This window comes from Pogona vitticeps, chromosome 6 (genome assembly GCF_051106095.1).
Source record: "Pogona vitticeps strain Pit_001003342236 chromosome 6, PviZW2.1, whole genome shotgun sequence".
Taxonomy (NCBI): Eukaryota; Metazoa; Chordata; class Lepidosauria; order Squamata; family Agamidae; genus Pogona; species Pogona vitticeps.
Window position 1 is genome coordinate 106,165,396 of NC_135788.1, and position 70,523 is coordinate 106,235,918.

The 70,523-nt window shown below is 43.9% G+C and overlaps 3 protein-coding genes and 1 long non-coding RNA gene across 7 annotated transcripts in view; 2 read left to right on the plus strand and 2 right to left on the minus strand.

Moving 5' to 3' along the window:
* Nucleotides 1-385: 385 nt before the first annotated feature.
* LOC140708488 (uncharacterized) lies at nucleotides 386-19,378 on the minus strand. The gene is made up of 3 exons (XR_013537623.1): nucleotides 12,046-19,378; nucleotides 8,319-8,485; nucleotides 386-7,284 (listed from the first exon to the last, which is right to left on the minus strand). It is a non-coding gene; the product is annotated as an uncharacterized LOC140708488 (long non-coding RNA).
* Nucleotides 19,379-19,482: 104 nt separating this feature from the next.
* Nucleotides 19,483-32,840, plus strand: LOC110088371 (uncharacterized). 2 transcript variants are annotated; one of them, XM_073004516.2, is made up of 4 exons: nucleotides 19,483-19,821; nucleotides 24,057-25,138; nucleotides 27,535-27,736; nucleotides 28,550-32,840. In XM_073004516.2, exons 2-4 carry the CDS (start codon nucleotides 24,284-24,286, stop codon nucleotides 29,179-29,181), a joined length of 1,689 nt encoding a protein of 562 aa, XP_072860617.1. In that variant the 5' UTR covers nucleotides 19,483-19,821; nucleotides 24,057-24,283; the 3' UTR covers nucleotides 29,182-32,840. The 2 variants fall into 2 exon arrangements, with proteins under 2 accessions (XP_072860617.1, XP_072860618.1); XM_073004517.2 differs by lacking the exon at nucleotides 19,483-19,821 and adding an exon at nucleotides 20,069-23,883.
* A 3,845-nt stretch (nucleotides 32,841-36,685) lies between these two features.
* On the minus strand, nucleotides 36,686-44,691 carry LOC110088376 (uncharacterized). 2 transcript variants are annotated; one of them, XM_073004518.2, is made up of 3 exons: nucleotides 42,560-44,691; nucleotides 41,669-41,807; nucleotides 36,686-37,673 (listed from the first exon to the last, which is right to left on the minus strand). In XM_073004518.2, the coding sequence occupies exons 1-3, from the start codon at nucleotides 43,358-43,360 to the stop codon at nucleotides 37,198-37,200; spliced, it is 1,416 nt and encodes a 471-aa protein (XP_072860619.2). In that variant the 5' UTR covers nucleotides 43,361-44,691; the 3' UTR covers nucleotides 36,686-37,197. The 2 variants fall into 2 exon arrangements, with proteins under 2 accessions (XP_072860619.2, XP_020666266.3); XM_020810607.3 differs by having other exon boundaries at nucleotides 41,669-41,786; nucleotides 42,560-44,690.
* Nucleotides 44,692-49,461: 4,770 nt separating this feature from the next.
* Nucleotides 49,462-70,523, plus strand: part of LOC110088374 (uncharacterized) — a 21,664-nt gene continuing 602 nt past the window's right edge. Inside the window, exons 1-5 of one of the 2 annotated variants that reach the window (XM_020810604.3) lie at nucleotides 49,462-49,583; nucleotides 54,060-55,373; nucleotides 64,073-64,199; nucleotides 65,633-65,686; nucleotides 67,712-70,523. The exon at nucleotides 67,712-70,523 is cut by the window's right edge and continues 602 nt beyond it. In XM_020810604.3, coding sequence (XP_020666263.3) covers nucleotides 54,231-55,373; nucleotides 64,073-64,199; nucleotides 65,633-65,686; nucleotides 67,712-69,036 — 2,649 coding nt within the window. In that variant the 5' untranslated portion in view covers nucleotides 49,462-49,583; nucleotides 54,060-54,230 and the 3' untranslated portion in view covers nucleotides 69,037-70,523. Of the gene's footprint in view, nucleotides 49,584-49,774; nucleotides 50,590-54,059; nucleotides 55,374-64,072; nucleotides 64,200-65,632; nucleotides 65,687-67,711 lie in introns of those variants that run through there. The other variant, XM_078376982.1, reaches the window with a different exon arrangement.

The window sequence follows — 70,523 nt, forward strand, 5'->3', positions numbered from 1 at the left end:
TGTGTGACAGGCCTTGGCTTCATCTGGTTCCCAGCTGCAAGAGCCAGCCTCAAAAACCTCCATTCTCCACCCACTCAATGCCACATCCCTTTCATTTTAATTTGGCCCTGATGGATTGCAGAACTGAGGGAGACACAGAGGGCACTCCCTGCCCTAAAAATGAGCTTGGAAAAGTTACTTTTTTTGGACTACAAATCCCCAGATTTCCAAGCCAGCATGCCCATTGGATGTGGTGCCTAGGGATTCTTGGATCTGGACATGAACACTCAGCTTTTCCAAATTCTCCTATTGTATCGTAACTAAAGATAGCCGTAGTAGGATAACCACCCTGGACACAATGAACTGCAGTCTGGGTGTCAGTGGTTGAATAATATAGCTGCACTTCTTTCTTCAGAAATATTTTTATTTTCAGTTGCAACACATAAACGGGTTCTCAAGGTGGATGCTGAAAAGGCAGACAGTAACTTAAGTTCCTGCAGCAGGAACAGCTTGTTAGGCAATCTGGCACAACTAAGAACTTTCGTTTTGAGCAGCTGCCTAACACTGTACAGCATATGCATCCGCCGAATGCTAGAGGTGACAAAGAGACAAGTGGGAGGCACACAGCCATGGCTTTATTGCCTTGTTTCTGAGCAGGAACAGAGTACAGTAACTGGTTAGTGGTGTGGTGTCTGGGTTTTTTTTTTTAGCAGCAGGATCCTTAAATATGCAACGCTGCTCTTTGCTGGCTTCCTGTGCGGGTTTTCCGTGGTCAGGGAACAAAATTGGATTTAACTGATGTGTGCGCTCATTCATACACATATATGCACGTGTGCTCATGAGCGCGGAGAAGAGTTCCTGAAGGGGCCTTGTAATGACCAGTGTGATGGGACTTGGGAGATCAACGTTTTAGTCCCCAAACAAGCCATGATGCTTATTGGGGGGTCTTTGGGCCAGTCATTTTTTTTTTCTCAGCCTGTCACATAACACCGTGTTGTAAGGACAAAATGAGAAGGAGCAGGGCCAGGTAATCTGCCCTGAACTCATTGGAAGAAAGGCAAAATATAAATTTAAATAATAATGTTAAATAACCCCTTTGGCAACTATCACAAGAGATTGCTTCCAGAACCTACAGTATGAAGAAGAGCTCTGTGCAGTCTAGAAACTGGCACCCTATATCTATTCAATGTTGTTTGGTTTAAACAAATGCTATCATCTTACTGGCTTCAGGAATTCTAACCAAGAACTGCTGGTCCTTCTGCCTCTGTGCCCACGGGAGCTCCCGATTCTCCTTCCTTCCCTTTGCTGCCCCCCCACCCCACCCACGCACATACTCAGCTCCCAGTAACACAATCCTCAGAGCAAATCCGGTAGGAATTGCTTTATCTCCTCCGCCTCCTCTCCGCTCAGATCTGCCTCCAGCTGCACCTGGCAGAGTTTGATCCTGCCCTGATCCCATCCCTGTTTGAAGCCGGGTGCCTGGAATTCCATGCATGACGCCTTTTGTTCCCCAACATCCCATAGTCTCCCAGGCCCAGCTATTTCTGTCCTGTCCTCCTGTCCCAAGCTAGAAAAAAAGGGGATGCCACAGAGGGTGTTCAAAGGGCTGCATGGATGCCTTTGGGCTGACTGAGAGACAGGGGTGACCCCAACGTGTGAGGCACAAATGAGGGGGATAGCGAAGGAGGACTTCACGAACCTCCCTCCACAGCCCCACCGTTCAAGGTCACCGCTTGTCGCTTGGAGGAGCTCAGCTGCAGAGCAGGGTGGGAAAGCTCCCTTTTGGGGAACTACAATTCCCAAAAATCCTCCACTCAGCATAGTGAACGGATTAAGGGAAAGGTAACTCCCAAAGGACGAGATGGTTGGATAGTATCATTGAAGCTACCAACGTGAATTTGACCCAACTCCGGGAGGCAATGGAAGACAGGAGGGCCTGGTCTGCTCTGGTCCATGGGGTCACGAAGAGTCGGACACGACTTAACGACTAAACAACAACAACAACTCCAAAAAGCAATGTTTCCAAACTCTGGGAGAGTTGCACCGCAGAACATGATCGCAAGCTTTTCTGGATTACAGTGTCCAGCAGCTCCCCATCAACATATCCCTGGAAAGCTGGTGGGAGTTGTAGTCCTCTCATAAGGAACTTCTCCCAAGTTCTGATGCAGATTGCTGGTCCCTCGCTTGCTGCGCTCTTAGTATAAAAAGGGCTGTTCTCTGGATGCCTCCTGCCTTCCTTGCTGCCCCGTTGCCAGGAGCGGGTGAGCTGTTGTGGCAACCCTGTTGGCCTTCCTCTTTTAGGGGACAAACAGAATCCGCACACGCATCCGCACGCAAGTACAGCTCCCGGGGAGGTGGGCGTGAGAACAGCCCGTCCTGAGTGTCAGGAATGCGTTACCCAACCCTCCAGATGGAGCAACAGAGCGCCCTCCCGCCAGATGTGCGCCGAACCTTCGCACGGGTCATCCGCGGGGAAGAGGGACCGCGTGCGCGTGCGCGACCACGAGAGAGCCCGGGGAGTGATGCGTGCGGGCTCTTGTTTGCCGGTTCCTTTGCGCACTTTGCGTACAACTTGCGTGAATGCAAGAGCCCTCACGTGCTTTGTCACTTAGCTTGTACAGAAACACTTTTATTTATTTATTTATTTAATGTATATGCCACCTTTATCCCCATAGTAGATTCAGGACTACGAATCCCTGAATCCTTCAGCTAGCTGGCGTCCACCAAAAAATAATAATAATAATAAAAAGTCATTTCTCTCTCCCAAACTGTCCTCTGCGAGCAAGCGAGTCCATGTGAGAAAGAAAAGGAGGGCGGCCCAAGGCATCTCGCTGCCTGAAGCAGAATAATACATTAATTAAATGGAGGTGGAATTCATTTGAGCCAGGTACGTAATTGAAATAAAAGAAATTAAAAATAGGTCAGCCAATCTGTCCTCCCTATGTTTGTCTGAAAGCCTTCAAAGAGAGCCGCCCTCCTCGCATCTTGCCGCAGGGAAGCCCTTAATTACACGTTGCGCTCCGATTGCCTTTGAACTTGGAAGAGAAGCCTCGCTTTCCCTCCGCTGTCCTGGATGGGCGAACAAGCCCAGGCTTAGGCACGGTTACTCAGAGAGAGAGTTTTATAGAGTTCAACGGGGCTACTCATCAATTAAGTGGGAAGGGATCGTGGCCTTTGTACACGCCTGTTGAGCCTGTCCCGATAAGAATCAATACATGCCACATGTATTCCCAGGACCTGAAGCCACAATTTGGGGTGGGGGTGGGGAATCCTTTTTCAAACCACAACTGCCAGAATCCTCCAGTTCAAGCTGACCAGGAGATGGTGAGAACTGTAGTCCTCAAAAGGTATTTCCAGTTTGTGCACAGCAGAAAGTTCCTGTTTGTGTGTGTGTGTTTACGACTCATGTGTGTAGGACCTGTACTTTCCCTTCACTGCTCTCACTGTGTGCATTATCGGGTGTACTGTATATGTTCTAGTGTGTAGTTCTTGTGTCTATGCATCAACACTGATGGCAGTATAATATGTATACTGTATTTATTAGGCAAACAATATTCAGTTTTTAAACAAGAAACATCAAGGTTCGACCTTCTGTGGAAACCACACTTCCTAATGTCTTAGACTTTCTTAATCCCAAATATGTAGGGAAACTAGCTACAGTTACTCCATGTTGACGGAGTTGGCCCTCTGCACATGCTCAGAAGCATCCTTCTTTCAACAACAGATCTCACATTTCCAATATACTAACACTGAAATGAAATTCTAGAGGTAAGCTGAGGCTTTAATTAAACCACCCAGGCCAAGCGTTTGTGTGTGAACATGTGAAATGTAATATGTGTGTGTAATATAATCTATCCGTATATGTGAAGTAGTAGAAGTGCTGAAGGCAATTCATGCAGCTGTTGAAGTTTGAAAGGCAGGGAGGGGGGCTGCGGAGAAAGTCTTGTTCAGGATAAGCAAATGGTGTGCGTGTTTGTGTTGCAGGAGGGGGGGGCGTTAGTGCTTTGGTGTTGTATTAACCTTTGATGCAACATGTGTCCATAAATCTTGGTATCAATAACCCCATCTTGTGTGTTGGAGGATATGTTCTCTGAAAGAAAGTGCTAAACTGGGAGGGGTGGGGTGGAGGGGCGTGCAGTGGTGGGGAGAGGGAGGGAGGGGGGAGAGAGAGAGTGCTTGCCTGTCTTTCAGTAGGTGTGCTTGATTCTGTGTGATGTGTAGGTGTGGCAATGCCTTGGAAGAAGAGCACAAGACAAAGGTGCTTTACAAGTCCTGTCACTACAGCTTGTTGTGACTCACTGTATAGAGACATGTGCAGGTACATTTTCTGGCGTGTGCCATTTGTGAATTCTTCACGTGCTCTTCTTTCAGGACTGAACTCTTGCATCAGAGTCCTTGCTACTAATCAGCTCAGCTTTCCAAAGTGTATCTCTACTATTTACAACGGGATGTTGCCCAGGAAGAGGGGCACAGCCCTAATATGAAGTGCTGAAATCTGTGGTCTGAGTGCAACAGCTGACTCAGGGCACAGATTTCAGTGTCATAAAAAAGTAGCAAATGGTTTGTTATTACTGGCAGGAATCTAAGTCAAGCAATACACTGGCAGAAGCCCCTTGGTGTAAATTTCAGTAGCGACTGGCTGCTGGTTAAGAGGTTGGCATAGGCATCTGTGCTAAGTCACACAGCTGGCGTGTGACACTAAATGCCTATGCTGACTTCTTAAACTAACAGCAAGTTGCCATTCAGATTTATGCCAATAGACTTGAAACGTCAGCAGGCATAAGTAATAGTATTCTGGCCACTGTATTTTTATGGCCATAAATGAGGGGAGATGCATACAGAATTTTCTGTCTTATATATTAAAGTAACTTAGCTGATTTTTGTGTCCTGGGTACCTTGACTTGGTGCCTTGAATTGGATGGGTAGGGATTGATACTATATGTTATTTTGTCTCAGACAGCAAAAAGCTGGGGTCTCTTTGTGGGTGGAGTCTGGGAAAAGGGGAACGAGTCTAGTGGAAATGTTGGTGGGCTGGATACCCACACAGTGTGCTGTATTATTTATTACTTAAATTTGTGTACCGTTCCCCATTACTGCCAAAGCACTACTCTGGGAAGTTTACAATAATACACAAAACAAAACAAAAACTATTTAAAACCAAATAACAACTAAGCAATAAAACCAGAGGGCATGAACGACAGAACAACAAAATGGAGGACAAAAGGCAATCAACTAGGGTCAGTGTGGAAAGGCCTCCCTGGAAAGCCATGTCTTAAATTGCCTCCTGACTGTCCACAGGAAGAGATCAGTGAAACTCCTCTGGTTCCACAAGGTTGGTGCCACTACAAACAAACAAACAAACAAACAAAAAACCTACTCCTACTAAATGGCTTATGGACCTCCCTCAGGGTGGCCACTAAAAGAAGCCTCACCTGTGATGATCTCGTGGGTCAGGCAGATGACACAGGGGAAAGACACTCCGATATGTAGCGTGTGCCCAAACTGTGGAGAATTTTATGTCAAACCCTTGAACCTGATCCGGGACGCAACGGGTAACCAGTGGAGGTGATCCAGAACCAGGGTGATATGGTCAAACTTGCTCGCACCAACCCCCAGTCTGGCCACCGCATTCTAGATCTACTATAGTCTCTGGTATCTGGCCCACTGGCTCAAAGTCCCCTAGCTTTGATGTATGAAGTGAGTTGTATGTGTATTACATGTCATGGAGTGCTATTGCCTTACAACAGTTCTAAGAAAAGTATCATCAGACTTATCTTTTAGAAATCCTAAGATCACAAACGTCTCTATTTAAGAGACAAGCAAATGTTCCTACAAGCTCATTCATGTTCCCCAAACTATGGAATTCACAATTTAAGCTCTCCACTATAACTTTCAGAATGGAGAAAGCAGTGCAGACATAGCATAGTTCTGTATACTGTACTGTGCTTTGCTTACATGCTAGGTTTCATGGATATGGTCTTTGCTCTGATCCTGAGCTTGCCCTTGGTCTCTAGGTGGAATTTCAATCTGGACAGCTTTTATACACAATTTCCTACATCACAGATCTAACAAATTCTCAACCGACAAGGTTCCCCAGGCACTGCAGGATATGCTGATAGGGTCAGTTACTCACATTCTATAAAACCCAAGTGTGACAAAAAAAAATAGCAGATGGGCATAGGCTCAATTCTCAGTTATCATCATCACCAGTTGCAGGGATCTTTTTCATCACCTCCACTTGAGTAGCGTTTATTTGTCAGCATACCCCCTTTCTTTTCCCTATATAATAGAATCATAGAATAGTGAAGTTGGAAGGGGCCAATAAGGCCTTCAAGTCCAACCCCCTGCTCAATGCAGGAATACAAAGGATATCTGCCAGGTGGTTGTCTACGTTTCTCTTGAATGCCTCCAGTACTGGAGCACTCACCACCTCTTGAGGTAGTAATTGGTTTCACTGTCTTACTATTCTAACAGTTAGGAACTTTTTCCTGATATTCAATCAAAATCTGGCTTCCTGGAACTTGAGCCCATTGTTGTGTGCCCTACACTCTGGGATGACTTAGAACAGATCCTGCCCTTCCTCTGTATCAGTGGTTCTTAACCTTTGTTACTCGGATGCTTTTGAACTGCAACTCCCAGAAACCCCAGTTAGGATAGCTGGTGGTGAAGGCTTCTGGGAGTTGCAGTCCAAAACCCGTGAGTAACCCAAGGTTAAGAACCAGTGCTCTGTATGACAGCATTTTAACATTTGAAAAATGTTATCATATCACCCCTCTGTCTTCTTTTCTCAAGGCTAAATATGGCCAATTCTTTCAGCTTTTCTTCATTACACTTGGTTTCCAGCCCCCTGATCTTCCTTGTCGCCCTCCTCTGAACTTGTTTCAATTTGTTGGCATCCTTCTTGAAGTGTGGTGTCCAGAACTGGGCACAACACTCAAGGTGAAGTGCTGAATAGAGAGGGACTAGCACCTCATGGGATTTGGAAACTATACTTCTATTAATACAGCCTGAAATAGCATTTGCCTTTTTTGTAGTCACATCACACTGCTGGCTCATATTTAGCTTGTGATTGCTGACAATTCCAAGATCCTTCTCGCTTGTAGTATTACTGAGCCAGGTATCCCTCATTTTGTAACTGTGTATTTGGTTTCTTTTTCTAAGGTGCAGTACTTTGCACTTATCGCTGTTGAATTGAATTCTCTTGTTTTCAGCCCAGTGCTCCAGCCTATGTATCAAAATAATTTTGAATTTTGTTTCTGTCTTCCAGGGTATTAGCTATTCCACCCTTCTCACAGCTTCTCACTCCTGCAAAGGAAAGTGTCAAATTTAAATAAGTTATGAGGACAATAATCTGCTCCTTCCACCCTGGACACTGGGTAGCCTAGTCTTTACAAGCAGGGTCCTCCAAGGGGAGGCAGAGTATCGTTGAGTTTGGAATGTGAAAAGACACCTTGTGCCCTTATCAAACAAGGTACAAACCTTCCATCTACATGTTGCCTATCTTTATAACTGAGACTGCTATTGTGTGTATGACTGTATATCTGTCTATGACTGGTTGTAAATCCAGCATCATCAGACAAAAGCCAAGACCCACACTTTAGTGGAGGTAGGGGGTCCCGAACCATTATGCCTGGTAGAATGGGTCAGTTATTTTTCCCATCATGGCCTGCTCACATGCCCACTCTAACTTTCATCTACCCTTCTTTTCTCAGTAATGGTGCATCTTGGGCCTAGACTGGAGAAGACAAGTGAAGGCACAGTGATGACAGCGGCAAGGAGGTAAAAAAATGGCTACACATCATTTCTCTATGCATGATGTGATCATTAAGGCTGCTGGACTGGGACAAAAGGCTTGAGTGACCTTAGGCCCATCATCATGTCTCACCCAACCTTAGCTGACCTTGCAGGGTTGCTGTGAGGATAGAAGTGGACAGAAGGGCCATACACAGCACCCTGACAACCTTGGAGTAAAGGCAAGAGCAAAATACCGTGAACAAACAATTACTCTACATCCCACTGTTTCCTTCTCTCGGTTGCACCGAGAGAAGGAAGATATATATATATCTTGTAGAGTTCCTATATCATGACCACGTGTGTGGATCCAAGATTGGAAAGTTACTTTTCTGAGCAACAGATTCTAGAATCCTCCAGCCAGCATGGACTGTAGCTATGCTGCTCAGGCAATTCTAAGAGTTGTAATCCATGAAAATAACATTTCTAAGCTCAGAGGACTCAGGACTCAGAGAGGAGACCAGTGGTACATCTTGGTGACATAATGTTCCTCTCAACAAGATCAGAACGATGGGCACAGGAGTTTCTTATAGTGTCTCAGTTGTTACCTCATCCTTGCCAGGCTCCTCCAGGAGTTGCGCAATCCTGTTTTGCCAGAGGAGGGAAAGGTTTGCGGAGGGGTTTCCGACCACAATTCCCAAAATCCCACAGCTGTAGAATTCTGGGAGTCATAGTTCAAAAACAATCTGTGGTGTCTAGGACATTGGTGGCAAATCTAGTAGGGTTAAACAGAAAGACTGAATATGAGTTACAGTGGAATCTCAGTAAACAGAAGTTTCAGTATTCACACACACAAAGAGATACACACAGACTTTTCTGGTTAAAAATAGATACCGCCTGACTTTTAAAAATAATAACAACAACAACAAAGCCACACAATGCAATAATCTTAGCATCCTAATGTCCAGCGATTGGGTGCTGGCCGATCCTTTTTGCACTCATGCGGGTCCATGTGAGGCATCAAATGCTGCATGTGCGTTGGTGTGTGTGTGTGTGCTTCTTCCAGAGGCCTGTAACCCTGTCTGCTGCTCCATCACACCCTGAACACGCGCTTGCGCTTTTCCAAAATTGCTGGTTGAAAACAGTCCTTTTCCGACCACAGAACAACTGTTTGACATTACTGGAGAGTGAGGGGATAAAATCCAGCGGCTGGGCCGCAGGGAAGAGATTGCAGCCACATGGGCAAGAAAGAGGCAACGAGGAGACAACCAGTCAGAACCGGGGTGGGAGGGCCCCTCGACCCGGCAACCACAGGGTGGATAAGGAAGAGGCCCCAGGCAGCAAATTAGCCTTGGCAGCATCCCATGTTTCGAAGGGTTGGTTGTGTTGCTGCATGGTTTTTTTTCCTCACTGCACAAGGCAGATGTCCCTTTTTTCCAACAACATTGCTCCCACGACACATAGACAAGAAGATCACCCTCCCTCCTGTTCTAGACTCTGTCATACTTCGGTTCCATACTTGTGGGGTCTAAAAGTAGTTAAACCTACCTTCTCCTCTGCAACAAGTAATGGATAAAAGCTGGAGGAGCGGTCAGGAACCTTCCAGCCTTAAACTCTCCAGCTTGTAAGCATAACAGAGTAATTTGAATTGTGCTGGTGTTAATTTGCATAACATTATCCAGCACACACACTTTGGGTCTCAGACAGGGAGAGGCAAACTGCAGCCCTCCATATGTTTGTTCAACTACAAGTCCCAGCATTCCTCATCACTGGCCATCCTTGTTAGGGCTCATGGGAGCTGTAGCTCAAGAATACCACCAAACTCTATTCTCAACCATATATATAAAATAGTGAGGTGTTGTTATAACAGCAAACCATATAACTGATGTAATTAAAATTAAATCTGAATTTAATCATTATCCTCTAATCACCCTCATTTAGCAGACTGGTGTTCACACAATCAGGCTTGCTTAAGTAGGAAGGTGAGGAATATTTCACCCTGCAAATATTTTGGACATCAGCCTTCGGAAGCTATAAGCAGAACAGCCAGTGGCAAAACCATGTTTATATTTTAGCTGAAAAAATCGAGAAGGCTAAGTCTTTCCCATGCTTGTGTTAAGATACAATACATGGACATGGTTTTCTCTACTTTTTCAAGATATGTTGACAAATGCAGAAGCAGGAATCCTGACACTTCTTAAGGTGTTCACGCATAGGCTCATGTACTTACACCCCTGAATTTGTCAACACTCAATGGAAAGCCAAATTTTGGGGCTGCCCCCATTGGAAACCATACATTTTGAGGTGGTCAAAAAGTCATCTCCAAGGCTGAAGTCCTGTGACAGTCCTTTTCACACACCTGAACCACCACTGACTGCTAAAATCTTCAAATAAGGAAGACACTTGCCTCAGATGGGAACCACCCTATGTCAAGTCTGGGAAATGTCTTTGATGATGATCTCATCCAACCTGCTGCTCAAAATGCAGGAATAGTTCAAGAATCTCAGGGGAATATTGAACTACAATGTGAGGACTAGTTCTTATACCTCAGGACAGAATACTGGAAACCTATCCTCTTTTCCAACAGTCTCCTTAGCTACTTTTTTAAAAAAGAAAATAACAGGCATTATTTAATTTTAAATATGGAAGGAGCCAGGGTTTGTAAGATCACAGGGTGCCAACAGGTGTTCCAGGAAATTTCTATGCTTCCCTGAGGTTCCAGGCAGAGAGATAAATATCAGAAAGGAAGGCACTGCAGAAGGATGTGTAGTGGCTTACATATCTGGGTGCTTGTCTTCCCACCCACTGAATTACTGGGCTCAGCGCAAAGCCGTTGGTGTGCATGTTACATGCCTATTTGTTTAGAAGGTTGTATTCAAGCATCTCACTCGCTCAAGCATGCATGCACACAGGCTCACACAATTCTTGTCATTCTTCTACAAGGATCCACCTGGTGTGAAATCACAAGTCCATTCCCCAACCATTCCAGCCTCAGTTTTGGCACCCAAACCTACAGTAATAGGAAACTGCTGACTTGGTGACTGTAGTCAAGGGCATATAATTATTAGTCCTAACTAGAAGAGATCCATAAAATCAGTGAGATTTACAAAAAATGTTGTCTTAATATGCAGTAGTTGATTCAGTGAATTGATTCTAGTTTGGAGTTTAGTTGGATATAAGCCAGGATAGGGGCGTGGTGGGTGTTTTTTTTAAATTTAAGACCACATGTCCTGCAGATAATTGATGTGTGTATATCTGTGTGAGAGAGTGAGAGCTTTGAAAAAGTTACTTTTGAGACTACATGCTTGAGGATTCTGGGAACTGAAGTCCCAGAACACACATTTCTAGGCTGTAATCCACACACACAGCAGGATCTTGTGAACGCAGCCCTAACATATAGTGGGTGGTGCGTGGGTGGGCTTATAAGGGAATATGATAGGAATACTACTTTGTCTTTACTCCCCCTCACAACTTAAGGCCCTCTGCGCACAAAAATCAATCTCCCACCACTCATCCTTTTCCTTGTATGTGTGAGGAAAGTGATTATAGGCCTTTCCAAATATCTGGCCCATGAAAAGCAGCAGGGAGTGGATCTCAATTGAATATAGAAGTAATCCTAACATCCTACAATAATCTTCTCCTCCTGGTTTAGGGGCCTTGGGTGGATGAGTGGCTGCCTCGCTGGACTTTCATCCATGGATTTTAAGTGCATATAGATGGCTTTTAAAAACTAGGAGGCATTTGTCAACTCATCTCAATCCTTTGCCTGAGAGAAATGAAACTTTTGTTGTTTCTTTCCCCACATAAATCAGTCATCATTACTTCTTCACTGCCATGAGAGAGAGAGAGAGAGAGAGAGAGTGAGAGAGAGAGAGTGTGTGCGTGTGTGTGTGTGTGTCTGCCTTAGCGCTGAGATCAGGTTGTAAAAATTTGGGATGCAGAATGGAGATTGCAAAGTGGGGCTGTCTCAGATAGTAGGGTGTGGGGTGTGCACGCACACACACTATTTGTCCCTGAGGAGGGGTGTAGGGGAACAATGCTGAGGTGGAGGCACCCCTCCCCCCTTTCCCCTCCTTCTGGCAGAGGAACCGGTCGGTCTGCCTCAACCTGTCAGTATTGGCAGGAGAAAGACAGCTGCTTAATGAGAAAGTGTGAAAGATGAAGGCCTGGGGGTTTTGTGGGGGGGGGGGAGAGAGAAGGCTAGGCAGAGGCAGGAGTGTGTGTGTGTGTGGGTCTTTAAGCTAGGATGCCTGGGTTCTGAGGGAGAGGTGTGGGGTTCAGGTTGGAGGGAGGAGACTGGAGAACAGGTATGGAACCTGCAAGAATCATGTTTACCTGGTGGAAAGTAGGCCATGCTCTACCTCACAAGGCTGTTCTGAGGACAGAGAAGAGGAGAAGCACGTTAAGCAAATTGGCATTGTCAGAATAGACATGGAACATAGAAACCAAGAAATAATATACACAAGGGAAGTTCCCTGAGGGTCCTGGGGCTCCTTATTCTGTTAGCTTTGCCTACCTCTTAGGGTTGCTAGGAAGAGAAGAGGCAATCTGTCTCTGCTAACTTGAGCGTACTGGAGGAAAGACAAGATATAAATGTAACTTAATGGGATAACTTAAATTAACAGTAACCAGCTGCCATCATCAGTTAGAATTTGTGAATCCTGCATGGTCCTTACTCACAACATCCCCAGCTCTGGTGATAAGTAGCAAAATGGTATTCTTTCTTGGGCAACATTTGGAAAGGACTACATAAGCTTTTGAGTTTTATAGAATTCTTTAGCCGACTAGAAATACAGTACATGTTCAAAGAAAAAAAAGATAATGGGGTAACATGGTGTATTACAAAAAGCTGCAAAAACTCCCTAAAGCTCCCATTTGATTAAAGAAATATAAGTTCACATCACATAGATCTTAAATCTTAATAATCTTATAATTTTAGAGCTGTAAGGGCCTCTGTGGATTGAGTCCAGCCCGTTAAGGAGGCAGAGGGAGAAATGAACTCCCAATCTAGCTACCCAGCCTTCATGTAACTTTTAATGAATTGGTAAATTAAGAATGCAATCCTATTCACGCACAATTCAGAGTTCATGAATTCAGAGCCAGTTACTACTGACTTTTAACATAAACATTAACATTTATTGTGATTTAAAATACATGAATTTTTAGTTATTGTACAGTGCCTTGTGTCCCTTGATGGAAAGGAAATTGGGATATTAAACAAACAAAGAAACAAATAAATAAATAAAGTCAGCCTGCTTTTTGTCCCCTAAGGCTAATTTATCTAACTCAGATATTTTATGCTCATTCAAATGCCCCCCTAAAATCTTCTATTCTGGGGGGGCATTTGGGACATTTTTATCTCCTTCCCGAGGCATAAGGCATATTAACATGTGTTTGAATTAATACATCCGTAAATCAGCATCATTAATTAATCAATAAACAATCAATTACATATCCTGTTAGCAAGGGATTACTAGCACAGAAATCTCCAAACAATATTAATGCTAGTGCTTTAATTCTTTTAAATGGTACCCAAACATTTACTTATGTTTCAAAATTATGCACTGATAATACTGAGCCATTCGTGAATTTAACCCTGAGGTCTAATGTGAAAAAAGAAGAAGAAAAAGCCTTTTCCTTCATCTGATGGATTTTTTAATTAAATTAATATATATTACCGTATTAATAGAGGGACGTGGTGGTGCTGCAGGTTAAACCGCAGAAGCCTCTGTGCTGCAAGGTCAGAAGACCAGCTGTCATAAGATCGAATTCACGTGATGGAGTGAGCTCCCGTCGCTTGTCCCAGCTCCTGCCAACCTAGCAGTTCAAAAGCGTGTAAAAATGCGAGTAGACAAATAGGTACCACCTCGGTGGGAAGGTAATGGCGTTCCGTGTCTAGTCGTGCTGGCCACGTGACTACGGAAACTGTCTTCGGACAAATGCTGGCTCTGTGGCTTGGAAACAGGGATAAGCACCGCGCCCTAGAGTCAGACACGACTGGACTAAATGTCAAGGGGAACCTTTTCCTTTCTGTATTAATATTTTATTAATGGTGATCTCATTTCCCCAATGCATGATTTGCCTCTCTATGTAAACTAAAAGGCCCCCAATACTGTATTTTAATCCACCATCCCTCAAGCCTGGAGGCTCTAAAATGTGCAGGAGTATATTCTAAGCAGACTTCTTTGTTCATAGCCCAAATGGGTGACCAGTGAGTGATATGGAAATATTAAATGAACAAATCAGTCTAGGCAATTTCCTACACAGAACATTCTCTCAATTTTACACTGGGCAAATGTATTGCATTTAACACTAGTCCCCTGACATTCAACCACACTGTCAATCAAATTTCAGTGTTTGATACTTAATGGGGCTTTTATCCTCATAGAAGCCTGACATGTTACTGGATATTGTTTGACAGCTGATGATCAAGCTGTTTGGTTATGATATCTGATCATTCACACACTGCAGTGTTTGATGTTTGACAAAAACAGTTGGAAGTCTAAAATATGTAAACTAATCCATGAGAAGGTGCTGAAATCCAAACCCACAACTGGGTAATACCTTGTATTAGAAAGTCATGAACAAATGGTCGAGTTTTCTAGATAAGGAAGAAGGAAAAAAACGATTTTGACAATCAGGCTGTGCCTTTGTGACATTTTAATTGTTGGACCTCTTGACAGACGATGCCTTATTCTGAGCCTCGAAAAGTGATGGGTGCACTTGTGAAATTGTATCTTATTGTTTTGTATTTCTTTTTTTATTGTGTTTTATAGTTTTTTGTGTGGTAGTAGGTTTATGTTGTATTAATAAAAAATTTAAAAAAGAAAAATTGCTTTTTGGACTATGAACTCCAGAATCTCCCAGGCAAGCCTGGCTGGGGGATTCTCAGACTTGTAGGAGTAACATTCTCAAGCTGTAACCTTATGAAATTTCATAGAAATTGATAGAAGCCAAATGTTCAAGAGACAGCCAATCCGGCATAAATACTCATTTTTAAAATCCTGAGTCCAAATTTCAAGTTCATAATCAGGGCCGGTCCTCCCATTAGAGAGAGGGAGCCAATTCCCTCCAGCATCAGATGCTAGAGAGCGACAGGAAAGCATTGGAGGAGAGAGCTGTGGGACCAAAATGGCAAAATCCACTGAATGTCCACATTTTGCACAAGTTCCTTTCCGCCTGGTCCGCCTTATAAACTGTAGAGATCTACACCTCTGGCTGGCAGTGTTGGATGGAACCTGAAAAGCTATGTTACCCAGCAAAGCAGCTGATTTAATTCAAGCTCTCACATGCATCCTAATCATTTGCTTTTTAAAATCAGGCCTAATTCCCATTGAATCCAGCAGAGTTTACTTCCGACAGGATGTCTTTATAAGGTGTAGCTTTGTCTTGGCTTCTGTTTGGCGCACAGAAGCAGAAGAAATGGCCTCATCCTGAGTCTGACCATCTGTCCATCTAACCCACTGCTCTGACCAGTAGCAACTCCCTGAGTTCTCATGCAGGATTCTCCCTTCTCCCTGCCTAGAGATCCTTGGTATGGCTCAGTGGGTCTCCCGATTTAAGTTACTACCCAGGCCTGATTGTGCTTAGCTTCCAGAACCAGATGAAATTGGACATATGCAAAGGTGATAGGATGGTGCTTCGAGACCAACTCGACCTGCAGCTTAACAGAAGGTCTTCACTAATATTTGGGGAGGCATTTCCAGCCATCATAGCATATCAGTCTATACTATTTTCTTAGATGGCCAAATGGTACTTGAAGAAAGAGAATAATAAAACATCTTGTGGCACCTCCATAGCTCAGTGGTTAGGTCTCTGGCTATGGAGCCAGAAGTTGGGAGTTCGATTCTCCACTGTGCCTCCTTGACAGAGGATGGATTCAATGATCCATAGGGTCCCTTCCAGCTCTGCAGTTTTAAGATGATAACGATGATTAAAAATTAACCCATTTGAAAGCCAATGCTTTGAAGTTCCATGCCACTCTTGCTGTTTTTCCTGCCGACACAGCTAGAACCAATCCGAAGGAAAGGATGGGCAATGCCTTTTATTAGAGCACTACAAAAGTATCACAAACTCAAGCCATACATTAGTGGCCTAATAAAGGTATCAGCCACCCTTGCCATCTGCTTGTGTAAAAAGAACAAACTGCCTTTTTTCCCCCCAAAGCGAAGATCAATGCATGGCATGCCAAAAGCCAACCCAGATTCAATCTCACGCATGCTGCTAGAGTGCATGCAGTTGTTATACCACGTGACAATAAGGATGGAAAATAGGATAGGCTCCTCAATAGGCTAGGCTCCCTTTGCCCTTCAAAAGGAAAATCAGTTTTGAGTTACCAGGAGAAAAAAGACAGTTCATTGTACTCCGGAGGCCCTGATCTGCTCATGCTCAGTGCACCATCTAGTGGCTTGTATATGCAATGGCATCCAGAAGAGCATCCCAAATAGAAATGAAAGCGCAATGGGTTTGGCATGTGACTGCTACAAATGGAATCTGTTTCAACCATCAAAGCTTCCCCACGCCTACTTTGAGGAGGAATACGATTAGATCTCCACAAAGAATGGAAATTTCTAACAGAGAGGCCGCTGAGTTCTCTCCTTCCAAACCCTCTGCTTTCCTTCAATTGGGACATTTAAACCTGTTTGAAATTGGATGGCATTTATAGTGCAGACGTGCCCATTATCTCCTGCAGCTCAGTGAACAGAGTGTTTCTGGTCTGTCCCGACAATCGATCCAAACTAGAACACAGACCATGACCAACTTCCCCAGGCTCAGTTATTTCCCATTTCCATCTCATTGGCACATGAAAAGACGTGTACAGAGAAATACTACAGATATGATCTCCTCTCTCTTACCCTTGGCTGTGTAGGGCAATAATGATATGAGTCCTGTAACTTTACAAGACAGACAGAGAAAGGGAAAGGGTCTACCCTATAAGGGGTGTTTGGCTGGGGTGCTATGGAGTGTCTCCCCCTGCTTTCTTCTTAATAGTAATGCTTTCCTTGACTGGAAGTGGTTCTTTAGAATTCAAAGTCCATGTAAAATTGACTAGATTAGCACAAAGGTGGTCCAATTAATTCAATTCCAAAAAACAATCCCCCCTTTTTTTTCTATGCAAAGGGGCAACACTGGTTTATTAGAGCTAGAGAGATGGCAAGCAGAAATTCAGCAACCCATGGATACTTTCCTTTTATTTCAACAAGGAACACAAACCAAACCAAAAAAGGAGGAAAATATTGTGGCACCTTGAAGACTAACGGCTATATTTTAATGTAAGCTTTTGTGTAACGTTGTCCACTTCACCAGACATATGAGTGAGAATACAGACACTACGTGGTAAAAATTCATGCAAGACTCTAAGATAAAATAAAGTAAGATAAAACATTTGGTTACATTTCACACCTAGTAATGATTTAAGACCCGTTTGCTATTGAATTCATTAGAAGTCTGGTTCTATAAACATCAAGAGTAGTTAAAGAAAACAGAGGAACATGTAGTAATGTAGAGAATGATAAACTTTACCTTTGAGCCTTGTTCTGAAAAGGTGGGTCTGGTTAGTTGGAAAAGAAAATAGCTATACTATTCGCACGCAGCTATTCCCACACAGCTGGGATTAAAAGGTCCACACTTCCCCTCCAAAAGAGAGAGGCTCCCTCTCCCAACAGTAGCTTTTTTGGAAAAGGAAATGACCATGATCCACTGGTCTGAAATCCCTACTGAAACTGTGCAAGAGCCTTCATTCTTAACCAAAGACCTCAAGTCACTCGTGAGATTACCCGTGATAAACCTCACACTCTCTTGGCTAAGAATACAATGGCCCCCGGGGCGGGGGGATAGGGAGGGACAGGATCTGGAAAAAATAAATGTGGGGCAGCTCTTCTCATTATTTAAAACAGGCCTTTATGTCTCCTCTTGTAAGAAAAGAAGACTACTAGATAGCTCAGAGGGTTGGACATCTGGCTGCAGAGCCAGAGGTTGGGAGTTTGATTCCCCACTGTGCCTCCTTGATAGGGGCTGGACTCAATGATCCATAGGGTCCCTTCCAGTCAGTTCTGCAGTTCTAAGATTAAGATATGAACAGGAAAGAAATGGGGTCCACTGTTTTTACCCATTAGCATTCATGAACTGTTTACAACATGTCCATCTGAACTAAGGTGCTACTGGGATCACAACTTTTCTTCTTTCAGAGGTTTGGAGAATCGAGAACAGGGCTTTTTCTGCAGTGGCTCCTTATCTGTGGAATAATAATTACGTGCCATCAAATCAATTCTGGGCAAAGAATACACAGAAGTGGTTTGCCATTCCTTCTTCTTCTGGGAGTACCTTGGGACTGTGAAGCTTGCCCAAGACCACACAGGCTGGCTCTTCTCCCAGGAGGCACAGTGAGGGAATCGAACTCCAAACCTCCACAGTCAGAGATACCTAAGTCTCCAAACTATCCATCCAGCTTTTCTCTGAAACGGCCTTCCTAAAATGACTCACCAAGCAGCTACAGTTATTTCCTTGAGCCGCTAGGTTTAAAAAAAATCTACCAAGGCTTTTGACAGATTATTACTTACTCTACACTTCCCATAAATTTTTACTTTTCTGGCCTTTTAATAACTGAAATGATTTGGCATCTCATAGCTTTCTACATGAAATAAAAAGCTTAGGCAAGCCACTTCAAAACTATGGGCAAAGAGTACTTGTTTGTACCACACACTACCAGCTAGCCTTCCCAAGTCTGATCCCCTCACAACATGATCAGAGGCACTGTGTCCGATTTAGAAATCAAAGGTTGCCTTGACACTGCTTATATAGACTTTATCAGCACTAATTTTAACCCAACTCCGGGAGGCAGTGGAAGACAGGAGGGCCTGGTGTGCTCTGGTCCATGGGGTCAAAAAGAGCCGTACATGACTTAATGACTAAACAACAAAATTGTTAGTTTGAACAAAAGATACAGTCCCCTGAGATATTAATTAGGTTTTATAGGATAGCAGTGTAAAGCTATCTATATTATTGCCCCGCAGTGATGTTCTGCCTCTCTGTGCATGACCTTTCCCACAGAGAAGCTGGACTCTTGTCTGTCCCAAAGGCATTGCCCTCAAGCTCGGAAGCAACCACAGTCCAGCTGCAACAAAAGAAGACGGTCTCTAGTTTGGTGCTACTGTTTTGCTGTCGTCCTTAAAAATAAAAGCAACAAAATCCACGCACATTTCCACTCTCCCTAAAGAAGGTGGTGCCGTCTTCCAGAAGAAAAAAGCACTCTGTACAAAGCAGTCCAGCGCTTGCCACAAAAGAGGGGAACCTGAAGTTTAGCGCTTTTCTGACCTTCCTTAGCAAAACAAAAACCAAACTTAAAAGAGATAGATTCAGGCTCTCCTTCCCAGTGGAAAGGCACTCTGCACCAACTCAGAGGCAAGCCGGTCCACCATGCTAAAAAATAAAATTAGAAAAACCAAGCCACCCCCAAAAAGGCAAGCTCCCATTTGATGACTTTTTGCGCCCTGCTTTGAAAAGAAAGCGAGAAAGGAAGGAAGCGAGGTCGGCCGAGAGGGCAAGGGAAGAGAGCGGGCCACCCGGCGCCTCCCGCCTCTCCAGGGCCCGGAGCCCGCCGGCTCCACCACCAAGCAAGCGTGGCAGCTCAGCCCAACTGGGCCCGGCCTCTCTCTCTCTCTCTTCCCCCCCCCCCGCTTTCTTCCTCCTCCTCCTCCTCCTCCTCCTCCTCCTCTGGGCGAGGGGGCTGTCCCAAGCCGGCTTCCCCTTCCTTTCGGCGGTGACTGACAGAGATCGCAGCCAGTGCCTGCCCTGCGGAGGGGGGACTAACCCCAGCCTCTCCGGCGCAGCCCGGGAACCAACCTGGTGGCCACCTCCAGGGCAGGGCGAGGCGAGGCCAGGCGAGGCGAGGCGGGCTGGCGCGGCGGCGCGGCAGGCACCAGGCGAGGAGGCGGCGGCGGAGGGCCGGGTCGAGCCGGGCCAGGCCGGGGCCAGGGCCCAGGGCAGGGCAGGGCAAGGCGCACGCACGCACGATGGGCGCCGCGGGACTCAAGGCGGAGTCTCCGCCGCCACCTCCTCCGCCGCCGCAGGAGCCCTAAAAGAGACCCTCCCGCTGGAGGCGCTCCGGCCCAGGTAGCGCAAACGGGCGGGCCCGGGACGCGCCAAGGCGGGCAAGAAGGGATGGCCGGCGGGGCGAGGGCGGGCGAGGGAGAGAGGGTGGGTGGCCCCGCTGCCGCAATCGGGGAGGGAACAAAGGGGGAGCGGGAGAGAAGAGGCAGAAGAAGAAGAGTTGGAGACCGGACTCCTGGGTTCTTTTCAGGAATTGGGGGGGGGGGGGGGCTGGTTCTTGCAAGAGACTGGAGAAGCGAGGGGGGGGGGAGATGAGCGTCCCGGATCCCTGGATCCATTTTTGATAAGCAGGTTGGAGCATCCAGAGCTTCTGACGGGTCCCGTTATTAGGTGGTTTTGCACTCGGACTCCTGGGTTCCTCCGAGGATGGATGGAGTCCGGGGCGGCTGTGTTAGGGAGGGGTAACTGGGGGTAGGTGGGTGGGTGGGCTGGAAGCAGAACTTCTGGCTTTTCGGAGAAAGGAGGGCTTAGAGACTGAAGCTAGCCCTTCCTAAAGGGGGTGGAGAAAAAGGATCGGCAAGATCTCTTTAGGATCAGGACTCCTGGGCTCCCCTGGAGAGGCAGGACTGCAGCTTAGCAGGAGCGCTCTCGGGTTCCCCAGAAAGGGGGAAAAAAAGTCCTTTATTATAGGGGAGACGGGACTTCGGGGTTCTTTGAAGGAGAACATGAATGAGAGTCTTCAGAAGCTCCGGATGGGAAGCCTCGGTTCTCAGGGGAGAAGCCCTTTCCTGGAATAAGAGCTGGCAAAGCCCCAAGTGCCTGATTTGTCTAGAAGAAAAGCGCTCTCTCTCCAGTTCCCTAAATGGGTCTCCTTTACGCTGGACATAGGTGCAGGGAAAATGGGGGCACAGCAGAGAACAGTGGGGCCAGTACTTTCTCTTGCAATGGAATCTGATTGGGAAGGCATGAGTGCATTCTGGAGGTTAGGACCCCTCGAGTGTTGGGGAGTCCCTGTTATTGCATCAGACTTTTTGTTTGTAGGTGGGAAGGTAGGACTAGAGCATCTCGGAGTGGAAGAAAACCCCTCCTTGCTGATGTTTCAGGCTTCAGGGGAATCAGTCCAAACTACTGGATTGGGCTGGGAGCTAAGTTTCCTCACCTCCGGGGTGGCTGGTCTACTGGTAGCACTCAAATCCAAGACCTGATGTACCTTGATAATTTCATGGGTTCTTTAAAAAAAATTGAACTCCATAAGGGCCCTTGTAGGTTCGTGGAATGTTAATCTCCTACATGGAAGAGCCTTTCCTATAGTAATCTATGATATAGGTTCCCCTAGCTAGTGTGCATAAGTGGTTTCTCGTTTGAGCAGGCAAGGGGGCACTAACCCCAAGATTTTGAGATGCCCTAGCGGTATAATCAGTGAGTCCTTCTCCAGTCGCATCTCCCTTCATGGGAACACCCAGGGCTGCTCCTACAACAGTTTGGGATGATCCCATGAAAACAACTGACAAGATTCAATTCAGGATTAACCACAGGAAGTGCTGTCTTTTATGTAATGTAAATTAATTAACCCAGATACTGTAATGTGGCAGGTATATCAGATGCTGAGAAGGAAGGACACATGAAAACTATTAACCTTTCTTTCCGCTTGTCAGCTGTAGATGCCAACACCGAGCTTGGAAAAGTTACTTTTTGGGATTGCAAAAAAAAAAAAGAACTGGATTGAGCCTGGGACCTTCGGCAAAGAAAATGCTCTAGCATTGAGCTGCCGTGCCAACCTTTTAAAAAATGAACTACAGTGAGCAGTTCTTAGCAGGCCAGGGTGTTTGTCTAGCCCAGCAGTATCTTCCTCTAACTAGCTATGAGTTTTCAGGTCTTGTTGCCATCACCTGCTAGTTGACCTTTTGATCAGAGATGCTGAAGGGGGAACAAAGGGTCTCCTTTATGCAAAGCATATCCCGTGTCACTGAGCGACAGTCCTTCCATCTGGCCAACCCTGGAAATAAGAGTGCAGGTCTGAGAGGGAGCTTTGGTTTGATCTGGCAAAGTAACCCACATTTTCTTACATACGTTTTCTTTGAAGCATCAGAAGTAAGATCTGTTGACTTCACTGGGTCTTATTCCCAGGCAGGTAGATACAGCATTGAAGTTTATAATAATTAAGATAAAGTTATTGCAGAGAAATGTGGGATCTGTGATAATTTCAGAACTTTCTAAAAAAGTAGCATTTTCCTCTGTTAGAGTATTCCATTTCCATCTTGAGCACATTACTGTTAACCTCAGAGCTTGGGTAGGTTCATTTTCCAAGATGACAGCTCCAGAATTCTCTGCAAAGGACAGGGTTTCTATAGAATTTTTCCCCCTTTGCCTTCATAAAACTAGAACCAAGGGCAATTCAGAGAAATTGATTAAACAAAATAAAGCTGTTCTTCACACAATGAGTCCTTAATCCCCAGTATTTACTCAAGTTAGATCTGCTCAGATACAAAAATAAACTGTCAGGCAAAAACAAGCAAAAATTGAAAAATAAAGAAGACAAAAAGGTTGTGGCATCTTAACTACATGTACTCCCACTCTCTTGTCTCATAAAAGCTCACATTAAAACATAGCAGTTAGTCATTAAGGTGCCACAATGTTTTTGTCTCTTTTATTTTTCAGTTTTTGTTTCTTTTTGCCTGATATGTTAGCACAGACTTACATGGTTACCTCCTCTACCAGGGAGTTTTAACCCTGGATTTAAAAAAAAAAGGTTTACATTGAGAAAGTTATGAGGTATTTTTTAACCTCACTGAAAATCTAACATACTGAAAGATGCTGGTGGGATTTTGGAGGTTCCATTTCATATGTACATGTCTTCTCAACCTTAGACACTCACTTTCTTCTCTTTCCCCCCCCTAAATGGTGAATGGTTGAGATGGTCATCTGTGTGCATGCGCGCACGCGCACACACACACGGATCAGCCTCTTGATGACCAGAGCACATCATTTCTGCAGCATCAGAGTTCCTTTTAAAAAAAGCTTTTTTAAAAAAAATCCCAATATATTATATACCAGGCTAGGACAACAACATAAAAGTGTCCCAAAAGCAACAAAAACAAAAAAACCCCATAACTTTTTGTCCCAGCTGTTTTCTAGTCACACTTGTATTAAAAACAAGAACAGTTGTCCTTGACCAGTGGCTGAACATTTAGTGATGTTGTTGAGTGCGCTGCAGGTTGTAGATCTAATTCTGTGTGATTTCCACAACACAGCATGACTTTCAGTCACAAAATGTCCCATCCTGGCTTAATCCACAGTATTCACTCATGTGAGATGTGGTCAGATACAAAAGTAGACTGTCAGGCAAAAACATAAAGAAAATTCAAAAACAAAGAAAACGAAAATATTGTGGCCCCCTTAAAGATTAACTGCTGTATTTTAAGGTGAGCTTTCGTGGACAAATCCCACTTACTCAAGAGTGGGACTACATGGTACTTACGTACTTCTTATATCCCACAAGCTGTGAGGGATGTGGTTTAGAGGACTTTCATGATTGAGGCTCTGGCCACTGTGCATGCAGGGAAAATGGCATTATACCTACTGATTTTTGTGGGAGTACAAAAAAAGCATTGCTGGGAGTGGGGGAAAAGGGCAGAGCTTGAGATGTGAAAGTGGGAGGGGGGGATCCAGTGAAATCTGTGTATGCTCCGTGGTCACTGAACACTAGCTGTCAGGGAGGAAAGCAGAAAATGTGGGACAAAGGGTAGGCATTTCATGCTGATTCAACCTGAGTTTTTTGTAGGGCTTCCATGTTCAGGGTCAGCACTATGATATGCTCTTGAGCAACCTCAGGAGAGAGGAACTGTCATCGTAGCTTCGATTGTGAATTTGGATAGACAACCCAAAAAAGAGCAGATTGTCTATTGTGGGGAAGCAGCACCCTTTTGCAAACCAGTGGTGCTCTCACCTGACTCAGCAGGGTCGTGTCCTCCTTTTTGTCAGTAGATATACTGAGGTTCTCCAACTTGTGTCCTCCCAGCCTGTTGGACTACAGCCTCCATCATCCTCAACCAAGTCATCGCAGTCAGCCCTGTGGGTGGGTGTTCTGTTTGGACTTTCCATCTGGGAAAGGCAGCTTCTTTTGGTGTAAGTAGACAAACCAGCAGCGGGTAGTAATTAATGAAGGAATGATCGTCAATCAATTACACATGCAGCAGGAGTGTGGGTTTATGAACCAGAGGTGATCCTTTGGTGTGGATCCATTTCATGGAAGCATAATTTTCAGCTGCCTTTTTTTTTCCATCCCTTTTCTGTATCAGGGGAAAATCTGCTGTGTCAGCAGTCATTCTGGTGGCAGCAAATTACATCTGTGGGCCATCCACCTTCTCCGTTTGGGCCGTTTCGCCCCCACCTGACGGACTGAGGCTGCACATTGCAGGGAAGACATCTTTTAATTGGGCCGAGTCTCACCGACTGGGTCCTTTCACATTTGACTAACAAGACAGTTGGGGAGCAAGAATTTCCTTCCTTTGAGAGGGAGGAAGAAATGGCTGCCACTCAGGAAGTGCCTCCACCAGCATTGGGCCTCCATTTCTTGTACCCTTTAGAAGACACAATGCCACCCAGGGTGAAAATGGAGGACCCTGGACCACCGTGCCCTGAAGCAGGATGGGAGTGGGACGCTGCAGGGAAAGCCCCGCTTGTGGTCCAGGCTGGTACCATTAGCGACCTGCTGAGGTGGGCCACCCCTCCCCAGGTGAGGAGTGACCCGATTCCACAGTTGTGGGAGGTTCAGTGCCAGGAGATGGTACAAAGCTTGCGGACACCTTCCGAAGTCATGCCAGCCCCTGTGCCTGTCCCACCTCCAGCTCCTGGCTGGGGGAACCTCCAACTCCCTGAGCTCGCACCTGTGGATGATATTGAGGCCTATTTGTCTTCCTTTGAGAGAGCAGCAGAAACCTGCCAGTGGCCGAGAGGAGAGTGGATGACTCGTCTCATGCCAGCCCTCAGTGGGAAAGCCCAGCCACCCCATAATGGCCTGGAGGCCAGGGGCAGCAGGAACGAGCACAGGAAGTCCAAATCCTCCGGCCTGCGAGGGGAGACCGGGGCCAGTATAGAGATGCAGCGCCAGCGTTTTCGGCAGTTCCGCTACCAGGACTCGGAAGGCCCCCGGGAGGCTTGCCGGCGGCTCCGGGAGCTGTGCCGACGCTGGCTGAAGCCGGAGAGCCGCACAAAGGAGCAGATCTTGGAGCTGTTGATTCTGGAACAGTTCCTGACCATCTTGCCTCAGGACATCCAGAGCTGGGTGTGGGAACGAAGCCCCGAAACATGTGCCCAAGCGGTGGCCTTGGTGGAAGGTTACCACATGGGACGGCGTGAGTCAGGCATGTGGGAGCAACAGGTGAGAAGGTTGTTTTTTTTTCATTCTGGGGATTCATGGAGACAGGGGGGCATAACATTGTAATGGCTCCATAGCTGCGGTCAATCAGCGAACAATCCCAGGTGTTTGAGTCTTTATCACAACATTTCTGTTGGAATGAGAAAATGTTCATTTGGTGCTTCACAAATACAGAGCGAGTTAAAAATGTGAAGTAACTTGCTCTTATGAATTGCATAATGAATTACTCTTAAAAAGAAAGAGTAATTCATTATGTAATTCATTACAACAACCCCCATTATGTTGCTCTTAAAGTTATCTGCCATTTATCAAGTTACGTAGTGACTTGTCATATAATCTATTGCATTTTTCATTGTCATTGCACTATTATTGCAAGGGAAAACCCAAGGATTGAGAACACAGTGATACAGTTCAAACAATTCTGTTCAAAACGTCTTGAAATACTTTTAAAAAATAATATAGATTGTAACTACAAAGTGTTAGTCGTTATATGCAGGCCAGAATCCTGTTGGTTAGTTGCAGTGGCATAAGGTACAATAGAATGCACTGCAATGTCAGATTGTAGCTAGTTAAGGAGTTGCCAATCATATTCTTTCTCCTGCACCAGCTCCTATAACTGGCACATGCTGAGGGATATAAGTGTTGACTTGTAATTCACTGCAATGTGTTGCTGCAGCTTATGCCATTATGCAGGTGTTAACTACCCAATAGGATTCTGGTCACATCACACACATATTGTTAGCAAAGAATTTTTTTTTAAAAGAGTTATTGGTGATGACCTTAGTTGTAACTCATTTTTTCCAAACTCTGGACAAACATAAAAATAAGCTGAAATCATGCTGCTTAGCATAGAAAGTCACAACTGGAGTAGAACAAAGGAGCTTACTGACTCTCGTTGTACCGTCCTACAGTAAACAACAGGATTTTAGTTAGTCTGTTATCCCTCCTTCTGTGAATATTATAGTTTAAAAGGCGAAAGCTGAAAAGAGAATGGCAAAGGGGAGGATAATGTGCATGTAAATCTATTCATTAGTTTAGAAATTAGAGGTGTGCAGATTTGGGTTTAGGGTCTAGAACCCCCATAATTCCCCAGGTAGCATAGGATAGTTGGTGAATTCTGGGAGTCCATTCAAATCAAAAAGCCTCTAAACTGTGAAAATAGAAATGGAAGGGGAAGTGTATTTGTTACACTTGTATCCTATCTTTCATAAAACTGACAGCATCTATGAAGCCACAGCAGACTGAAGCCTGTATCTCCAGCAGGCTAAGCATTTTGTTTTTCCACTGAGCTATTGCCACCCCTCAAGAATGCCTTAACTCATAGTAATACCACCCAAACCTAGGCCTAATGTGTAGACAGGCCAGAGTTTGGGGCAAAGTGACTTACATGTGCCACATGGCTTCCAGTTGTTGGCAGAACTACCATGGGCAGTTCCAGTAATCTCAAAAGGACTTCGGAAACCTGGAAGGGATGCAGAAAAGTGCAACCCAAATGACCAAATGGTTGGGACAACTTTTGTATAATCAGACCTTCCATTTTTTTGTGGTTCCTTAGTTTAGAAGGGAAAAAGAGGACCATGGATGCAAACTGTACCCACTTAGCTCAGTGTCAGACTCGCTGAACTCGAAGGAAATGTCTTCATAGTCACACGTGGAAGATTGTGAGGTAAAGGATGGGCAAAGGACATGACCGAGGAAAGTTTGGGGACGTGGCAACTCCAGATGTTGTTAGTCTCCAATTTTCCTGAACTCTAGAGAGCCAGTGATGAGGAGCAGTGGGATTTACACTCAAACAACGTCTGAAGGGCTGCCCAAGGCCCTTATCCTGGTGATACAGGTTTATATAATTATACAAGGCCAGGAAAAAAAACTGGGGGATCAACCATTGAAGCAGAGTCACATGAAGAAATAATTCCTTATGAAATGCTTAATTTGTTTTTGGAGTTTACTGCAACACGGTGTCTCACTGGGGACTGATCTAATCAGCTTTTTAAAAAGGTTTTAGGTAAATCCATGAAGACTATTTCTTTCAATGGAAATTACAACTACAATAGGATCTCCATTTTCGGAGCAGTACACCATAAGTACAAGATGCCAGCTGTAGAAATCTGGAAGTAGTAGTTTTTTTTAAAAATATATCATTTTAAAACTGGCAGATAGTGAGAAATATTGTCCTCTTCCATCTTTTCATTTGAGGAGGAGAAACAAAGCTAGTAAAGGAATCTGCTTTCTCTGATCATGGATTGGAAATAGCAGGGACTCCATTTTGGTGGCTCCCAGGCAGGGCCAAAAGAGAGGGTGGGGTTTTTCTTCTGTGGGCCAGATGGGGAATTTTTGTGGGCAGATGTCCTCACAGTGACTTATAAAAAAAATGGGGGGGGGATGTGTTTCGTTACTAGGTTACGGTGCGAGTCAAAGTTGAGCAGGTCAGCCCACAAGAAATGAATTTGCCTGGAGCGCCGTGGGAGCCTTCTGCTCCTCTGCTGCCCCATCCCGAATGTGTCTCGTCAGCGGAAGTGTCACTAAACCAGCCTCTCCTAGGCCCTGCTCTGAAGATGCCCTGCGTCCCCAAACAGGAGCCCCGAAGCTTTCAAGAACCAGGTAAGAAGTGGACAAGTTGCCCCTTTCACTTAATGAGACTGAGCCTTTGACACACAAGGTTAGAAAAATGACTTTTAAAGAAACAACCTCTCCAATGTTGAGGTTACAGAAGAGTGAGAGGCTGAGGGATCTTTTTGTGTCTCTAGGGAATTATGGGAAAAAATAGGGATAATTTTCTTGGGCACATTTTGTAAACCATTTCTTTGCAGTACCACTTCTGTTTTAAGCTTGCGCCAACCAATGTGACCCAGACACTTCTGCTAAATTTGAGATTATAATACTACCAGGCAAATATACATGGCTGGCAAATGGATAAAGAGCTTTTTCAGTGCTAGGCCAGTCATATGGAACACATATAGAAAGTGGTGGATCTTCATCACAAGGTTTCTAGGAATCAACTGACTTGTTTCACATAACGAGAGAGTAGCAGTTCTTTGCATTGACTGTGATTGCAGCTCAAAGCAAAAAGTAAGAGGAACAGACTCTGAAATATCTGGAAAGATTGGAGGCAGGAGCTTCTAGATAAGAATGGGTGAGAAATTGTTGTAGTTTGACCTTAAATTTTAGATTGTATCTACAGTGGACAGTTCCAAGAGCCTCCTCCACCTATGAAACCCTGGGATTGGTGGTTTGTGGAGGTATTTAGGATTTATATCAAGTGCAGAGACCCAAGAAAATGAATCATCCTAAGTAGAGTGAAAGTAGGTGTTTGCCTTCATGTCAGCAGCTGTGCATTGTGAGTCTGGATGCATCCGTAGCAGAGATTGGACTGACAAGCAGCATAAAGTGTTATTATTTTTCCTACCTCATCAGGTGCCTTGATGGCCAATGGGAACCGTGAAGAGAACCCTCTGCCAGGAGGTGCTTTGGAAACAGGAGTCCCATCTGGGAATTTGCAGGCAAATGCAGCTGCTGAAAATTGTGGCCAGCGAGTGAGTCAGCAACACGAGGATAGATGTGGCGAGACGGGAGGGAATCCAGCCACGCAGGCCAACCCCGTTGTGGCTCCTCACCCCCCGGGAAAGCCCCTCCACCGGTGCTCCGAATGTGGGAAAACCTTTAGCCGTAACTCGCACCTCCTCACTCACCAGAGGATCCACACTGGGGAGAAGCCTCACCAGTGCCCCCAGTGCGGCAAGAGGTTTGGTCACACCTCCCAGCTGACCCGGCATCAGAGGACCCACGCCTCGGAGAGACCGTTCCGGTGCGCCCAGTGCAGCCGGAGTTTTTACCAGAGTTCAGAGCTGACCAGGCACCGGGTATCCCATGCGAGAGATCGTCCATACGGGTGCAGCCAGTGCGGGAAGAAATTCCGGTGGAGTTCCGATCTCATTCGACACCAGATCACCCACACGGGGGAGAGGCCGTATAAGTGCCCTGAGTGCGGGAAGAAATTTGGGCAGAACTCACACTTGGTTCGACATCGGAGAACCCACACCACTTAGCTGAGTTCCTTCCCAGTGAGAGGGGACCTACGTTTCCCAGCTCCTAGAATTTGACAAGGGCCGATGCATGGACCTGTGCTCACCACTACACTTGGTGCTTATATTGGGCCAGATGACTGGTGTCCTTTTCAGCTTAACATCTGCAGATAAATTATCTGTTCAGGGTGTCTTAGTTAGAATGTGCCCCATTTACATAGCGGATTGGACAACGTGGCCAGTTGGAGGTCTCGTTTTGCGGAGATCCACAGCACAACCAGAACTGAATGATAAGTTAACCTTAACTTGACTTCGTGAACTTCTCTGAACTTAAATGTGACGGCATCAGTTGGACGTCTGTCTTTCTCTTTTTCTGTCTGTCTGTCTCTTTCATTTTCTCTCTTCTCTCTTTTTGTAATAGAAAAGGAAATAGATCTTCTAGTCAACTAGACAGGCTTATTGTTACATAACATGGCTTATCTACCCAGCGAGGCCAAGACACATGTCTTTTTAGTGAAACAGAAGCAACATATTTTTAGAGAAAAGGACCAGTCGTGAACTGACGGGGAAGAGGTGTGTGTGAATCTTCTGTATGAGGGAGATGCCTTTTGGAGAAGCTGCTTTTTTATTTGTTTGTTTTCAGAGATTACAACTTTCATAAATGGCAGAGAGTTATGCTAAGATTGTACGGATAACAGGAATATGCAAAGCGGGGTAGAAGGGTTGCAAAAGAGTAACACAGATATTGGGGATCTGGCTGTTTGGGGCTGATTGCCATCCACACAAGAGGAACTCTCAGAATCCATGTTGCACAGAACCAGCTAATCTCTAAATGAATTGAACTAACCCCCAAATATTTCCATCTGATCCCTTGCATTAGCATTCATCCCAGGGACCTCTCCTCTTTGTTTGTTGTTTGTTTGTTTGTTTGTTTCAGCACACTTTATCCTTCCTATTGTGTGCGAGACAAGACACTAGCAAAAGGATCCCCCTGTGTGTAAATACAGCAGAAATTGTCTTTCCTTGTGCACCTCAGCTGTTAGCTTTTGTGCATGAAGCAGGACACTGGCTGATGTTTCTGAATCGTTATTGAGGATAATGGGAGTGCACTGTGAAATCTTGCTGTTTGCACTGGAAGAGAAGGGGGCAATAGACTCCTTTGCCACTGGGCATGAGTCGGTGGTTTGGGTCCGTCAGCCTTTTTTAAAGACTGCCCTGGTGAAATTTTAGTTCTGACCTGGAATCTGTGGCTAACAGTGTGTCAGAGGGTGAAGGTCTTTGCCTAAAAGTATTGCATTTCTTAACACTGCCTGACCACTGCAAAGTTGCAGTGTCCATTCATGTTTCTTCTGCAGGCAAATGTTATAAAGTCCATTGGGTTGACTCAGTCAGCCAAGGTCAAGCTAATATCAGAGATGTCAGGCAAGTGCTAGGCATAAAGCACAGGTGTTTTGAGCATCAGCTCCTAGAAAACCCAGCTAGTATGACCATGAGTAAGGGATTGTGGGAGCATTATTTTCAAAACATCTAGAAAGACCAAAGATTTCCCCACCTCTGGTTTAGAACCCCTGTAGTGTCAGACTCAGAACAAACGGATGCCTTTGAATTGTTACTGACTTGTGTTCTTTCCACCCCAGACTCCCAATAAACACCCAACTTGTCAGTGCAACTTACAAAGAGCTGTTGGCTCTGTCTTCTCCATACCCAATATTGCCCTTCTTGTTAACACTACTAAGCCAGTCTTGTCCAACCGGATTGGTTCAGCTACAGATCCCTTGGCCGTGCAAGTTCAAAATTGTGGCTGATGTAGGCAGAGACAGGTAAGGCACCATAGTTCAGAGAAACCAGCATTTGGTAGTTTTCGTTGTGCGATGCTCTTACCATCCAATTGAAACCTTTCTAGAGTCCCAGAGTGACTCCGTTTCTCAGTGCTATAATGCTGGATTCTGTAGGGCAGTTGTTCACAGCTTTTCACACTTCAGATATTTCGGGCATCAGTTCCCAGAATCTCTGGCTACCGGTCCTTCTTGCTGAGGTTTCTGGGAGTTGAAGTCCAAAAACATCTGAGGCTGAGAATTACTGCTGAAGCGGTACATTTTACTATTCATAAACCTAGAAGCGGCTGTTAGTTCTCTGTGTGATTTTTGTGCAAGCAAGAAATTTTGTTTGGAGCCCACAATTCAGCCTCCAGAGAGATTGTCCAAAACCAGCATTTTATAGCTAGCCCAGAATGGTGTGAAGCACCCAATGTTGTTGTTAGATAGGATGGTGGTACCTAACTGATGTCCTTGGGGTCAGGAGGTGGAGCTGCCCTTCTGTGCACAGGCTTTGGCCCCTTCTGAATATGAGCACAGCTGAATAACGTATGCAACCCCTTCTTCACACAAATATATGCAAATGTATTTGATTTTGAAATCCATACAGAATCCAGAATCAAGTTTCTCTTGAAACAGAATTTATATATTAGCTTTATGCAGAGTTACAGATTGGTTACCCTTTGAAAATCTAAGTGCGCGCAGAGCCTTTGCAAGCAACCTATATGACACTAAGGGAAAAAGAAAAATTTTATTACAGCCTGTGAAACTGTTCATCTGGCCAGTTTTTCTGACCGTTAAACTGCATTCTGGGTAAGGACCCTTTGGCCTTCCAAATATTTTTGCCTACAACTCCAGGAAGCCCTAGTGAGAATGGCCAGTGGCAAGGGATTAATGTGAGTTGTCCCATTAAAGGGTTAAAGAAACATCCTTGCTATAGAGCTTGCTTGAATGTTTTACCACTGGCTTATGGGCTCGCCTTGATTGACCCGTTTGCAAAGGAAGCAGGCAGTGTTTCATTGGTACAAGCCAGGATGGGCAACTTATGCACCTTTAGATGTTTTGCACTACAACTCCCATGAGCCAGACCCAGCATAGACTATGCTGAATGATTATGGGATACTGTTCAATAGCATCTATGGGACCATAGGTTCTCCATCCCTGACCTAAACATTAATTTGGCCTGCTGTAGCTACCAGTACTAATGAGAAAAGTAAATACAGTACAGACTTTCGTTGTTGGCTTGTCACTCCAATTATGGGGGAGACAAGATGGGGAGGAGCTTATTGAAATATATGGGCCTTATACACTAACTGCCCCTTATGTAGGTAAAATATGCCTCCTCCTCTTCTAAAGACAGATTTGCAATGGCCATCACAGAAAATAAGAGAGTTGGATGCAAGCAACCCCTCTTTTTAATTCCAGCATTGGTTCTGCTCCTTACAAGGTCCAGTGGCCCTGCTTGGAAGTCTACCCTTAGTCCTCTCTAGGTTATCTAAATGATTCCCTTCAAAGTTTCCTCTGTGCGTTTTCTTCGGTCTTAGCCATCTGGAGACTGACAGCTACTAACAAAGTCTCTGCAACCAGCAGAGGAAAGATTTGCTGGTTTCCGCAAAACACTAACGCCAAAGAAAAGGCAGATCAATGTCAACCAGCACACCACATGTGGCCCTGTCTCCTTGATTAAGGCCAAGGTGACTCTTATTCTTCATCTGTAGCATTCTTACTAGAATTTGAATCTCAGTCTGTCCCACTAGGGCAGTTCCTTTTTAAAAAAAAAAGTTCCTTAAAAAAAAGATTAGGTTTTATTTTCATGTGTTTGTATGGATTAATTTTGAAGAAAATTAAACATCTCACATTTTTTTTGGTCGTCTCTGGTTTTCAAACTCATTAATATGCTTGTTGGCATCTCTTTCAAAAACACAGCAGCCAATATAAATAGATAAAGATTTACGCGAGCTGGAAGCAGGGGGAGCTTTAAGGAAAAGAACATTGGATTTGTCATTAGCTCTTCCACATTGTTAGCTAGGAGGATATTCTTGAGGGCGTTAGCCTCCCACTTGCTCCTATAAGCATGACTGTGAAAATAGCAATTATGGTCAATACTTGTTCGAAACAACAACATGATCCTATAAACCTCCTGTGTAAATGTCCCCTACAAATTAGAGAAACAACAAAATGGAAAACTTTATTTTAAAAATTTGAGCTGAGGCTGAAATCCTCAGGAATTACAACATTGAGGTACTCTGCTCTTCTGTAACTTGATGGCACAACAGTAGAAAACCTTGGTTTGGAATTTTCTCTGTTCACAGAGGAGAAAGTTAACAGCTACAGTATGTCTCCTTGGCTTCAGCAACATGGGTTATATTTGAATGAAGCCTTGAAGAGCAGCGTGTCCAGTCCATTTCAGTGTTTGGGAAATGTCTGTGGCGTGTCTCAATCTTTCAGTATCCTGTTGTTGTCCTGGGATTTTGATAGCCTCAAGATAACAGGCTGAAAGTCCTTGGCCACAAATGAGGAGGCCAGTTTTGGGGGCTTTCACCAGACACCTCTCCAGAATACACGGTTGTTACTGCTGATCTGTGCCCCGAAGCATATCAGATTACTAGATCAGCCTGATCATGAGATCAGTACATAAATAATATAATAATCTTAGAACTGCAGAGCTAAAAGGGACTCTACAGATCATGGAGTCCAGCCCCCGTCAAAGAGGCACAGTGGGGGAATTGAGTTCCCAACCTCTGGCTGCGCAACCAGATACTTAAACCACTGAACTATCCAGCATACTTGGGGTGAGAGGGCTGAGGCTTCCTCAAAAGTTACTTCCCTCAGGAGCAGAAGGGTGAATTTAGGGATAAGAAGTGACTGTATTATTGAAAATGGCGAGGCATACATATTTCCACCAAAATTACATCTTTTTTTTTCAGCTCGAAGTGCAGACAGTCCACACTAGAGATACATGAACTGCTAGATGGTTCAGTGGTTTAGGTCTCTGGCTGTGGAGGTTGGGAGTTCAATTCCCTCGTATGCCCCCCAGCCAGATACCTAAACCACTGAGCTATCCAGCAGTCATTTAATTTCATCTGTATAATTTATGCAGAGTCATGCCATTGGTCCATCTGACTCAGTATTGTTTACTCTGACTGCAAACAGCTCTCCAGAGTTTCAGAGAGAGCGGTAAAGACCTGTTTTTATATTACAACTTCCAGAACTGGAATTCCTTTGCTTCTGAGCAGGAGAAGCCAGGAATCGAACATGGGATTTTGCTAAGACAAAGCAAATGCAGGCCCACTGAGCTGCAGGATAGCTCAATGGGTTAGGTCTCTGGCTGCTAGGTTGGGAATTTGATTCCCCAGAGTGCCTCCTTAACAAGGACTAGACTCAATGTCCCATAGTCTCCCTTCCAGCTCTGCATTTCTAAAATTATTATATTATTATTAGCCCTTCCACTAGGAACGTTTGGGGGCACAAGGCTGCATGACTTTGTCCTTTGTTGATCTAGTAGTCTTAAGAGTAACCTGCTGAAGGATAGCCACCACCCTCCTCTAAGAGAAGATGGTACAGTATTTTTGCTATCTAACTCTAGAAGTTTCCCAGATCCTGACAGCTTCAAGGAATGTGGAGAGATGAGATTTCAGCTGTTCAATTTACTGACAGTAAATTGTGCACAATATTACAGAAGCCATTTCTTAATAGAGGCATTATCCTAAAGCTATAAAATATTAAACCAAGCATGAACATAGCCAACCTATATGTGCACTTGCAACACCTCAGCTTAATATATACAAGGTCTTGGTCCCCAAATTCATTTTAATGTTAGCAGAGCTGCTTCTGCCTGGACCCAGGCAGCTAACCTAGTACCTGAGCATGTCCAGAGTACATCATTTTTGTTGCTGAGTAATCTCTGTCAACCTTTCCATCTTATTTCAGGGGAAAGGATGTCCATGTCATAGGATGAAATTTCCAGGTACTCATCAACACACAAACCAGTTACTGTATATATTACCCATTAGGCCACTATCCAAAGTTTGCCTTATGACCCAGCATTTGCAGCTACAAATTATGTGCATTTTCTCTTGCAACTATCCCTATTGAATCATTTTCTTCCCAATAGGACCCTAGTTTTGTTTTATGAGTCCTCAGCCCTGAAAGCTTCAGTGCACACTATGAATTTATCAAAGACTGTCCGTTTTTACATTTAAAATCCCATTGTAATCAGAGCAGTCCTTGCATTTACAGTGGCCAGCGACACTGTTACACCTCCCTTGATTAGCTAACATTTCCCAACTGAAGCAGCAGATTCAATACTTTTCCAGACAACTAAGAGCTTGTTGCAGTATTAGAACTCGGCAGCCCAGTGGTTAAAACTAACCAACATATGGCATAGATAGAACAAATAGGTAGGAAGTACCCTTTTCCTGCACAAGGTAAGATTCGCTTGTAGAAATTGCTGCTACAGTATGTGAAATTGGCCATTAAGTTAGACTGCATATCCAAACACATAGACGACTGAAGAGATAAAGCAGTGATAAGGTGTTGAGGTGATAAAATGGATTGCACCAATTCAGACTCCAAGCATGGGATACCAGTTTTGAATGATTCCCTATCTATCAAAGGTGGGAATTATGGGCCTGAAGCCACATACAGCTGCCCATCAAAGCTCCATGTGTGCCTCTAGGGCTACCAAGCCTCCCACTACAAAATAAATAAATAAATTGGAGACTTGCAAAGTCAGATGACTCCAGGGAGCACAACACACTCAGCTTTTGAGTGCCCGATAGTGACTTTTCCCCCAAAATGGGGCTCATGTGGCCCACAGAGATCCAGGGGACAGTAGAAAATGGGGTGGGTGTAGCTGATAGATTCTCCACATCTATTTACGCCTGCTGTAAACTACACACAGACACCAGAATGACCACATCTGTATAGAAGTAGTTTACGTCTCACAACCAGATGTTGGGAGCAAGAAACAAGGGAGTCCTGCCTTCAACTGGAGCATGCCGAAAGGCACATGTCTCTCCCCTACTGAAAACAGTGTATTGGGTGTAATCAGGAAAGATTCATTTCATCCATGCCAGAGAAATAAGACTGCTTGTGGTTTTTCCCCAAAAAACATCTTAAGAAATACCAATTGGGTATTTATAGGTATACTGCAGGGTCCTATAGGTTATAAGGAATATTAATTACTTGACAAGTTTAGACAATTCCCCATAAACCTGCAAAATGGCTCATATAGTTAGGAAATATGGACAAAACCCTGTAAATACCCTTCATGCCTTTTTTGCTGGGCAAATGAAGGAATCACAATGGCTAATCCCACATATCATTAGCCACATCTGGATACAATAGTATGTGATAACTGGCTAAATTTTGAATTTTTTTTCCGGGCACTCATGGATTTAGAGGCAGATAAAATCAGCAAACCAACTAACTAATATATTACAAACCAGTTACCATTGATTACGTCCTTCCCCCAATGAAGAAGGCTCTTTACAGTACTACCATAAATTAATGAACAATAATATTGATTCTTTGACCGTAACCTTACAAGTTTCTTATATATGTATGGAGGTAAGACTTTATTAAGTGGCAAAAGAGGAATATTACCTGGTTCAAGCACTGGTTAGTGCTGCCTACCTTGTGCTGTGTTGTCAGTGTTGAGGCAATAACACAATAGATAGAAGGAAAGCATATTTTGAATGACAGACCAGCAGTTGTAGCATTCCCTGATTTATTTTTTGAGTAGCTATATAACTTTGATGAAGCAGAAAAGCAAAGAGCTACATCAACTGGCCAGTACACAGTTGATTTTCTGTCTGCAGGCCACATGGTTCTCAGTCCTGGGCTAGGTTTGGGTCCCACAGAGCGTTCCATCACGCCTAGCTTGCACAAGTGGCACAGGTGTGGCTCAATGATGTCTATGTGTGTGTGAGAGAGGTAGGAGTATCTACCCACCCTACCCTAGGAAATAAGAAGTGGCAAAATTAAAAGCATGACTACTACTTTGCTACCTCCTTAGAGCCATTTTAGTACTAGGGAACCAAAAGGTGGAAGTCCAAAGAGGTTTCTGGGAATTGTAGCTCAAAGAGCAACTTTTCTAAGCTTACCCCTGTACATCTACTGAGGTTTATTTCTGCTGTTTGGGAATAAAGTGCAAGAACCAGATTCTGGGGATTTATTTCTCTCAGTTAGATCTATAGACTCACATTCAACATCCCACGAGGGGCTAATGAACATCTGTGGCCTTGAGCTTCTCCCGGCTGTGAATCCTCATGTGTTGCACCAAAGACCGTTTATTTCCACACCTTCGGCCACAGTTGGCACAGTGGAGGGGCCTGTCGCCCAAGTGAGTCCTCTGGTGCTTGGTGAGGTGGGAGGAGTCCACAAACTGTTTCCCGCACTGAGGGCAGGCATATGGCTTCTCTCCAGAGTGGATCCTCCGGTGCACGGTCAGATGTCCACGCTGGCCAAAACACTTGCCACACTCAGTGCAACGGTGCTGTTTTTCACCCGTGTGAGTCCTCTGGTGCACAGCCAGTGCCGATGGCCATCGGAACCCTTTCCCACACTGGGCACACAAATACACTTTGTCCTGGTTTTCAGTCCCAGGGTGCACCTGGAGCCCCTCAGATCCCACAAAACTTTTCACATACCCTCTTTGTTGAAAACATTCTTCAGTTCTGACTGGGTTCTTATTCAGTGCTGCCAGGAAAGAAGATTTCAAATGTTATTTCACAGCCATTAATGATCAGAAATACAATAAATATGGCTGCCTGATACCAGTATGCAAAAGAAAAGTTTCTGAAACCAGGGTGGGCAAAGAGGCAGCCCATGTGATAACTCTGGGGCCCCACCACCAAATCTTGATGATTCCCGCCTGAACCCCCAAAACTGTTTTATCCTGTTACCTAACAGTCACTCTGCGCCCACTAGTTCCTGGGCAGGGGGCATTATCACCATGTTTTGGGCCCAATTACTAGCCTATTTTAGGATCATAAAAGCTTTTCTCCCCAAAAGCAGAAGTGAACAAAAATCACTTATTGTTTTGACAAAATAAGGCCTTCCGTGGACCTTAAATAGGCTTGACGGGGGGAAATATAGCAAGATTGTTCCCCAATTGTCTTCCAGGATGGGGCTGCATGGTTGGACCTCAATCTGCTGGGGGCATTGTGCACAGTGCCTAGACATCTGTCAATGGGTCACCTCTGGCCAGAAAAATGTAACCAAGTACCTATTGCAAGAAACTTCCACCATCACAGTAGTGGAATTTTATTAAAAAAACTATGGGAAAACAACCCAAATTATGCAAGGGTCTGGACCAGGTTACAACATTAGGGGTCTTTTTAGCTGAGAGAAAAATTAATAAACACATGATAGAGGTGTACAAACCATACATGATATTAGGGAAAGCAGAGAGGGAGAATTCTCTCACCCACCAAGCTACGCCATAACATTAATATTAGTTGTATTTCCAGTGAAGCTGAATAGTGGGAAAGGTAAGACAGGCAAAAGGAAGGGATTTAAAAAAAATCATACTTCCCTTATCAAACTTGCAAATCAAGTCTGTGTTTACCTGAGAAGGAGCAATCACAGAAGGAAGCACGCTAAATGCATGTTACATAAGTGAGGGAAATTGTGTGCTTTGACGCACAGGTATCTTTTACCACAGGAAGAGCACTTCTGAAAAGAATGTGATAAACCTATTGCCTAGTTTGACCTGCAGTCACTTGGTCCTTAGGTAGCGCTGCCCGAATAAAGGTTTTAACATCCTGCAATCTAACAGTCTAGTCTCCCAGGTTACCTGATCCTACAGAAGGACCTTGCCTCCCGGTTCCACCTCGGCTCCCTTCATTTGTCAATAAACCCCATGTAGCTTCTATGTCAGAAGAATCTGCACTAAAAAGGAGGCCAAGATGGCCAAGAGGAACCCGAAATAATATTTGTGAATGGGGTGGGATTTTTTTCACAAGGAGTAACATGTGTTACATTTTCCAGTTTTCTCAGTGCAGCTCTTAGAAGAGATGTATCCTTCAAAGATGCATATAGAATGAGCGCAACTGCCTAATAACAATTATTTATGGGATTTCCCCACCTTGGTAGACCCCTATTTCAGTAGCAGATTGTAAGTCAGGTGCAAATGATGTGAAAACGTCTCTATCTTTTTAATGTCATATTCCCTTCCTGGTGACAAAAACCTGGGCTTGAAGAAAGGGCCCATGCTTTTGAATTTTTTAAAGAACCACTAAAGTACCCAGGATCACATACACTTACTACAAGTTCTAAAGGGCATGGAAAGGAACAGGGATAAGTAGAAATGGGGAGTTTTTCAAAAATTTCACTCCTGCATTGATGCAGTGGCACTTAGCCTGGGAGAATGGAGAAATAGAGAGTGGGAAAAGAGAGATGAAGGAAAAAGAGAAAGAAGAGGGGGGGAAAGTAGAGCAACATAAGGGCGAGAATGGGAAATTTAAAAAAGGATGACCTAAAATAGTTTCCTGCCCTTTCACACTGAGGTCCCAAAACCTTGAGCTCCAGACATGCACAATCCAGAAGTTTGTCCCAACGTGGGAGGAGCTGGACTCCCAAACGGATTCTTGGCATTGAGAACCTTGATTCCAGCTGTACCTTGAAAAAAGCTGAGTGAGACTCTGAACCCACCTAGTCCCGGTTTTCAATGCATTCCAATGGGGTGGTTTTGGGTGGTTTTCTTTTTTTTCTTTTTTTTTCCCTTGACGACGATTTTGCTTAACAGCGATTTTGCTGGCACGCATTATCATCGTCAAGCGGGGCACCACTGTATAAGGATGCAGGTGGTGTTGTGGGTTAAACTGCCACTGGGCTGTCGATCAAAAAGGTGGGCAATTTGAAGCCACCCAATGGAGTGAGCTCCTGTAGGTTGTCCCAACTCCCACCAACCTAGCAGTTTGAAAGCCTACAAATGCGAGTAGATTAATGGGTACCACCTCAGTGGGAACGTAATGGCATTCCATGTCTAGCCATGCCAGCCACATGACCATGGAATGTGTTTACAGGCAACTGCTGGCTCTTTGGCTTACAAACGGGGGATGAGCACTGGCCCCTAGATTTGGACACAACTGGACTTAATTGTCAAGGGGAACCATTACCATAACCTTTTACAGATACATATGTTACCTGGTAATTAGGTAATTATTTATTTATTATTAATTATTTATTTCCAAGGTTTGGCCAAATCTGATGGCAGGAATGGCTCTCCAGGGTTTATTGGCAAGACTTTTTCCTAGCTTATCCTGGAGAAGCCAGTCATGGGCCCTGGGACGTTCCACCTAAAAGGCGGCTGTTCTATCAAGGAGCCACACACCCTCTCACAGGTCACCATATAATATATGGTATTGCTATTCTAGGGGCATACTATGGAATATTTGCCTGCAGAAATCAATTGTCGCAGATGGCATAAACATGGATATGGTTGCCACACACTGATGTAGCCTTCTTTCTTTTGGTTAGTGACCTCCAGATGCTTTTCCCCAGTGGTCTATATAAAATACATGTGAGGTGCATGAGAAAAGGACACAGCTTCATGTCTAGCTTTGCTCTGGTTACTTTTTGAAGTCCTTGAGAAAGATAAGCTTTTCCCTGCTGATCTCCCCAACAAATCACCCAAAGATAAGGGAGGCAGCAGATCGTCCTGTGAAGTTGCCATACTTTGTCCTGTCAAGGACAAAAAGAAGGGAAAAGATAACAAACATCTAATCATTCCTTTCTTTCACTAAAGCGAACACCCATGAGTGCCCAAAAATTTTTGCACCAGCTTTCGAAAAGCAGCAAAATAATTATTTGTTCTTCCCAGGATCTCACTCTTACCAAACCCCTCAGGGGAGCTTAGAAAACAAGATATATATTTTTTTGGACTGTAACTCCCAGGATCCTGTAGCCAGCATAACCACTGAATTCTGGAAGTTGTAAGTCCAGAAAAATACTTTCCCCCCAAGGTTTTGCCCCTCCTTTGTGGTTCTTTTACTCTTTCCTGTTCTGCTGAAACTTAAATGACAAAATGAAAAGGTGGGGGGAGGCTTTAAAAGCAAGCATTATCTGATTGCTTGAAACAATTTTCATTGTGGGTAATTTGGCTAAATTTGGTGGCCTACCAGGAGAAATGCATAGAAATAAGCATCCCCTGCTTGTTTCAATGGGTTCCCCCCCCCCATGCTCTGGTGCCTAAATTAGCAGTGTGATTTATGGCCAGGTTTTTTGGAGAGGACAGGGGCAGACAGGCAGCACTCTGTAGAAGGGCCGAACTGGTTCCGAGGCCCCCCCTCCCCAGTTACTTGACCCTGAGACGAATATAAAAACAGAGTGATCCCCTCTCTCAGAGTTCTCTTGGTAAAGTGCAAGAAAATGGGTCTCTTCCAGCGAGCTTAAAATCTAAGACAGTGGGAGCATCTGCCCTATACTAGTGTAGTAGTTTTGATACCATGTCAACGGTCATGGCTTCACCCTATGAAATCCTGGATGAGCCGTTAAAATTGATTTGGTGATCACTTGAAATTCTCTGCCAGAGTACTCTAATGCACTCCGCTGTAGTAAAGAATCCTAAACACCTCAACTAACTATAAATCCCAGCATTCAACAGGATAAATGACAGGGGCATAAAGCTAAGATATGTGTAGTACAAAACCGTTCTAATAAGATTGTATCTCAGCAGAGCACGTACTTACCCCGGGAGCTGACATCCCCACCACCAGCCTGCTTGACCTCCTTCGGCTGAGTGTTTGAGGGAGCCAATTCTCCCTTTGGGAAATTCATCTTCACATCATCCTTCAATGGCCTTGGCACCTGAAAGGGCAAAGGATGATCCTTTTAAATATGGAGAGAGAGAGAGAGAGGTGTTTCAGTTAGGGCCATGCACCTAACGGGGTTGTGATCCCACCAGAGGTCAGGTTTAAAGGTTAGGCCAAGGGCCATGTGCCCACCTCTGATCTACAGGTATTTGCCATATTCATATCTTGTTCTTTCTCCTCTTCGCCTCTAAAGACAGTAAGTTATACCATTCCCTCCTCCCATGAAGCAGTTAGACCAGGGATAAGGCATATGTGAATATCCAGATCAACTCCTCATTCTTCAGCCCTGTCCATGCTGGGTGGGGCTGCTGAAAGTTGGAACCCAAGCCCTGGACAACCCCTGGACAGCTCACTGCCCCCTTACAAATGAAGAGTATTCTAAAGTATGGAGAACTTAGAGAATTCCTTCCTTCCTTATCTTTCTACACTATAATTTAATAGACCGGAAGGCATTCTTACTAGATCTCCACATGTGTTTTTAGAACGTATTTTGCACAAAGGGATTATCATCTGGTAGTAATTGTATAAAGAAGGGAGGTTTGTCGCCCACTCTTTATAGGAATGTAAGAAAAACCTTGCTTTTAATAGGGCTTGGAAAAAAATCCCTTTTCAGGACACAACTAGACCATTTTCAGCCTCTCCTTTTAAGCCTAACCATTATCCCATGGACTGGGGGATTCTTAGGGATTTCATCCAAAAAAGGGAATGTTTCCAATTTCTAGAACAGAAAACACTAGGCATCATTAAGAAGTTGAGGGATCATCTCACCTGCAGTATGTCTCTCTCCGCCTCCTGCTGCCCTGCCAGAAAATTCTCAGCCAGGGCCACTGCCTGGGCACAGGTTTCAGGCACTTGTCCCCATACTTGGCTTTTGATCTCTTCTGGCAAGATGGTCAGAAACTGTTCCAGAACCAGCAGCTCCAAGATCTGTTCCTTGGTTCTGCTCTCTGGCCTCAGCCAACGGCAGCCAAGCTTCTGAAGCCGCTGGCAAGCATCCCGTGGACCCCTGGCCTCTTGATAGACAAACTGCCGGAAGTGCCGTCTCCGCTCCTCAGTGGCCATGGGCTCCCTCTTCAAGATGGCGGCCTTCACTTTGTCATAGTCCCTTCTCTCACTCCCATCCAAACCGAGATAGGCCTCTTGGGCATCTCCACGCAGAGCTGGCAAAAGCCGGGCTACCAACTCTTCCTTGGGCCACTGGCAGGCATAGGCCACATGTTCAAAGGAGGCTAGGAGAGCTGGCACGTCATCCCATGGTTCGAACTCTGTCGGCCATGCCTTCGCCCACCCAAAATGCAGCGGCTGCTCTGTATCTTGAATTTGGATTTTCCAGCACTGGGTTCCTCCTACATCTGGCTCTTCCTTCACCGTTGGAGATGGGTCCCAACTCAACAATGTCCTCGGCTCAAGGGCACAAGATGCCTGCCTTATTTTCTCTTGAGCATCCATCATTTTGAGCCCAACTGGTCCTTGATCTTCCATTTTGATTCTTTGTAGCCCCAATGGCACATGGATTGAAGCCCCTAGGTCCACCTCTGCCCTTGCCTCTGTTGACATCTTCTCTCTCATGACACTACTTTTACTTTCATCAGTTCTGCTCTCTAATTCCACAAAGCTCTCATATCTACCTGTCTATCCTGTCTCTCTCATTCTGGCATCAGGAAGGGGAAATTTACTCTATTTCTGGTTCAATCATTTCACCCATCAGATAATCTGAGGAGGTGTATAAAACTCACAGTTGCAAAATATATTCAATTCACAGGTTAGATCAGTTCATTTTTTAAAAAATCTACCAAAGAGTCTTAGAAGGTCTCTGATTAATCAGGCAGCAATTTTAAAAGAACATGAAATATTAAAAAAACAAGAAATGACAAAAAAATGGATTACGGATAGACACTGTTTTTTAACAGGTGCCCCCTTTCCCATTATATGTAGTGAGAAATGCTTCCTGTATACTATGTGTGCATTATTAAAACACAAAGATTTAATTTTCTTCTTAAATATTGTTTTACAGGTATATGACTTTATGCAGAATGACTAGTTAAAACATTGATGAGCAGTCAGCTAACACTTACTTAATATGATATCCTTATGATGACAGAAAAACATTGCAAAAAGGGAATTATTGGTACAAGTTAGGGAGAGGTAACTGCCTGATTTTGGTGAGGTCTTAACTCTCTCTAGTTCACATTCAAAAAGTGCACATTTCAATCATAATCAGACCTATTCAATTTTAGCAGTGTTAGGCTAACAAGGGATAAGTCCTCCTGTCAGTCTTTGGGATAATGGTAATGCTGATTTCCCCCATAGAGCACTTTGGGAAAACCATTTAAAATGGCATCGAGTTAGTGTAAAAGCTGTGTTTCCTAAATCAGTTTATGGAAGAAGTTGTTTCTGAGCAGGAGGCTAATTCATGGTGGGATGTAAAGTTCTAAGCTTTTTCTGTCCATTCCAAAAAAAAAAAAAAAAACAGGCAAGGAGGGTGTCTATTATCTAGCCGAACGAAATGTTTGATTTCATACCTTCTATGAAATACAAAATGCACTGTTTTTCTAGGAGAAAAATACGAACCTCTGCAACTGCATGATTTGGAATCTCAAAACATTAAAAGAATGGGCAGGGGAAGGAAAAAAAACCCTAACTGTCTTTTAAATATACAGGTATATATATTACTGAACATTTATCATAATACAGCAGCTGCTGGGGACCCCTGTTCTTGACAGTGTTCCTCCCCCCCAACCCATCTTTCCTCCAACCAAGTATTTTCTTCTATGAGTTTGCACTTCATCTCCCAGATAGCTCTTTAACTCACCCCAAGATTGCCTCTAAGCATCAACGCCTGATTGTCCTGCTACAACTCCAGCTCCCACCCCCCCTTGCCTCCCTCCCTGTCAGCCAAAGAGAGGGAGCAGGAAAGAGCTCCTCATTCCTCTGCTCTCATTTCTCAGCTCTATCATGTTAACCCTTGGAATATGTCTCAGTGAAGCGTTTCCAGCATAAATAAGAAATGGGGTTGAAGCTGTGCTCATGTTAGCTGACCCAGGCCCTCCGAGAGGACTCCTGCTGCTTTATTTGTCTTCCCATACAGTAATATATTTTTTAGGAGAGAGAAATAGACAGATTTGTCCTTGGGAGTGCTAAATCAGCAAGTTTCAATCCAGGGCAATATCCTTTGTGACCGGACACAAAATGTATACAAGTCAGTGAGTGAAAGAGATGCTTCAGACAGCAAGTGATGGGGAGCTGAAGATGTTGGCAAGATACAGGAGGATGAACCTCTGTTTTTGTGTGTGTGTGTGACAGAGAGACAGAGACAGAGACAGAGACTTCCTGTGTGCCTCCTAAGTAAAGATGGGCACAAATCAGAAAAATTGTGACTATTTCTGACAAATCGACAAATCAATATTAATTCCTTTTTGAATTTTAAAACGTTATAAAATGCCCCTCCGAACACCTAGGGACACCAAATTCACAGAGAAGCTTCCAGTGACTCTCATCTATAAGCCCTGCTTTTTTGTCAATATTTGGGTTACGGATGTCCAAGTTATACACCCACGTCTCTCCTTTACACTCCCTTCAAGTTTGGTGAAGATTTAATTTCCCCAAGCCAGCTGCTAAAGGGCATTTACCTGGGGGGGGACCCAATTTATGGGTTTATAAAGAGGATGTCTGGAACCTGGTCTTCATCAGACTTGGAGGGATTGTAGAGGAGAGTCAGTAGAAGTTTCTCTGTGATTGTGGTGTTTCTGGGTGCCTGGGGAAGCTGTTTTATAGTCAAATGAATTGACAAATCAAAAGCAACTAAAAATTGATTCATATTTGCTAGGGGCACTGATTCATACGAATATAAATTGACAAAGTAGCAATTTTTTGAATAAATTTGGTGATTCGTGTTTTAATTCATGTCCATCTCTACTCCTAAGCTACTTGGCTGTCCTTAGGTACAGTAGAGAGCGCTGTCCTGTTGATAGGATTGAAAGATATTTCAGTGGCCGCTGTGGACAGCTTTTGTAAATATGAGGAATAAGGAAGGCATCATATTCTCTCTAGAAGTAACATAATGAGTCAGTGTGGTGTGGTCATTAAGGGTGCTTGTTCAATTGGTTCAGTTTCCAATTAGAACATAGCCTCAACCCATTAATACTGCCCTCTTCTTTATCCGTTCTCTTCGTTCTCTTTTTAATTTTTTAATTATTTTTTGAAAGCAACATAGCACTAATCTGATAAAATGCTAAATTTGGCAAGCATAATTTCTAAAATGGGTTAGTTTTTTTTTTTTACAAATACTACATGGTTGCAAGTTTCCCTTTTGTAACTCTTAAGTATTTGAAGGATGTTTGTTCTTAAATGCACAAATAAGAGACAATTAAGCTTAAAAAACATCTGATCCTCATTCTGGATCTATCTAGCTGCCTGCATTCTTGTATTCTCCTAATTTGGAGAAGCTGCCTATAACAACTGTAATGATGAAGACCTGCATTTATACATTTCCCGGAGTACTGTACTGGTTACACATAAAACATGAATGCCAGCTCATAGGCCATCATTTCTGTGATACTGGGTGTTCGTGCTCCAAAAGTCATGGTTTATTCCTTAATGCATAAAAACCAAGTCAAGCATCTGAATTTGCCCCTGTAATGTCGTATCTGTTCAACCACTTTTTTAAAAATTGCTTCCTGATTAATCAGGGACTTTCCAGTATCTTGAACCATAACTCATAATCACTGCTGCCACCTTCTCCGCAACTTCTTCTTCTTCTTTACTACTATCAGAAAATGGATGTCCTCACTGCCATCTTCGCTTTGGATGCAGTAACTCTGCACAACAACACATCCAAACTAGCATTTCAGGCAAACTAGCAGCTCGTAAAAGTGAGACTACAGTGGGACTACTCTTATATAGTCCCACTCTTATGCCTGAAGAAGTGAATGTATCGACGAAAACTTACATTAAAATATAGCAGCTAGTCTTTAAGATGCCACACAGTATCAAATGTCAAACCGAATTAGCTAATCAAGAATGAAACCCGGACGGGCTTTATTTATAGCAAAGCTTTCATGCCTCTCAACGCTCAGTATTAGGGTGTGATCATATGGGCATTTAGTCCACTGTTTGGTCTGCTGTGGGCATGGCTTGTTTGCACTTTTCTTCTGGCAATCACACAACATAATCGCTGGAGCGAAACAACCCGTCCCCGAGTGTTCCTACTTGCAGCTTTCTGGGTCCCTGTAAGGGGCTCCTACTTTTTTGGTGCAATCCTTCTTTTAGGATTGCTCCATTTTGGTTCAATTCCAGCATGTGCAGTCACTGGTCAGTAAACTAGTACCCATCTTGCTGGGTACATGTAGCATATATAATTAAATTGTAAAACGCCCATGGAGTGCTTTAAGCACTATAGAGTATATAAGCGGCATACTTTGCTTTCAAGTATTTTTAATGTGCTGCAACGCAGCAGCGCTACCCTAATACAGTCTAAACAAACATTAACTTCCTCTACATCTCCATGGAGCAGAGGAGGTATTTCATTTATCAATATTGTGCAGTGGCTTTCTTCACAAATCACTTCACAATAGGGAAAATTGACACTGGAAAGAGTTTAACCAAACAGGGTTGCTGGAGATGCATATGCCATTAGAGTGCGAGGATTGCACCAAATGGCATACCTCACCTCCAACTCAACCTCTAGCGATCCTATGAAGCCCACTCCAACCCACCCCAATGATACTGCATAGACAAGCTGTTAGTTTTGGGACAGAATATGGTGGAAAAGAGGGAAGTTGTGGTCAAATACATATGAAGGGCATCTGTTGGAGAAAAGTGCTCAAGGAAATTGAGATATTACCACATTTTCACATAATGCCTGGTATTAATCTTAAACTTATTACATTTCACTTGTTTCTACTGGATGTATTAAATAATTAAAAAGTATTGAGGTTTGTCCTTGTCTGGATCTTCTCTTTATTCAGACTATTTTGGCCCTGTTAACTTCTTTCTCTCCCCCCCCCCCCCCCCAATCATTTGAACTGTTATTTTTGCTAATTCTCACTGGGCATGTGCAACTGTGACTCTCCAGATGCTATCAGCCTGCAGCTCGCCCAAATCCTTGTCAGGAGAGCCATCAATGAAGGATAATGGGAACTGCAGTCAAACGGCATTGGGACAGCCATTGTTGCCCACTTCTGCCCTACACTGATTATTTTTTGGGTGAGTGTAGGCAGTTTTAAAAAACTAGTTGGTTTCTTCCACTTTTTAGAGGAAGTGACAAAAGGAGCAGTTAAAGGACCTATAGACACCTTAGATACTAGCAAATGTATAATGACATAGGATTCATGAGATGGAATTCCAGTCGATGGAAGCTTAGAATAAATGTTAAAATCGCACAAGACTATGTTTGTAGTGTTTTGCTTCACTTTCTGGCAGCAAATTTATGAAGATTTAATTTCAGGAAAATGCTACAAAAAGAGGAATAGAGAGAGGAAGGAAGGAAAATGATTTGGGAGCACTACTAGAAAACACCAAGCAGCCAACTTTTATTATTATTATTATTATTATTATTATTATTATTATTATTATTATTATTATTATTATTATTATTATTATTATTATTATTATTATTATTATTATTATTATTATTATTATTATTATTATTATTATTATTAAAAAATGCCAGGCACAGTCAATCAAAATTATAAAAACATTGACTGGTCTTATATAACAGATAAAAGTTTTAACTAAAAACCTACGTATCTGTTAAATATCGGCACAGTATGTATGCTGTTCCTAATATTGCCGTCTTTTTGTAGCTCTGGTGGTATTATTTCTGAGATCTGCAACTGCTTATAATACTGTGTGAAATTTCTTGATATTGTTCCCAAAGTCCCGATGATTATGGGCACCATTGAAGTGTGTTACATCGACAAGCGAGATGTTTCGATTGCCAGGCCTCTGTACTTTGTTAGTTTTTCCAATTCTGTATCTTCAACTCTGGCATCCCCTTGGAATGAAATGTCAATGATCCAGACCTTTCTTTGTTCTATTACTACTATTGTCTGGTGTGTTATGTTCAAGGTGTCAACCAGTTTGGATCCGGAAACTTCACAAGATCTTGACATCATCATTTTCTGACAACTTCTCTATCTGATGTTCCATGAGTTTATGGAGGCTGGCAAGTTATATTGTTTGCATAATGACCAATGCACTAATTTTGCTACTCTGTCATGTCTAATTTTGTAATCTGTTTGTGCACTCTTTGGACATTCACAGATGATTTGTGAATAATAATAATAATGTTTATACGCCATTTGACATAAAGCTCTAAGCATGAAAACAACAATAAAAGTTTTTGAAATCTTTAGAATTTAATAGCTAATTAAATGTGCAGCTATTACTAAAAATATTTCATTACTATTCGTAACAATGACAATGAAATCCCCACCACCATCTCACATGAAAGAAGGCTTTTGGGGACAAGCGTCGTTTCATAGGAGACCTCCCTGTGGCACTTTGACTTTTTACATCCATGACTCTCCCTCCAAAAGACAAAACATTTGCAGGCTGAAAATGTGATTTATCTGCTGACGGGGTGAGCGGGGGTCGAGGTCTACGCCGGTCGCCTCAGTCCCGCGAAGGGTTAATAGTATGGCGGCCACGTGGGGAAGGAGGAAGAGGAGGAGGCGCCTTCCTGCTCCGCCTTTGGGCTTGGGGGGGGAGACGACTAGGGTTGTAACACCCCCAAACAGCCGCATCTGGTGCAAGGGGGCGGGAGGGAAAAGACCGGCTCTCCCCGCCAAGGGTGAGTTGCAGAGGCGGGCCTCCCCATTTTGCAAGGCCACGTGCATGACAAGGCGGGGGGGGGGTTGCAATGGTTTTGGGGGGTGCCTTTCAGTCCCCCCCAAATTTGAGGTGGAAAATGGCAAATATCCGGGGGGGGCGCTGGCAAAAGAGAGGGAGGGAGGGAGGACGAGAAGGCAGGGGGAGCGTTTGCTCTCTCTTTGCCCCTCCCACCCCCAGCCACATCAAAGAGGCAAAATGGCTGCATTCCCCTTGTCTTGGTGTCAAATGGGGTGGGGGAAGAGAATGGGAGAGGGGCCTGCAAATGCACAAGGGCCTCTCTGCTTGGAGCTGCTGGAGGGAAAGGGGGGGGGCGAAGCGCGGAGTGCTTATGGGGAAAAGAGTGGGTCTCGTATTAGAGTGGTGAAGGCTGGAAAATGAATGGTCATGGGTCCTTCTTTCTCTTTGCATGGAGCTGGGTTTCCAGCCCTATGGATTGGGGGCAGCCGGCCGGCGGTGGGGGGGGAGCTTTCCCCCGTTGGAGGATGGGCTCGGAGATGGCGTGGAGGGTTGGGGGACGGAGAGGGCTGGACAGATTCCCACCTACCAACCCACTGGGAGGTGGGGCAGGAAGGGAGGTAGAGGTGGAAATTTGAGACATCTATTCTGAGGGGTGGACAGGAAGCTGAGTTTACAGTCAGAAAGCGGGATGGGGGGGAGAGAGAGTATTTCTTAGCCTCTGGTAGTGAGGTGGAAATATATGCTGTTTCCATAGGTTCTTACCTCTGCATGGGAAAACGTGAAATTACCTGCCTTGGTTGGCATAAATAAAAACAGGATGCAGCTGAAATTCTTGGTCCAACCTCTCCCCTCTCCCCATCCTGTGTTGAGTCCAACATTAATCAATCCTATCTGTAAACAAATAATGAGATTTGGGGATTCTCGCCTTATTCCCAGATTAATTGCTTATTGGTTGCAATTACCAGGTAGACTGGACAACCCAAAATTGATGAGCCATGTTTCTTACAGTGAGTAAATAGACCTGTTTCTCAGCCCCACACCCTGTTCACTGATTCTCTCTCTGCCTCCCCAGACAGCTTTCCAATTTGTGTCTGCCTTGTGGACTGGCGCTTCGGGTTTCGTGGCAGTTTCGGAGATGCTGTTGGTCTTCTTTAATCTCAGACCTAGCTAGAGATCAATCTGGCAGATTATTTGGGCAATAGGTGGAGGTTTTGTGAGGAATCACGTCCCTCGGGTTTGTCATGAGCTTGGGGTGATTTTTATTCCCCTCCTGAATTCCTTTCATACATTTCCCCCCCAAGTTCTCCCAACAATGATTTGGGATTGGATTTGCCTCTGGAAGGACACTGGGGATCAATAGCAGATGAGTTTTCACATAAGTGCTTGTTTGCTTTTGAATAATCTTTCCATTATGTTCAATTTGTCTGTCTACATGTGTCTCTGAAATGTTTCTCCTCATAGTGATATTTTGTTATTAATAGCAATAGTATTCTATTCATTCACATTTTTCATGAAGGTAAAGATTTGCAAAGTGGAGTAGAGGGTTGAACTTATCCCCAGTTTTTGTAAATCTTGAGAGATTTCTTTGTCTCGGGCCAGGGGGGAGCAGTGTTACTGGATTTGGAAGGCTGTACTACCTTTCTCCAGATTTTTGGGAAATCAAAAATATGTACTTAAATTCATGTTCACTGAAGTTGGCTCTATGCAACCTGATAGAAAATAGAGGTCAAGATTTTTGGAACACTCATGGCTTGGTGAAGCAAGTATTTGCATATTTCAAAATGAAAAAGAAAGCAATTATGGGCAAAATTTAATCCCCCACTTGCTGTCTATCAACTAAATTTAAATGTGGAGAGTTTCAATTCCTTGCCACTCTTGTGGATGTTTTAATTTTTAAATGCTCCTTTGTGATCCTTATGCATTATTTGATAATGTAAAGTTCTTTACTAGTCACATTCGAGATACTATAGTCAGTTTCAATCGTTTTGACTTGTTACTCAGCTATGAAATTAACTACAGAGAAATTCAAAATTCATACTGTGGCAGTATCACCAACTAAAACTAATTAATCAACTAAAAAGATACAACATTTTCACAGTCAGACAGAAGCCATGGGTATGGGCAGAATTTTGAAAAAAATACTTTTTAAAAAATTGTAGCAAAAACAGCAGAGAGTCTTGAGGCACTATAAATAGTAATCAGTTTTATGAACTGTCATCCATTTCATCTGAAGAAGTATATGCAAAATACAGCTGGTTAATTTTTCTGATGCCGCAACAAGATTTTCTGGCCTGTTGCTAGTTTGAATTAGGGAGCAGACCCACTAAATAAATTGTTGAATTGTAACTCAGCACTTAGCTGTCTGGATAGCTCAGTGAGATTGTAAAGACCGGGAGTCTGATTTCTCGCTATGCCTCCCAGGGAAAGAGCCAGCCTGTGTAACCTTGGTCAAGCTGCACAGTCCTTGGGCACATCAGAAGAAATCACTTTCTGAGTTTTGTATACCTAGAAAACCCTGCAATGGGTTACTGTGGATCAGAATTGACTTGATAAGAAAAAAGTCAACACAATGTATGTACATCCTTAATAATAGGACATTGGCCTTTGTTTTTGTTACAACAAACTAACACAGCTATTTCTCTGGACATGGACTATATGTCCAATAATTCCTCAGTCAGCATGGATATGCTAGCTGAGGGATTCTAAAAGTTGTGGTTCAAAAAGGAACTTCTGCACGCTTGGTATGGGAGAACGTTGATTGGGACGTATTCTTGATTCTGAAGGCTGATGGAGACTTCTGTACAGGAAATGTCTATGACTGATGGGGGGCCAGCGGAAGAAAGGGGATGGACCAGTTCATTTGTGAGATTATGTGCTTTGAAGTTTTTAAAACTGTCTGCAAAGCCATTGTGCCCATTTTTTAAAAAACTGGCAAATGAGATGAATCCAGTGTTTTCACATTGATGGTGTCCTTAAGCTGCAAGGCTGTTTCCTCCAATGGTGAATGATGGGGGCTGGGGAGTTGGGTTGGAAAATAGCATTGTTCATATCTCTTGCCTTGTGCCCTGGGAGTTTGCCAGGTGCCCGCCAGTGATAGGGAGAACATTGTCCGATCAGCAGTGTTGAAGTAAGATGTAATTGCCCATTTAGTTGGCCTTGACAAGGCAGCCCCCCTTTCCCCTTTTTCCTGAAGCAGAGAGATGTCTTGGGCCAGACCCACCAGTTGTTTTGTTGAGTGTATTTATTCTGGCTCCTTTGCTGAATAGGCTTAGTATGTTTTCCTACAGCTTTGTAACCTGCTCTGAGATTCTGTGATATAGGGCAGGCTATGAATGAATGAATGAATGAATGAATGAATGAATGAATGAATGAATGAATGAATGAATGAATGAATGAATGAACGAATGTTGCTGCTGTGGTCATTTCATTTTTTTTTTTACCATGCCATCAGCATGTGTGGTAGGACGGCAAGGGAAGGAATTTGGGGCTGTTAAAATGGAGAAAGAGCGAGAGCATAGCAGAGCAGTGAAGCTTGCTTTGGCCACAAATTAATTGCACCTGGGATAGACCAGAATATTTCTTCATGGCAGTGTGTGTGTGTGTGTGTGGCATGGAGGTTTTGACGGGAGGTATTGCCCTGGGCTGTGGACCTCCCCCCCCCATCTGCATACTCAAGTGGTACAGTCCTTGGAACACTAACTACTGGATTATTCTGAAAGTGTACAAGAGTACAAACAGCAAGAGCTGTGGATCATCCTAGGATACAGTAATTCTCTGTGGCTTCCCTTTATCCCTCCTGAAAAATCAAATTGATAGAGTTACAGAGGGCTGCTACAGTGTTGCTCAGTCCCTTCCTTTCTCCAGTTCTTTATTGGCTGCTGAGAGGGAGATTTTCTCTCTCTAAAAATCAGTCATGTATACAGTGTAACAGCTTTCTGTGGCTCAGAGCCTTCCAGGTATGTTAGACTACAACTTCCCTCATCTCCAGCAGTTGCACATCATGGGAGTTGTAGTCGGCACATCTGGAAGACACCAGGTATCTAATCTTTTTAGCCTGTTTTTTGTTTGTGTGTGTGTGTTTTTCTGTTTAACCACTGAATTGGTTTGATTAATTTGTTAGGAAAATCTTTTTACTAATACACATAAATGCCTACAGGTACACAGGTGATGAAATAGGAGCTTTAATTTTTTTAAAAAAAAATGTAAAACACAATTTAGTTTATACATATTTTTTAAGCTTCAGGTGGTGGGTCTGATTTTGGAACAAGAATTCTTTTTTTCTTACATTTCTGTTCTGATACCGCTCTTCGTTTGGAAAGTGTACATCTCATCAAGAAATAAGAAAATATGATTACTTAATTTTCAGAAGTGATGCTCTTACGTGAAAGCAAGGATTGTCTCATTAACAAATACAACTTTTCATTGATTGGCTTGGGTTTTTTCACTTTGATGATGTCTTTCCTTTTTTTCCCTTTAGGGAGAAAAAAATGCATCTATAAACACCAGTTCCATGTAGTCGCTAGCTCAGTGAATGGAGAGACCCTGCTATGGGATAGCATTTCTAACAAAGCGTTCTCAGTTTCCCTGGAATCTGCTGCTGGTTTATAGGTTAATCGTTTAAGGGGGTGGGGAGGATTCCTTTCCTACCATGTTTGCCTGTGAAACTTGGGCCCTTGGTGGCCAGACCTCAGTCTATAATTGGGACAAGTCTGTCTACCTCTTGGAAGACAAAATAGAGCCTGAGCAAGGGTCGGGGGACCTGGATCTCCATTTCAAGGTGCTACTTGAGCAGGAGATGTACCCAGAAATTACGATTGAGGAGGAGGAGGAAGGTGAAGAGGAAGAAATCGTAGAGGAAGAAATAGTGGTTGATGCAGAAGGGGCACCGGAAGAGGAAGAGGAGGAAGTGATCGTAGATCCGGATGGGGAAGAGGAAGAGGAGGAGGAGGAAGAAGATGAAGAGGAGGAGGAGGAGGAAGGGGAGGAGGTTGACGATGAAGATGAGGATGAAGAGGGAAATCCATCAGCTCCCCAACGTGAGGCCATGGGAGCAGAAGAAGGAGACGAATCATTGCTTGTGGTGTGTACTGGGACCGTTGAAGAACTTCTGGGTTTGGAGACATCCCCCACAGGTCAACCAGAGCAACTTGAGGAGGCCCCACAACCTCAGCGGTGGGAAGTCCAGTGGGAGGAAGTGTCGCAGGCACTGGAGCCTCCACCCCCTGAAATTGTGGAACCGCCACCACCACCAGCACCGCCACCACTGCCGCCACCACCACCTCTACCCGAGGTTTCCCCAGTGGCCGAGGTGGCCCCAATAGAAGTAGAACCAGAGGTCTTCCGTCCAGGTTTGGAACAAGCAGGGAATACCTCCTCTTCCCCCTGGGGAGCGCCATTCATTGAAGAGGCCCAACATCAAGAAACACACACCAGCCCACCTGGTGGAGACAGAGGGAGTGCCGGGAAGACACGGCCACCTGCCTCGGGAGGGGGTGGCTTTACCCTGGAAACAGCCCGCCGGCGTTTCCGGCAGTTTTGCTACCAAGACGCGGAAGGTCCACGAAAGGCTTGCGGGCAGCTCTGGGAGCTTTGCAATCACTGGCTAAAACCCAAAAACCGCACCAAGGAGCAGATTTTGGACGTTTTGATCCTGGAGCAGTTTCTGGCTGTCCTGCCTCCAAGGATTCGGAGTCGGGTATGGGAGCGTAGCCCTGAGACCTGTGCCCGGGCAGTGGCCCTGGCTGAGGAATTTCTGGCCAAACCGCAGGAGGCGGAGAGAGCAGAGGAGGAGGTGAGCTTTCAAACCCTGTCCCTTGAGGTGACTTGCTTTGGGGGCAACGTCTGCTGTTGGCAAATTGCATGACTGCATTTACGTTGTTGGTATATTTATCAAAGATGAAGTGTGTAGCTTTCCAGCAGAGGTTGTCAAAGCAACATGGAATCAGTCTTATAATAAGAGGGATGTTGGCAAATCTTTCAGTCTGAGTCTAAGTCTTTGGTACCAAGACGCAAGTTCCAAGTCCAAGTCCCTATTAAAAACAAACTTTCTGCCCCAGAAAAAAAGAGAGAGATGGGTGGGTTCTGAGTCACAAGTCAGAGTCATTGGGGAAAAACAGAGTCGAGTCACCAGTGCAACTTAAGTCCAACTTTTCAGTGAGTACCCCAACTCAACCCTTATCCCTGTATAATAATATGTGTTTCCTTTAAAAAACTCCCCATAAAGATGGATATAATACAATGCACGAAAATCAGGCACCATTAAAAGTGTAGAAAGAGGTATCATCCCTTCCATTTCTAACCTACAAGCATGGGTGCCAATCCTGACTTAGGCAAAATGGTACCATTTATACCCCAGTGGAAGGTATCAAAATGCATGGAAAGTTTACAGAAGTGTAAAAATAAGGGGAAGATCCTAAAACAAACAAGGGGTCTGCCCACTCTTTGCAAATCCCAATGGCAGACGTAAAAAACGGCTTACACTTCAGTGAAACTATTGGCCCATTTAACCCTGTATGGTCAATGTAGGCTAGCAGTAGCTCTACAGCACTACAAGCAGGACTCTCTTGCCCCTTGCCTGGATGTGTTTGGCAATCCCTGGTATTCCCTGGAAGACTCCCAGCCAAATATTAACCAAGCCCGACCCTGATTCACTCCTGAAACCAGACAAACTTGATTTGTTCAGGATGATGGGGTAAGATGATAAGAGCACATGCTCAGTGGCTACAGAATGGTGAGAGATGTGATGGTGAGAATATCAGAAAACAGAGAAGAGGAATGGACTGGAGTAGAGTGGGGTGGCTGGAGTCCTAAACTGGATACCTCCCGAAGAACTACATTTTCTTACTGATTGTGTACAATCCTAGAAATATTAACATAATGTAAAATGTTATTTTGTGCTCCCAAAACGCAGGCGAGAAAGAGCTAAACAAACAAAATGCAACAGTACTAAAAAGCATTCTGCAGTGACCTGAAAGGTTTTAATTCTTGGGGGAGGCAATCTAGTTTTTGAGTAACTGGGAATCCCCTTCACGGATTGCTGCCTTGTTGTGGTGAAGGGGCTTGAGTAATTCAGAGAAGCTGTGGGCTATGCCGTGCAGGGACACCCAAGATGGAGAGGTCATTGTGGAGAGTTCTGACTAAACGTGACCCACCTGGAGAAGGAACTGGCAAGCCACTCCAGTATCTTTGCCAAGAAAACTCCATGGACAGAAACAAAAAGGCTAAAAGATATGATGATGGAAGATGAGCCTCTCAGGTCAGAAGGTGTCTAACATGCTACTGAGGAAGAGCGGAGGATACATACAAGTAGCTCCAGAGCTAATGAAGTGGTTGGGCCAAAACCGAAAGGACACTTAGCTGCGGAGGCGTCTGGAAGTGAAAGGAAAGTCCGATGCTACAAAGAAAAATACTGCATGGGAACCTGAAATGTAAGATCTATGAACCTTGATAAGCTGGATGTGGTCAAACAGGAGACAGCAAGAATAGACATCCTGGGCGTCAGTGAACTAAAATCAATGGGAATGGGCGAATTCAATTCAGACAATTACCACATCTACTGTTGTGGGCAAGAAACCCGTAGAAGGAATGGAGTAGCCCTCATAGTCAACAAAAGAGTGGGAAAAGCTGTACTGGAATACAACCTCAAAAATGATAGAATGATTTCAATACGAATCCAAGGCAGGCCTTTCAACATCACAATAATCCAGGTTTATGCACCAACCACCCATGCTGAAGAGGCTGAAATTGACCAATTCTATGAAGACTTACAATGCCTTCTAGAACTGACACCAAAGAAAGATGTTCTCATTATAGGGGACTGGAATGCTAAAGTAGGGAGTCAAGAGATAAAAAGAACAACAGGTAAGTTTGGCCTTGGATTTCAAAATGAAGCAGGGCAAAGGCTAAGAGAGTTTTGTCAAGAAAACAAGCTGGTCATCACAAACACTCTTTTCCAACAACACACGAGGTGACTCTACACATGGAAATCACCAGATGGGCAATACCGAAATCAGATTAATTATGTTCTCTGCAGCCAAAGGTGGAGAAGCTCTATACAGTCAGCAAAAACAAGACCTGTAGCGGATTGTGGCTCATAGCAAAACTCAAGCTTAAACTGAAGAAAGTAGGAAAAACCACTGGGCTAGTCAGGTATAATCTAAACCTAATGTCTTATGAATACATAGTGGAAGGGAAGAACAGATTTAAGGAACTAGATTTGGTAGAGTGGCTGAAGAACTATGGATGGAGGCTCGTAACATGGTACAGGAGGCAGGAACAAAAACCATCCCAAAGCAAAGGAAATGGAAGAAAGCAAAATGGCTGTCCAACGAGGCCTAACAAATAGCAGAGAAGAGAAGGGAAACAAAATGCAAGGGAAACAGGGAAAGTTACAGAAAATTGAATGCAGACTTCCAAAGAATAGCAAGGAGAGACAAGAGGGCCTTCTTAAATGAACAGTGCAAAGAAATAGAGGAAAATAATAGAAAGGGGAAAACCAGAGATCTGTATAAAAACTGGAGATATTAAAGGAACATTTTGTGCAAAGATGGACATGATAAAGGACAAAAATGGTAGGGACCTCACAGAAGCAGAAGACATCAAGTAGAGGTGGCAAGAATATATAGAGGAATTATACCAAAAAGATCTGGATGTCCTGGACAACCCAGATAGTGTGGTTGCTGACGTTGAGCCTGGAGAGTGAAGTCAAGTGGGCCTTAGAAAGCATGGCTAACAACAAGGCCAGTGGAGGTGATGGCATTCCAGTTGAACTATTTAAAATCTTAAAAGATGAAGCTGTTAAGGTGCTACACTCAATATGCCAGCAAGTTTGGAAAACTCAACAGTGGCCCAAAGAAGGGCAGTGCCAAAGAATGCTCCAACTACCGGACAATTGCACTCATTTCAAATGCTGGCAAGGTTATGCTTAAAATCCTACAAATCTATGTGGACTGAGAACTCCCAGAAGCACAAGTTGGATTTTTAAGGGGCAGAGGAACTAGAGAAGAAATTGCTAACATGTGCTGGATTATGGAGAAAGCCAGAGAGTTCCAGAAAAACATCTACTTCTGCTTCATTGACTACGCAAAAAGCCTTTGACTGTGTGGATCCTTAAAGAAATGGGAGTGCCTGACCACCTTATCTATCTCCTGAGAAATCTATATGAACTGGATATGGAACAATTGATTGGTTCAAAATTGGGAAAGGAGTACGACAAGGCTGTATATTGTCTCACTGCTTATTTAACTTATATGCAGAATAAATCATGCGAAAGTCTGGACTGGATGAATCCCAAACTGGAATTAAGATTGCTGGAAGAAATATCAACAACCTGAGATATGCAGATGATACTACTCTGATGGCAGAAAGTGAGGAGGAATTAAAGAACCTCTTAGTGAAGGTGAAAGAGGAGAGCGCAAAAAATGGTCTGAAGCTCAACATAAAAAAACTAAGATCATAGCCACTGGCCCTATCACCTCCTGGCAAATAGAAGGGGGAGATATGGAGGCAGTGACAGTTTTTACTTTCCTGGGATCAATGATCACTGCAGATGGTGACAGCAGCCACAAAATTAAAAGACGCCTACTTCTTGGGAGGAAAGCGATGACAAACCTGGACAGCATCTTAAAAAGCAGAGACATCACCTTGCTGACAAAGTTCCGCATAGTCAAAGCTATGTTTTTTTCAGTAGTGATGTGTGGAAGTGAGAGCTGGTCCATAAAGAAGGCCTGACCACCGAAGAATTGATGCTTTTGAATTGTGGTTCTGGAGGAAACTCTTGAGAGTCCCCTGGACTGCAAAGAGAACAAACCTATCCACTATGGAGGAAATCAACCCTGAGTGCTCACTGGAAGGACAGATCCTGAAGCTGAGGCTCAAATACAGTGCCTTGCAAGACGATGTTAATTGGTTCCGAGAAAATCTCTGTCTTGCGAAAACATTGTCTTGCAAAACGCGGTTCCCCATTGGAATGCATTGAAATCTATTTAATGAGTTCCAATAGGGGGAAAAATCGTTGTCTTGTGAAAATCGTCCATAGAAAACATCGTCTTGCAAAACGCGGTTCCCCATTGAAATGCATTGAAATCTATTTAATGCGTTCCAATGGTGGAAAAAAATCGTCTTGCGAAGCATCGGTGGAGCCATAAAAGATAAACGCAGAGGAAAGAGAATGCCTCTGAGCTGTGGCAGAATGAATTTTCTCTCTGGCAGGTTTAGGATACCAGGCCTTTAATAAGATTATTGGGATACAACAGTTTATCTAGACCACATGGTTATTGGATCAGTTTTTTACTCTATGGTTTGAACATTTTGAAACCGTTCCTCTTTCTGATTCCTCCTTATCTAATAAGATATCATGAAAAATAAATTACAGACTCTTCCACTGATAAATGTGGTGCTGTGTTGTGGCAGCTGAAGATTTTTGTATACTTTCCCTAGTCCGAGGCTTCCTGGAAGTAAAAAGAGAAACAAAAAACTGAACACATGAAAAAAAAGTTTCTAACCAAGCACATTTCCTCCTGTGTTCTTTCTCCCACCATGTTTGCACGTTTTTTCTCTTCTATGTGAAGGAATACTCAAATATTTGATCTCTCTCCCAGTTTGAAGTGGTATAATCCACGTTAATTGCCTTGCTGAAACATCTACAGTGGGGTCTTGACTTGAGAACTTAATCCGTATTGGTTCTCAAATCAAAAGGTTCTCAGGTCAAATCTGCATTTCCCATAGGAATGCATTGAAAACCATTTGATCCGTATCTGCTCTTTTCCGTCCATAGAAACTAATGGGAAGCTGCTATTCTGCCTTCGACCACTAGAGGGGGATATTTTGTTCCTGTTTTTTCTTAGGTCAAGAAAGGTTCAGGGAAGGCAGGGAAAATACAGTCCAGGCAGTACCAGGCAGTCTGAAGACTGTCTCCCAATCCACTCTCTAAACGCTGGGAGGAGTGAGGAAGCAGACAGGCACCCTTTTCACTGGCCAACAGTTAACTGAAAGTTCAAATTTTGCACTTTCCCTGCCTCCCACGTGGGTTTTTTTCAGTTCTTAACTCAAATCTAAGTATGTAAGTCAAGTCAATATTTTCCTGTGAGAGTGGTTCTTAAGTCAAAATGTTCTTAACTCAAGCCGTTCTTAAGTCAAGACCCCACTGTATCTTACATTTAATTTATGGTGCAAATAAAAACCGGTCAATGCCTCCATAAACAGATCTTTATGAAAATTTACAAAACTTTAAAGTTTTTTGGACTATACCTCACAGAACCCCTTAGCCACGTGGCTGGGGGCATTCAAGAGGCAGTAGAACCAAAAAAGGAAGAAGGGGGGGGGGGAAAGGAACTTTTCCAAGCTTTTTGTTTAGTGGCACCTAGGGAATACCACTGGCAGGCTTAGGATAGATGTAACATTCCTAGTCTCCTAAAGTGGCTGTTGGAGGATATAGTTTGCCTGTGCTGATGGCTCTTTGATCTGAGAAACCAGGACTATTTTGGTTTGGTAGAATGCCCTCATTATTTACCTGCCTGCATGGAAATCAAATAAGAGTACGACCCCTGTATCCATGGGGGATCAGTTCCAAGGCCCCCCTCCCCTGCAGATGCTGAAAAATGTGGATTAAAGGAAACGCTATACATAGCATAGTCTCTAGCTCACTCTAGTGGCCAGTTCTGGTAACTTTATCTTCTAACATATATTTCTAGGATTTTCCTTTTAATATTTTCAGACGGGATAAGTGAATCGGTGGATACTGATCCTGTGGATAAGGGGGTCCTACTGTAATCTTCTAGAATTACACTCACACCTAAGACACACAATATTTCTTTGCTGGGCTACTCTTCCTGCTTCCTTTTGTGTATTATATGTGTAACTGGACCACAACATTACGGAAGTGAAGGTCTCTTTTATGTCAGTAGCAGCAGAAGCTTCATCCTAGAAATTCAAACACAACAATAGTTGTCATTTCTATTTTTTGATGTAGTTTAATAAGTTGCATTCTTCTTGGAACGTAGGAAGAAGCCTCACACCAGATATAAGATTATTTTGCATCTCGCCCTGTACTGGCTATACTGACAGGTACCACTGCTGGACCTGTTTCTTTCTTAAAGATGGAAATATGAGTGAACATGAGAATTTCTGTATGCTGAGTATGGGCTCTGCCACTAAACCATCAGCATTATTTTTGTTGTTTAGTATGTTTGATGCTGGATTTCTAAAAATTATATTAATGTTTCAGTTACAGTACTTCTTTTATTGTATGCTCTTCAATAAAATTCAAATCCATCCTGCATATGTGTGGAATAAAAGAAGTAACTGAAACATTAATACAATTTTAAATCACATTGATTTAAATCATGATTTAAATTTTAAAAATCAGATTTTTTGAATATTTAAATTAAAAATTGATTAATTTTTTTAAATTGTGATTTAAATCATGCTTTAAAACAAAATTTTAAAGAAACAAATCATTGACTTTTATCCATCCTGCACATATGTGTTTCCTGCTGTAACTTTCAGCTGGTGCAGTTGTTGATTACACGCACATGCACACGCACACGCACACGCACAAATCCAGAATTAGCCATGCAGAAAGATGTATGATTGCCTTCAAAAACAGTACAGACCACCGTATCTGTTACTCTTCCTCCCCTTCACAACTCTTCTCAGAAGTCCGGTTGTGTGAAAAGATTGACACAACATCCACTGTTTCGTCGCCACCTTGGAAAAGTTACTTTTTTGGAGGACAGCTGGCAGAATTCCCTAGCCAAGATGGCCATAGAATTCTCAAAGTGTGTGTGGGGGGTGTTGGTATTTTTTTTTAGTCCTAGATTTGTCCAGAGCCCAGAAAATAGCAGCTGATTAAGCAAAATGTCCAGGGGCAGCTGTGTGCCTTCCTTAACAACCGAGTCCTTACAAATAGCTGGGATTCCAGGGGGTGAGGAATCTAGGTCAAAGGCTGCGAGTGACTTTGGGCAGAGTTGGCCCTGCTCATCCTCTCTTGTGCTTTTTAACCCCAAGAGCTGGTGGCAGTCTTCCTTTCATCGCCACCCTCAGTATTCCAGGGTCTGAGCTGGGTTGGAGAAATCTTGGCTTCCCGTTAAATGGCAACGAACAATTCTTGACTTACAGGACTGACCCAAGATGTTTTGCAGCCTGAGGAGTTGCCATAGTCTCTGGGCCCCTCACAGGTTTCTAGTTCTCATCTCATTCCATTTCTGTCCTGCTGGTCTCCTACAAAGACTAAATGGCTGACTATGAACCAAACCGCAGAGGATCTTTGCGCCTGCTGCTTGCCATGGGTTTAGAGAGAGAGAGAGCAGCACAAAGGCTTCTGGGAATTGTAGTCCTGCAGCCTAGGAAACAAAAGGTTCCTCCACTGTCTTAGCAGCTGGCCATCTGACATTCCCTGCAAGCCAACACAATGGACAAAATGTCCACTGTCTCAGCTCAAGGTATATAGAGTAATCCTAGGCTTGGCTTTTGCCAGGCAGGCACTCCTTGTGGAAAATCAGATTGTGATCTGAAACTGCATTTGCATTAATTGTTTATGCGATTGGTCGAAAGAGCACAACTGATATGATTTTACTGGAGGCTTTTTTTTTTCTTTTCCTTGAATGATGGGGAACTGGATGGGAAAGCAGCCATAAAAATATTTTTGTTTCTAGGTGTCTGTGAAAGAATTTCTGGAATTATAATTTGTCATCATGAGACACAGAATAGGGAGCCTAATGCAGCATCATTCATTCATTCATTCATTCATTCATTCATTCATTCATTCATTCATTCATTCATTCATTCATTCATTCATTCATTTACCACCTTTCTCCATAAAAAGGACCCAAGGTAGCCTGCATCTTTAAAAGATAATATTTAAAAGCTAAAAACAGTGAGTATATAAATATTTTTAAAAGAATCAAACAAATAAGCACACTAAAAATGGTAAACAAAATCTGCACAAAAAACACAATCAAAGCAACAAGGTACAACACTCCATTAAAAAAACCCTTTCGTACCCTAAGAGAAGGCTTGTCTGAAGATAAAGGTCTTTGCTTGCGGAAGGACAGAAAAGATGGTGCCAGCCTGGCCTTCTGTGGGAGGGAGTTGCAGAGTCTGGGTGGAGTGACAGAGAAGGTCCTTTCCCATGTCCCCATCAAATGTACCATTTCCAAAATTTCAGTCCTTACTACTTACACTATTGCTTTAATCCTGTTTTGTGAATCAGCTGGAATGCAGTACACATTCAGCTCTGGATCCATTTCCAGGCTAGTATCTCTGAAAGACACAATAAAAGAATATTACTAAATAAACTGGTTGTTGTTGGTTAGCTCCTGAGCTTGGAAATATGACTTATTTGGACTATGTCTTTTTAAATCCACCAGAACATGTATACAAAAAGAGCGCACATCTTCAAGTCTTAATTTAGTATCTCTTTAATTTAATTTCATAATTAGTGGATCATTCTTCACTCCTTCATTGAGCGTGACTCTTTGGTTGCTATTTCAGGATTCGGACCTCTTTGAGGAAGTGGTGGTAACTTTTCCTGATGAAGACCAGCCTCTGTCGGATACTGAACAGGGAGACGTGAGCTTGGAGGCAGAACAGAGGGGTGATGTGGATATCTGTTTGCTAGGTGAGATTTTTGTTTCCTGTTCCTACTTGCTTGACTGTTTTCATTTTGTTGCTCTAAGGCCTTTGTTTGCTTATTTTCCTATGTGTAGTGTACCTTTATTTCCATCACAGGTTTAAGGATATGACATAATAGGAGCTAATCCAAGCTTATTTAAAATACAGTATTAGACTAAAATGCACATTGGCATAGATCAGAGGATTCATTGACAAATCGTGGATTAGAGCAGGGTCAGACTACATTGGTGATGAGTTTAGGGCGTCCTCCCCCTGAATCTGCTCTGAGCTGCTTGCTCACCCATCACTGAACATCTGCCGCAAACTTGAAATTCCCTTTAATAACAAGGAAGAAGCACAAGCATTCTCATCGTCTGCTATCAAAATTGGGAGATTTTTTTTTGTGACTGAGCAAGGACTTGCCAAATTTGCCTCCCCAGTTTTTTATTATCTTAAGGAGAAGCCTAGATCTTCGTTCTTCCACCCTCACAAGTATATCTGGTGATGGTGCAAAAGAGTGCATTTTTGCTAGTTGCTCTCAGGCTATGGAACCCCCTTCCACCAGAAGCTGTGTTAACCCCCCTCCTTGATGTTCTTCCACTAGGACCCAAAAATGCTTGTTTTTCAGGCAGCCTTTAGGCAGCTGAGCAGATTGTGAATAACAGCAGAGTTGTAATGGGGGAGGCTGCATGCTTTGTGATTTTAGATTGCTTTTAAGTGTTTTAGGCTAGTAATCTTTTAATATATTTGATGTGATAATTTCTTTTTTATATTTATTTGTTGTCCCATATGTTTGTAAGCCGCCTAGAGTGGTCGCAAGACCAGATAGGCAGGATATAAATAGAATGAATGAATGAATGAATGAATGAATGAATGAATGAATGAATGAATGAATGAATGAATGAATGAATAAATAAATAAATAAATAAATAAATAAATAAATAAATAAATAAATAAATAAATAAATAAATAAATAAATAAATGTTTCCTTGTGCTTTAATACTATAATTGTGGTTTCAGTTGTATGTATGTTTAGCCATTTTGTAAGCTGCTTGGGACAAAGGTAGGACAGAAATGAAATGAAATAACGAATAAATAAATTAGTGAAACTATGGATTGTATAGATTAGTGGTTGCCATCCTTGGCTTTCCATATGTTCTTAGACTACAACTTCCAGAAATCCTGGCCAACACAGCTGATAGTGAAGGCTTCTGGGAGTTTTAATCGAAGAAGACAAGGTTGAGAACCAATGGTATATAGATCATAGTTTGCCACCAAATCAAACTTAGAAATAAGTTCCATACATTCAGCTTTCCATCTAAGGTATCATGAACACTGGGTGGGTGTATGGGTGTTGAGAGGGGTCTTAGTGATGCACAACTTTTGTATTTCTTGAAATATACTTCAGATTAACAACTAGACCCGGTTCTTACTTCATAGGTTCTTCCGACACAGAGGCAACATGGGATTCCTCAGCAGATGAAGGAGACTCAGGTGGGTCCAGAAGGCAAGGCTGTTGCGTTCTACACCAACATGTAGGGGACAGAATTAAGGAAGAGTTGCTTTTTTAAAAACTGTAATTCCCAGAAGCCCACAGCCAGAGTGGCCAGGGGCTTTGCTAGCTGTGGCATTCTGGGACTTTTTAGTCCAAAACAACAAAGTTAACCAAACTAGTTGGTCAGAGCCCTGTGGTACAGTAGTTAAACTCTGCTCACAACCTGAGTTCAATCCCTACGGATTCAGGTAGCCAGCTCATGGTTGACTCAGCCTTCCATTCTTCTGAGGTCAGTAAAATGAGTACCCAGCTCACTAGTGAGCCACCTTCCTGCCATGGAGAAAAAGGTTGTTTTTTTTTGTCATTGTTGAAGTGAATCATGCTGAGCCAACCACAGAGTAGATGTTGTAGGTAGCTGCATTCCACAGCCAAGTCTTAAAGGTGAGTATTCTGTTGAATTCCCACTGAGTGAAAAGCCTTCCTAATTAGAATGGTGCAAGAGTGAGCCAGTTGGACAAGATTGCCTTTGCACAGGGAAAGGATGGGGCTTCTTCATAGAGATCCCCACTTCTGCAACTACTTGTGTAAGTGGTGTGATTCTGCATTACTCCACTAGTAGGACTTCCTGCTTAGCTCAGTAGGATATGGAAGAACTATTTTCAACCAGGAGTTTTCCAAAGCAGTTCAGAATATTTTAAGATGGAAGAATGTGCCTTTGAAAATGTCCTGCTGCAACACATGTGTATATTATCAGTGCATTTGGCCACCTCACTTTAGAATCCACCTTGTTTTCCAATGAGGAGATAGTTGATCGAATTGTCGTGCATTAGAATGGAACATTTTCAGCCCTCAAATGCAATTTCTCTTGCACAGTTTGCACAGAATTAGACTTTCAGAGTAGTCATTTAAGGATACTGTTAATAATAATCATATGCCATCAAGTCAATTCCAACTTATTATAACCCTTTCAAAGGTTTTCTAGGTATAGCAAGTTTGCCCAAGGCTGCAAATGCCAACTTTTCTGGGACACATAATGGGGAATCAAACACTTGGTCTATGGCTCAGCCAGATCCCTAACTCACCGAGCTACCATGCCAGTTGCATAGTAATGAACTATGTTGCCATTTTTCATTTATAGTTTTCTTTCAGTGAAAAACAAGAGCATCAAGCCAGGGGCAAAAAATTATTTTCCCCCCGTCAATAAGATTTTGTAATTTGTTTTGGTCCTTGCTAATGTAACTAACTGATTCAGGCAGAAATACATCTCATGCCCTTTTTTAGCAAACCAAAATATAGAGAAGCTGAAGTGGATTACTTTGGTGATCAGTAGGGTAGCCCCAACCATGCCCTTTCATTGACAGAGAATTTTAATGTATTGATAAAGGAAAATATCTTGGGACATGAGAAGTTCTATTTTATATTATTTGATTTTGCTCCACCCTGTGTTTTCTGGTTCTGGATATTTGGGTGAAACAAATTACACACATTCCTCAGATTGTGGACAGTTTTTGTACCCCACAGGATCTTGGAATTCTTATTAGGGTAGGAAAATACTCCACAATGCCAATTATATAAGGTTGTTTTTTTAAAAAAATTCCTAGTGCATAATTACCTAGAACAAGCATTGGCAAGCTCCGAAGTCTAGTAGTTAATTTTCAACCCCCAGGACCCTTTAAGGGCCCCACCAGCCTTCAAAAAAATATACTGGATGTGCCCAGAAGTCCACTTCTAGTTTTGTAAAGACCCTTTTTGTGGTTTCTTTTTGGGTGGCAGGAAACAAAGTGCTATGTCATCATTGCCGCTGCTGTCCTTTTCTTTGGTAGTTGGGGCGGGGGTCAGGGAGCCTGGAAGATTGCAGAACTGAACAAAACCAACCCAACCCTGGCGGTGATAGGCAGCATGTGGTCTTAATAATTCTTACCCCTGCTGTAAAAGAGATATCACATCACTTTAACTTGAGATCTGCTCTTGAATTACTTCTAATGAAACTTGTAAATTTCTCTCTTGACCCATCTTCCAACCAGGTGCCAGGACCCCGAGCAGAGCTGATCCCCACTTTGAGCTTGGAGAAAGACTTAACGGAGCAATACAGCTCTTACCTCCCAAGAGGATCCGTGTGCGAGAGAAACGCCACCCCTGCATTGAATGCGGGAAACGGTTCCGGTGCCAGTCAGAGCTGGCCCTCCACCAGAAGGTCCATACTCGGCCAAAATCTTACCACTGTGCCGAGTGTGGGAAGCAGTTTGGACGGTCTTCCCATCTCACCCGGCACCAGAAAACTCACATGGGTGAGGAATGCCATCTTTGTACTGAATGCGGGAAGAGGTTCCGGTGGTCGACAGAGCTGGCCATCCACCAAAGGATCCATGCAGGTGAACAGCAACACTTCACCATGGATTCTGAGATGTTATTCCAGTGGCCATCAGACGTCACACATCTTGGGAATGTTTTCATGGGTGAGAAAACCCCTCCAGCTGTTGACTTTGCAAAGCCCCACACTGTCAAGAAACCCCACCTCTGCCCCGAGTGCGGGAAAGGGTTCCGGTGGCCATCTGAGCTGGCTGCCCACCAGAAAACCCACAACAAAAACAAACACTACTTCTGCTCAGAGTGTGGGAAAGGGTTCCAGTGGCCGTCGGAGCTTGCCGTTCACCAGAGAACCCATACGGGAGACAACTCCCCTATCGTCGTTGATTGTGGGAATAGCCACAGCCAGCTGCCTCATCTCCCACCGTACCTGGGAGCCAACGTGGCTGAGAAACGCCATCTTTGTGGCGAATGTGGCAAGGCTTTCCGCTGGCCGTCAGAGCTTGCCACCCACCAGAGAATCCACACGGGGGAGAAACGTTATTTCTGCACAGAGTGTGGGAAAGGCTTCATCTGGCCCTCAGAGCTTGCAGCCCATCAGAGGACCCACACTGAAAAGCAAGCCTACCAGTGTATGGAGTGTGGGAAAATATTCCATGACCTCTATGGCCTCACCAGACACCAGAAAACCCATCTGGGGAGCAAGGTCTACCCTTGCGCAGAGTGCGGAAAGACATTTAGCCGGCAATCTCACCTGACTCGGCACCGGATTACCCACACCGGAGAGAGGCCCTACCCTTGCATCGAATGCGGGAAGAGGTTTGGTCGACAGTCTCACCTCACTCGGCACCTGCGAATTCATACTGGAGAGAGACCGTATCAGTGTGGGGAGTGTGGTGTGAGGTTCAGGAGGAGACACAGCATGATCTACCACCAGAGGATCCATCTGAGAGAGTCAGCGGGAGGACCAGGCACTCCAAATGTTCCTGACATGGAAAATCTTGCTGACCATCTCCAGAGCCCTGTCCATGTAACAATCTGAAACGCAGAGGCAGGCTGGATGGAGCTGAGGGAAAACATTGAGGGGAGGGGTATGTGGGACTAGATTATCGTAACACTTGACAAAGACCCTCTTGGGTAGGCATGGGATTTTTGGATTTTTTTGGACTGCCAATCCCACAGTGCTCCATTCTGGGCTACAGATCCTGCAGTTCTCCTTTCAGGTATCTGTAGACTTATACCTGCAGATACCTAAATGTGTCTCACCCGGAGAAAAGTCCTTGCTGGGAAGGTTTCACAGGTATAGTTTTGTCCTCACTTTCTGTTCAGAAAGGAAAATTCTAGTTAGCAGTGGGGCAGCTTCCTTTCTGCACAGGAAGCTAGGGTGGAGCTGGGCCTATCCTAGGCCACAAAATCTTCCCAGCTAGGCCTTTTCTCCAGGCGAGCCCCATGTAAACATCTGTAGGTGTGACTCTGTCAGTGGGAACTCCCAAAATGGAGAATTATAGGATTTGTACTTCAAAAAATCCCATGTTTACTCCTGGGCTCCTTGTCCTACAGAGCAGGCCCAAAAAAACATAACTGCCCTGAGTAGCTTAACTACAGAATTGGAGAGGCAGGCACTTCGGGATCCCGTGCAGTGTGGGACAGGACACTAGCTGGTGGGTCTTTTGCATATTGCAGAGGATCCTTGGATACAGACACCCATATTACCTCTCTAATCACATGCTGCTTTATTGTTGCCTAAAAAACATGGCTGCTTCCATACAGCTCTTTGGGTAGCTTTAGTAGCCATGTTAAAACCCACTGCTGTAACTCTAGAGTATGTCCCAGTGTAGCATTTACAGAGGAAAAACACTGGAGGGGGTTCTCCCCAGCTGTCTTCAGCAGCCAGAACTGCCTGTTGCCTGGAAGTATTTAATGGAGCCCGGAAGCCTTTCTTCCTGCCTCTCAAACTGTGTTTCCCTGGTTTCCATTTTTGCTCTCTCTCAGTGTTAAGTTGGCAGATCTGTGTGGCAAGAAAACTGTGGAGGGCAACTTCCAGCATCCTATTCTATGGGGCCACAGGGTGGCTAGGTATCATGTGGTGCAGAGCACTTTGCTTTTTAGTTGTTCGTATAGAGAAGGGAGAATTCAAATAAGTGCTGCTTCTCCCACTGTAGTGCTGCGGCAATAAGGAAAGCTGCAGCTTCCCTAGTACCCCTTACTTTTTCTGTGCAAGAGCCTTGTTCTGGGTGATGTCTGGCAATCTTATATCTACAGTAGCAATTTCCCTTTCTTTCCTCCTCAGAATGGAGCACATTCTGATAGGCACCTCTCTTTTCTCTTGAGAAATCAAGATGCAGAGTTGTTTTCCAGGAGCAGGGCCTTCCACAAACTGGTGATGACTTAGTATTTTCTTGTTTTTTGGCAAGAAGTGGCTCATGGGGCTGTACCCATCCACCCTAAGGTGAATCAGCATTCTCCAATTTTGTACCCTTCAGGTGTGTTTGACTACAGATCCCATCCCCCTACCCAGCATGGATACAC

Excerpts from the sequence above, each read along its gene's own strand:
- LOC110088376 (XM_073004518.2), bottom strand. The coding sequence starts at position 43,360 with ATGAGAGAGAAGATGTCAACAGAGGCAAGGGCAGAGGTGGACCTAGGG. Across the intron at positions 41,808-42,559 it reads CGGAGAGAGACATACTGCAG|GATCATCCTTTGCCCTTTCA; the intron begins GTGAGATGATCC and ends CATATTTAAAAG. Across the intron at positions 37,674-41,668 it reads TGGGGATGTCAGCTCCCGGG|CACTGAATAAGAACCCAGTC; the intron begins GTAAGTACGTGC and ends CTTTCCTGGCAG.
- LOC110088371 (XM_073004516.2), top strand. The coding sequence starts at position 24,284 with ATGGCTGCCACTCAGGAAGTGCCTCCACCAGCATTGGGCCTCCATTTC. Across the intron at positions 25,139-27,534 it reads CAGGCATGTGGGAGCAACAG|GTTACGGTGCGAGTCAAAGT; the intron begins GTGAGAAGGTTG and ends TTTCGTTACTAG. Across the intron at positions 27,737-28,549 it reads CCGAAGCTTTCAAGAACCAG|GTGCCTTGATGGCCAATGGG; the intron begins GTAAGAAGTGGA and ends CTACCTCATCAG.